The sequence below is a fragment of the Apium graveolens genome, chromosome 11, assembly GCF_009905375.1.
Source record: "Apium graveolens cultivar Ventura chromosome 11, ASM990537v1, whole genome shotgun sequence".
Lineage (NCBI taxonomy): Eukaryota > Viridiplantae > Streptophyta > Magnoliopsida > Apiales > Apiaceae > Apium > Apium graveolens.
The window spans coordinates 171,217,760-171,289,848 of record NC_133657.1 but is presented as its reverse complement, the minus strand read 5'-3'; the positions used below and the strand labels follow the sequence as shown (position 1 = coordinate 171,289,848).

Sequence of the window (72,089 nt, the reverse complement as noted above, 5' to 3'; positions counted from 1 at the left end):
GCTCCTTTGTATTTGAACACTAGTCTCTCAGGTAGCTGTCTGTAGGCAGCTATTCCCCTTACATCCTCCAGCTCATCCAGATAGAGTTCAATGTTTGAAAATTCTTTTATGTCGCAGATGTGAACATAATCATCTTTAGAGGTTTGAGGTTTAGGCTTAGGCTTCTGTGTGAATTTGATTGAGGCTTTAGAGGGTGTTGATTTGATTCTTCTTTTCTGCTTCTTTGATGGTGGAGAAGAGGTTAGGAAGGTGGGCAATTTGATGGTGTCCCAATCAATTGGTTCCTCCTTGGGAATGATTGTTTCACCATGAATATTCATGAAGGGGTCAGGTACAATTGGTTCAGGAATAGAGGGTAGTGGTTTGGATATTGATTGGGTTTCTTCAGTCTTATCTACCTTCTTTCTCTTTGCATTGACCTTCTTTCTTTTCCCTTTCTGCCATTCTTCCTTACTTCTTTCCTCCATCTCAGTACCAACCATGTCCCCCATAGCTTCATCTTCACCTTTGTCTTCAATTTCTTTTTGTTCTTCAGCCTGACTTGACTTTAGCTATTTTTCAAGCCTTGCTTGTGCTCTTTTGTCAGCCTTTAGCTGTTTGGCTTCTTCCTTCAACCTTTTGGTTTCTTCCCTCTTGGCCATTGAGAATTTGGGATGTCCTTGCATCACACATATGCTCTTTCCCTCTCTGAAGATAATAGCCATGTTTCTCCTTACAGCCTCATCCATGGTCTCTTTGAGATATGCAATACTTCTACCTAAAAGCTTGTCCTCATCAGCTTTTGGAAGAGGAAAATCCACCTCTTTTAGAGGATTCTTTGTAGAGTCCTTATTGGATCTATTGTTGGGCTTGAGAACCATAGGTTGCAGATCTTTGGAAGAAGTTTCTCCATCCTTATGCCTCCCTACTGGCTTGAGTTCCATAATAATTAATTCCACTTTTGTGCTATGCTTCACAGATTGTGATTGAGAAGTTGTAGAACCAAATATTAGTTGCATCTTTTCATCAATCTTCTTTCTTTGCTCTTTGACTTGCAATTCAGTTGTTGCTATCTGGATTAGATCAATTCCATCTAGCTTTCCTTTGACTTGAATAGTTGGAGAAGTTGTGATGACAGGAACTAGCACTTGAGAAATCTGAACTGTTGTAGATGGCTCTCCTTCCCCTTCGCTTTTATTCTCCCCCTTTTTGTTATCATCAAGGGTAGGGGTCAAGCCTTGTGTTTGTGCCAGCTGCATGAGTAGAGTTGTTTGAGTTTGTTGATTCTGAAGAATGGTGACCATAGAGTCTTCAATGATTTGAACCCTATCTTCCAATCTGGCCAGCCTCTTGTCAGCATCAGATGCTTTCCTCAGTCTTCCCAACAAATCTTGCATAGTACCATAGGGTATAAGTGAATCCAATTTCTCAGCATTGTAGGATTTCAGATCAGCAATGTCCAGCTTGAGCTCATCCACACTTAGATTTTTCTGGTAATGCTGCAACTGCAAGAGATGCAGAGAGTCTAGATGAGCTTGAAGAATTGCCTTGGTACCAGCATCCTGAGTCTCCTGAAGGGCCTGCTGAATTGTCATGACTTGTCTCACCAAGGTGACACCAAACTCTCCTGGTGTTGATGGTTTTGCCCATGCCCATGCAGGAAGATCAGGAACAGAACTTGGGCCTGCTACTCCCCCTAAGTTCATGCTCTCATTCAAAGAATTAGAGTCATCATCATTAGAATTTACTCCAAATTCTTCAGATGGCTCACCAGCTTGAGAAGGCAGCCTGTTGATAGCAGCTTTGTCTCTGAGAAGAAATTCTGAAGTGTGTACAATGTGTAGTGTCTGTTCTGCCTCCACATTGCCCTGTACAGCCAATAATTGATAGGCTGAAACAGGGTGAGTAAAAGTGTCAGCATCCAAGGAAATGTTATCAATGACAGCTTTGTAATGTTGCTGAAATTGTCTTTCCTTATCTGCATCATCCACTTTCATTAACTCACTAGCAATGGCTGGATCCACCCTTATAGCTTCTGTACCTGCCTTTCTCTCAATTTCTCTCTGTTCTTGCATCAGGGGCTCCCCCTGGCTCACACACACCCTCACACCCTCACCTTCACCTTCTAAGGTGGCACTCCTCTCACTCACTTTTGCCATGCTGGAAGAAATAGCATGCATTTGGTGACTCTCAACCTCTCCTTTTGCCTGGGAGCAACCCAGCCTCTCACTCAAAAGATCACTCCCTTCCCTCAAACCTAAAAGTGATTGTACAGTTGCCATGTCCTTTACAGTTGGAATTGTTTCTGTTAAGTGTGTAGAGACCATCAATGGATAGGGAGTATCCGTTGAAGTAGAAACTGATGGTATCAACGGATAACTGCTGTTAAGCTTATCCGTTGAAGAACAACCACTTGTCAACGGATGAGAGATATTCGTTGACGAAGGAAAAGATGTAGATATAGAAAGTGACATAATTGTTGAATCTGTGTGGATTGATTTTAAGTGAGGTAACACAGATTCTTCAACTACATCTGAAAGAATTGGCTGATGATCCAACAAATCATCTAAAAGATGATGATCATCAGGTTTTGAGTGGGGCTCCTCCCTGAGTTTTAATGAGGGAGAATCAGGAATTGATGTGAATATCATATCCACATCCAGAGAGGGTGTTGGAGAGTTTGATGAATGGTGTGTTTCTATATTGAGAGAATGGGGCTGTGATTCCACATTTGCTGGAATCACATCAAGCTGAATTTGAGAAGGCACAGATACTGGTGGATGTATCTGTGCTGTGTGTGTCCCTTGTGTGGAAACTAGGGTTTTGGCCTTCTTCTTCCTTGAAAAGGCTTTAAATGGTGAATGTGTGGCTTCAGTGTCCCTCCCTCTTTTGTTCTGTGTCCCTGGTTGGGGACTATTTTCAATAGTTACATCCTTTTGGGAGGATGCAACTAGGGATGTGCTGGACTCCTTTTGAACCACCACAGTCTTTTGAGAGACTGTGGCTTGGCTGGTTTGGGTACCACTCACCTCTCCCACCTTATCCTGGGGGGCTTTTTGATGTTCACCCCTCCCCTCACCACTCATACCCTGTTCACTCCCTTCAGGGTTTATGGTAGTTGTTACAACTGTTGTCTTTTGAGAAACAACAGAGGTAGGTTTCTTTGACTTGACTTTGGAAACTTTAGATTTGGTGGCTTTGGTAGGAGCCTGTTTGGACAAAGACACAGGTTCCATAGCCACACTAGAAGGCAAAGAAACAGTGGGGTCGGAAGTAGTAGGAGTTATAGAAGTATTTACCTCACTTACCTGTGGTGCATTCATGATTGGCAAGTATACCAATGGCACCTGGCTGTTGAGGTTCATTCTCAAAAGGTCTGCAAGGACCCTTTTCTCTTGTGCCCAACATTTGAGTTTATTATTCTCATTGGATATAACCAAACCTTCAGCAACATGGTTAGCCAATAACATAAAGAATCTAGCATAGTAGATGTTATGTGGTCTATTAGCTTTGTTACCTAATCTGGAACCTAATTCTAGCATAACATAGTTGCTAAAATTAAAGTACCTATCAGAAACTAGCATATAGAGCATATTAACAAGAGATGAAGTGATAGCATCAAAATTGCTAATCTTCCCAGAGAAAACCTTAATAAAGGCATCTCCAAGAAAACTCCATTCTTTCCTAAGGCCTTTCCTTCTAATACTACCTAAACTAGCAGAATCAAAAGCATAGCCTATGGAATCTAGCATAGCAGAGACATCTTTATCAGTGTGTGGTGTCATGGCATTATTCTCAGGCAACTTAAAGCAAGATTGTAAATCATCACAATTAATGCAATAGTCCTTACCTTTGAGAGAGAAGGCAATAGTCATATCTGTGGAGTTGAACTCTGCAGTTGTCCAAATCTCCTCAATCACCTCACAGTAGATGGTTGGGGCTTCCAGCATTGCATAGCTTAGTTTGCAGTTTTTGATGAAGTCCATCATCTTGTGATAATCAGAATGGGCTTCATTCTTTTCAACCAAGGCTATGAAATTATTCTTTTCATAAACAAATCCTGTTTAAGACATAATTTTGACTACTGGTGCCATTGTTGTGAGTAGAGGTTGCAGAGAAAAACTTGAAAATTTAGAGAGAAAGAGAATAAGAATTGCAAGAAAGCGTAAAGTGAGAATAAGAGTTCAATTGGGCTTTTATACTTTCTTGAATTAAAACGTAAATAAAATGATTAAATGATACTTTTAAGTAAGTTACAGCCGTTCAAGAACAAAGAAAACTGTATAAATTCTGAAAACTACATTAAATACAATTACATACAACACTGTATATCTGTATCAACGGTTGAGTAAAAGAATCAACGGCTGTGACTCACTTATAGTAACTGACGTGACACTTCAACGGATAAGGGAAATAGTTATCTGTTGATGAACAACGCCATTTTATCCGTTGAAGGATAAAATTACCAGAAATGTATTTGTCTTTCAACGGATAATGAATATCCGTTGATAGAACAATTTTGGCTTTCAACGGATAGAGAATATCCGTTGATAGGATAAGTCTTAATTAAAGCCAACTTTGTTCTTGCAGCAAATTTCATTTCAGGCTCAAAGACAGATTATATAGATGATATAGATTATGAATAATTAAGCATACCTAACTCACTTACTAATCTTGTGAATGTTGATTCATCAAGTGGCTTGGTAAATATGTCTGCAATCTGCTTTTCACTTGGAACAAAATGAAGTTCCACTGTACCTTTCATCACATGTTCCCTAATGAAGTGGTACTTGATATCAATGTGCTTGGTTCTTGAGTGCTGCACTGGATTTTCATTAATGGCAATGGCACTTGTGTTGTCACAAAATATTGGAATTTTGTCAACAGTCATACCATAGTCAAATAGTTGATTCCTCATCCATAGTATCTGTGCACAGCAACTACCAGCAGCAATGTACTCAGCTTCAGCTGTTGATGTGGAAACGGAATTCTGCTTCTTGCTGAACCATGATACAAGCTTGTTCCCTAGAAATTGACAGGTGCCTGTTGTGCTTTTCCTGTCTATTTTGCAACCTGCATAATCTGCATCTGAGTAGCCAATTAGATCAAAACCAGACTCTCTAGGGTACCAAATTCCTAGATTTGGAGTCCCCTTGAGATATCTGAAAATTCTTTTAATAGCCACTAAGTGAGATTCTTTAGGGTTAGCTTGAAATCTAGCACAGAGACATGTAGAAAACATTATATCAGGTCTACTAGCAGTTAAATATAAAAGTGAGCCAACCATGCCTCTATAACTTGTAATATCCACAGACTTTTCAGCCTTGTTTAATTCAAGCTTAGTGGCAGTGGCCATGGGAGTTTTTGTAGGTGAACAATCCATTAAGTCAAACTTCTTTAAAAGATCATAAATATATTTAGTTTGACTAATGAAAATTCCACCACTAACTTGTTTAACTTGTAAACCAAGAAAGTAAGTTAGCTCTCCCATCATGCTCATTTCATATTTACTTTGCATTAATTTAGGGTACCAGCTTCCATACTTTGTTCCTCTCAAATTGGTTTAGCTCCTCTTGCATTGCTAAAATCCAATCTGGATCCAATAGAGCTTCTTCCACTCTCTTAGGTTCCTCCTGTGATAGAAAGCTACTATACAGACATTCATCTTGAGTAGCCCTTCTAGTTTGTACTTTTGATGTAGCATCACCAATGATCAGTTCAAAAGGGTGATTCTTGGTCCATTTCCTTTGAGGTGGTAGATTAGCCCTAGATGAGGTTGCCTCAGTATTGTCATGATGTGAGATAGAATGTTGATTTGTTGAAACTCCCCCTGAGTTGCTGATCCTTTGAAAGGAATTGGGAGCTCTATCAACTGATGAAGTGAATTGATTATCCGTTGACAGACTGCGATCAACGGATACTTCATTATGAACTTCAACGGATGATGCACTTTGTCTTTCAACGGATGCTGCAATGCTTCTTTCAACGGAAGCTGAATTATGACTTTCAACGGATGCAGCATTTTGTGCATTATCCAAAGGCAGATTCTGAATTCTTCTTGAGATGCCTTCTTCATCATTCTCACTTTCACTATCATCACAGTATATCTCAATGTTGTCAAATTTGAGTCCTTCATGATGTCCCTCATCTGTTAGTCCATCAATCTTTTTATCATCAAACACAACATGTACAGATTCCATGACAATGTTGGTTCTTAGATTGTAGACCCTATATGATTTTCCAGCAGAATAACCAACAAATATTCCTTCATCAGCCTTTGCATCAAACTTCCCTTTGTGATCAGATTGATTCCTTAAGATGTAGCATTTGCAACCAAAGACATGTAGAAAGTTTAAAGTTGGTTTTCTTCTCTTGAATAATTGATAGGGAGTCATGCATTTTGCCTGATTGATTAGAGAAATATTCTGAGTGTAACATGCACAGTTGACAGCCTCAGCCCAAAAATAAGTTGGGAGATTTGACTCTTCAAGCATTGTCCTTGCAGCTTCAATTAGTGATCTGTTCTTCCTTTCCACCACACCATTTTGTTGTGGAGTTCTTGGAGCTGAGAACTCATGCATGATCCCATTTTCTTCATAGAACAACTTCATGGTTGAATTCTTGAACTCAGTTCCATTGTCACTCCTAATATTCCTTACTTTGAAATCAGGATGATTGTTGACTTGCTTGATATGATTGATGATGATTTCACTAGCTTCATCCTTTGATTTAAGAAAATAAACCCATGAAAACTTTGAGAAATCATCTACAATCACTAGGCAGTATCTTTTCCTTGAAATTGATAATACATTGACTCGTCCAAAAAGATCCATGTGTAGAAGTTGTAGTGGTTCATCAATTGCTGATTCAAGCTTCTTACTGAATGATACTTTCTTTTGCTTTCCTTTCTGACAAGCATCACACAGCCCATCCCTTGTGAATTCCACTAGAGGCATTCCTCTAACTAAGTCCTTTTTGACTAGATCATTCATTGTCTTGAAATTCAAATGGGACAGCTTCTTGTGCCATAGCCAACTTTCAACTGGACTTACTTTGCTGAGAAGACAAGTTATGGATTCTGCATCTGAAGAGTTGAAATCAGCTAAGTACAAATTCCCTTTTCTAACTCCAGTTAGAACCACTTTATTGTCCTTTTTACTTGTGACAATACAGGCTTCAGAATTGAAGGAAACAGTATTCCCTCTGTCACATAGTTGACTGATGCTCAAATAAATTGTGTTTGAGACCATCAACCAATGCAACTTCATCAATGATTACATTTTCTTTTGAAATCAAGCCATATCCCATAGTGAATCCTTTGCTGTCATCTCCAAAGGTTATGCTAGGGCCAGCTCTTTCCTTAAACTCTGTGAGCAGGGTGAAATCTCCTGTCATGTGTCTTGAACAACCATTGTCCAAGTACCATAGATTTCTTCTTTGTCCCTGCACACAACAAAATCAATCAAGTTGATTTTGGTACCCAAGTTTCCTTGGGTCCAGCCTTGTTAGTCTTTTTCCTAGACTTCATTCCTCCTACATCTTTTGACTTAGGTAACTTTGGGTCACCCTTGGTCTCAGATGTGGTTGGTTGAAGTGTAGGGTTAGTCACAGAATCATTTAACAAATTTGTTTGAATTTGATAAGGCATAGGTTGTGCAAACATGTTATTCCACATAGGTATATTGTATGGCATTTGAGGCATACTAAATGCAGTAAAATAAGGATTGTTAATATATGGCATGTTTGCAAAATGTGCATGGGGATTCTGGTGAGACATAACAGGCATAGCATGCAGAGGTGACATAGACATTTTAGGCATGGAGGGATTTGAAGGCATGGGAGCATTTTTAACAGATTTGCAATTATCAGATAGGTGATTAACACTTTTACAATGCACACAGCTTTTTCCAGGAGCATCTTTATCAGGTGTGTAATTGTTATGTTTATTAATCCCTACCTTCCCATTTCTTTTAGATTTTCTTTTAGTTTCCTTCTTATCCTCAACCAACTTGAGCCTATCTTTTAGCTGATCTAAAGTCATGTGTCCTATATTCACCTTACTGACATCTCTGGATGTGCTGGCTCCTTCTTTGACAAAGTTCTTGAGAGTTGAATCATTCTTTTTATTGAGACTTTTATTTTTAAAAGAACTTGCCTGTTTTAATTGATGAGCCTTCAACGGATGCTCCTTTTCTTCCTTCAACGGATAACTTTCATCATCCGTTGATTCCACATCCGTTGACAATCCATCAATTAATTCTAACTACTTTTTGTTTTTCTTCCAGGCATCTTCACAGAATGATTCAATTCCCTGAACCTTTGCAATCTGAACACTAACATCCCTAGATGTTTTCCAGGCCTTGATTACCTCTTGCTCACTTTCTAACTGTGTAGAAAGAATTTCTACTTTCTTAACAGCTTCTGCTAGTTCACTCTCAACAGTCAAGCATTTAAGTTTCATCTTTTCAAGCTCAATTACCTGATCCTCTAACACAGCATTCCTATCACTTAAAAACACATTATTCTCCTTGATCCTAGTGTTTTCTTTTGCTAGTGATTTAAGGGAAACACGCAAATGATATAATTCATTGGTCATATCATTTATGGCTTCATTGCATTCATGTTTAGAAAGCTGAGAGAGATCAGTAGTAATTACCTGGTTGCTTGATGAACTAGTTTCATTTTCATCAGAATTAGCCATCAGGGCTAGGTTGACATATTCCACATCATCATCTTCATTTACCCCATCTGCTGCCCAATCATCTTGAGTGAGAAAAGCTCTTTCCTTTTGTTTGAGCAAATCAAAATACTTCTTTTTGTAATCAACTTGCTCAAATTTCTTTTTCTCAGAATTTGGCTTCCTACACTGACTTGCAAAGTGTCCACTAATGCCACAGTTGTAACATTTGAACTTTGATTTTTCCACCATGTTTTTGTTTGGCTTAGTGAACTTTGTGTTTTTCCTGAACTTCATTTTTGCAAACCACCTGGACAGAAAGGCCAAATGTTCTTCAATATCATCAGATTCATCCTGACTGGAATTGTCTTCATCCTCAGCAACTTGCTCTTTACCCTTGCTTGATTCTGATTTGCTTGTACCAATTTTGAGACTTGGCATTGTCTTCTCCTCATTCCTGGCTTCCATCTTCTCACTGTCAGCTACAAGAGCAACTGTTCCTCCTTTTCTCTTTCCCTTTTCCAATAGCTCATCCTGCTCCATTTCAAGTTCATAAGTCTTCAGAATTCCATATAATCTTTCAAGTATGAAGTTCTTATAATCTTGAGAATTTCTTAAAGAGACAGTCATGGGCTTCCACTCCTTTGGCAGAGACCTAAGAAATTTTAAGTTGGAATCCTTGACTTGGTACACTCTACCATACAGCTTCAATCCATTCAACAGTTTCTGAAACCTGTTGAAGGTATCATTTAGTGATTCACCTTCTTCAAAGTGAAAATATTCATACTGTTGAATAAGAAGCTGCATCTTGTTTTCTCTGACCTGCTCAGTACCTTCACAGATGATTTGTACAGTATCCCAAACTTCCTTTGCAGTTTGGCTATTGATGACATTGTCAAACATATCTTGATCTAAGCCATTAAACAAAATGTTCATGGCCCTCTTATCCTTGTGGATTTCTTCCATGTCTTCAATAGTCCATTCTGCTTTTGGCTTGGGAATGGACTGTCCAACAGTAACTGTTGCAGTAGCAGCTGTGGCTACTTTGTGAGGGATGTGAGGACCATTTTCAATACAGTTGATGTAGCTTTCATCTTGAGAAAGAAGATGTAAATGCATCTTCACTTTCCAGTGATGATAATTATCTTTTTCCAGGACTGGGATCTTTACACCAATATCCTTCCTATTCATGATGTTAGCAGGAGGATTCTTCTGTGCACTCATGATGTTAGCAGAATAGATCTTTAAACTCTTTGTATGTTAAGAGCTTCCTCTGATACCAATTGTTATTCCCAGTGGACTAACAATGAGATTTACAGAAGGGGGGTTGAATGTAAATCTCAAAACTTTTTCAAGTTTTGAGCAGTTTCTAAGGCTAAGTGTTTGAGTGATCAAATGTGTGTGAATTGCTTGAAGCTGATGCAGACAGATATATATTTAAACACAAATGTAATGAACACAAAAAACTTTAAAAAAAAATTTTCTGGTGGATTTGTTGTTCCACCAGAGATGTGTTATTTCAGAAAATCTGTGATTCAAAGAATTAAATCACAGCTGCTTCCTAGTATAAACTAGATGATTTTCTCTTTTGATATTTCTAAACAGCTCAAGGAAAATTCATCTCTAATTACTAGCTGCTACTTGGTTTATATATCACCAAGTTTACAAGTAAAGACAAACTGTAAAATACAATTGAAAAGATTCTTCACATGTTTCTTCTTCATTTCTCTATCCAATGCAATCTAGAGTAATCTGTAAATCTTTGAATACTTCCTTGTTTGCATCAGAATGGAAATACTGCATTTTCTTGATTCCTCCTAGAGGCTTCCATATTCCAGTATGTCTCTGTCAATCCATGTGCCTCTGTCAGCTTGTGAATTGTCACTATCAACTGCTAATGAACTAAGCATCCGTTGAAGGTTTCATCCGTTGATGCCTTATCCGTTGAGGCTTTATCCGTTGAAGCTTTATCCGTTGATGCATTATCAGTTGAAGTCTTTATCCATTGAAGCACTTATCCGTTGATGGATATTATCCGTTGAAGCATTGTTTCTTATCCGTTGAAGGTCTTCAATATCCGTTGACACTTCTTCACTTATACAAAATTACAAGGCATGAAATATTTACAATTAGCCCTCCTATTTGTACATCCATTAGTAGTCAACATGACTGATTATTTCCTAACAATATCTAAGAATTACAGCTTGATACCAGAGAGTGAAATGTGCTACAATACTAAACTTATTGCTAAGTAAAGCTACTCCTTCAACGGATAGCCAAGATGGTCTTATCCGTTGAGGCTACAAACACTAGATTTCTACTTAAGTGTTTTGCTTAACTTATCATCAAACTAATACACATATTCCTATCAGTTCAGGTTGTTGATCAATCCATTGTACCTCTCAAAAACTTCAGTGATTCCTTCTCCTGGATTGGAATTAAAGTATTCATACTCAGAGATTAGGATTTCTAACTTGTTCTCCCTAACTTCCTCTGTGCCTTCATTAATCACCTCAATAGTTTCCCAGATGTGTTTGGAATCTTTACAATTCATCACATGTCTATTCATCAAGGGATCAAGGGAATCTACTAAAATTAATTGAAGGCTAGCATCCAGGGAGGCTTCTTCTTTTTCAGCAGGAGAAAATTCTCAGGATTCTTTACATAAGTTCTAGCTTTGGTAATCACCACATCATCTTCTATTACCTCTGGTTCAATAACCATCAGAATTTTTGGACCCTTCTTTAACACTTCCAGATATTTGGGATTTGCAACTTGTAAAAAACAATAGCATCTTCTTCTTCCACATAACATAATTTTCTTTATCGAATAGTGGAATTTTAACGGTTCCAACTTTTTGTGTAGTCATTATGAATTTTTGAGTAAATAAAAATTCAAGGAGTGAAAGAATCACAAAAGTCTAGGATCTTGATTTGTTCGTTAATCAGAAGGCTCTGATACCAATTGTTAGGTCTCAATATGTTTGTAGAAGGGGGGTTGAATACAAACAATACCGTTTAATCGAATAAAATGCGGAATAAAAAAGTGAAACAAAATTCAAGTTAAACAAAACTATTATTAAACTTGAAAGGTGTTACAACAACGGTATCGTTTACAAGGGATTAATCTCAAATACATTATTCCAAATCTAGAATAAATTCGACATGAACTTTTTCTATTTTTGTAATAAAAATGATCAAACGCTAAATGCAATTTGAGATTAAGTTCTAGGGATTTTGATCCGCTAGATAGTTACACAAGAACAATAAAAGGATTTCTAGTGGATTAGATTTAACAATGAATACTAGAAATAAATGATCTGTGAAATTGCAATAAGTTCTCTGTTGTTTTCTTGGTTCTGTGTTCTTCTGTTAATTTGATATTCAATGTTCTGTCTTTAGAAAATCAGCTGCTGCTTTTTATATTAAATCAATCCTTGATTTAACTGGCAAGACAATCCTGATAGCTCAGCAAGACAATCCTTTTTAACTTGTAGAACTTTCGGTAGGACAGTCTATTGAACTGGCATGACTTTCGGCAAGACAATCTAAATGAACTGGCATGACTTTCGGCAAGACAATCTAAATGAACTGGCATGACTTTCGGCAAGACAATCTAAATGAACTGGCATGACTTTCGGCAAGACAATCTAAATGAACTGGCATGACTCTCGGTAAGACAATCTAAATGAACTGGCATGACTTTCGGCAAGACAATCTAAATGAACTGGCATGACTTTCGGTATGACTATTGATTGTCATACCGATTGTCATACTAATACAAAAGATTGTCTTTGCTGAATTATTTTGATTTTAAATTCAAAATTAATTCTAAAAAACCATAATATTAATTCAGAATTAATTAATCAATTAATCCAATTAATCAATAAATTAATCTTTGCAGATATAATTTATTTTCTTAATTAAATTATATGACTTAATTAATTAATAGAGAATTAATACTATTCTTGAACAGCAACCATTCTTCTGACAATCTTCTGAAAATCACTGAATCAATTTCACCACTTCAATGTTGACACTCGATGTACTGTCTGGTTCATGAATGACTAACTTCTGTGATGTTTCTTCATGTCTTGATTTTCTTCAGATTAAATCCCTGTAATCAATTGATACCCTGACGAGATCTCTGTCACTTGATTAAATCCACAATCTTGATTTATATCACTGAGGCTTGATCAATTTCTTGAGTTTCTTCCAGTGAATTAAGTCCTCAATTCTGTAGACGAACAATGTTACTTAATCCTTTGACATATGTTACTTTGAGAGATCTCTCTGACGATAGAACCACTATTTACTTGTAATATCCTTATTTGAGTTGAGTTAAATCCTCGAATAAACAAATAGGCTATGACATATGCCTTTCAGATAAGTCAACTTCTGACAAATTAGAACAGGATAAACCAGCTGAAGTCAACATAGGCTTAATGACAAAGAAGCAGCTTAAGCATAAGCTGAAAGAGATTAGGAATGTCAGCAAGGTAAAGGAAGCTAGGAAAAATAGGAATGGAAAGGAAGGTGTGAACAAAAGCAATAATTATATGCCTCTTCCTAATGCTCCTCGAAAGAAATGCTATAATTGTGGAAACTCTAACCATCTTGCTTCTTTTTGCAGGAAGAATAAAGATATAAACTCTTTACCTCCTAGATCAAGAGTTAAGAGTCAGTATGTTAGGTTTAAGCCATAAAATCCTTGTTTTCATTGTGGTAGTTTATGGCATTCCATTTATACTTGTAAGGAATATCATAGTTTGTACTATGATTATTATCAAATAAAACCTTCTTTGAAGAAAGTTACTCTAATTCCTTCTAGTGTAAAGTCTGATGCAAAGTCTGATATAAGTTCTGATAAACAACATGTTAGAATAAACTCTGAAAATAAATCTGCTGCAAATGCTAACAAACTTAAAAGGCCAAAGGATCCAAGCAAGTCTGGGTCCTTAAAACTAACCATTAGTGGTCTTTGTGATTGTAGGGCAACAGGAAAATTATCCTAGTGCTGGACAGTGGATGTTCAGGACATATGACTGGAAATAAAGCCCTGCTATCAAACTTTATGGAGAAAGCTGGCCCAGGAGTTTCTTATGGAGATGGCAACATGGGATAAACTCTGGGATATGGCAATATCAATCTTGGGAATGTCATCATTGAATCAGTAGCTCTTGTCTCAGGACTTAAACACAATCTGCTAAGTGTGAGTCAAATATGTGATAGAGGTTATCATGTGGATTTCTTTGAAGAACACTGTGAAGTTGTAAGAAATTCTATAGGCAAAGTGGTTCTGAAAGGTTACAGGCTATGGTAACATGTATGAAGCCAGACTTTCAACAAGTTCTGATGGTTCTGCAATTTGTCTGTTGAGTAGAGCATTAATTGAAGAAAGCTGGAATTGACACAAAAGACTCTCTCATTTAAATTTCAACAACATAAATGAGCTAGTAAAGAAAGATTTTGTGAGAGGACTTCCAAAATCAGTATTTGCTCCTGATGGCCTTTGTGATTCATGTCAAAAGGCAAAACAAAGAAAATCTTCTTTCAAGAGCAAAATTGAATCTTCAATTCTTGAGCCTTATCACCTACTGCATGTTGATCTATTTGGTCCAGTCAATGTCATGTCTATTGCAAAGAAGAAATATGCTATGGTTATAGTGGATGAGTTCACAAGGTACACTTGGGTGTATTTCTTGCACAAGAAGAATGAAATTGCATCTACTCTAACTGATCATGTCAGACAGCTGGATAAGTTGGTCAAAGATTCTGTTAAAATTATAAGAAGTGATAATAGCACTGAGTTCAAGAATTTAATCATGGAAGAGTTCTGTAAAGATCATGAAATCAAACAGGAATTTTCTGCACCTGGAACTCCACAGCAAAATGGAGTTGTAGAAAGAAAGAACATGACTCTCATTGAATCTGCACAAACTATGCTTGATGAAGCAAAGCTACCAACCTACTTTTGGGCTGAAGTTGTGTAGACTGCTTGTTTTACACAGAATGCTACACTCATAAACAAGCATGGAAAAACACCATATGAGATGGTGAAGAAAAAGAAGCCAAATCTGAAATACTTTCATGTATTTGGTTGTAAGTATTTTGTTCTTAAGACTCATCCTGAACAGCTGTCAAAATTTGATCTAAAAGCTGATGAAGGAATTTTTGTTGGATATCCACTTTCCTCAAAAGCCTTCAGAGTCTACAATTTAAGAACAAGGGTTGTCATGGAATCTATCAATGTATCTTTTGATGATAAGAAGATTACTGGACTTGAAGATTTCAATAATCACGATCAGCTGAGATTTGAAAATGAAGATTTAAACTCTGATACTGTAAATTCTGATGACTTAAACTCTAATCCTGTAAGTTCTGACGGGTTAAGTTCTGATGTCATTGAAACTGTGGTAACAACTCCAAAGGAAAATGCACCAGTCCAGGGGGAGCAAGCTGAAGATCCCACCACAACTCAAGACTCTCAAAAAGTATCATAACTTGTCACTGGCTCTTCAAGTTCTGATTTATCAAGTTCTGATGAGCCAAATTCTGATAATTCTGGAAATTCTGATTCTTCAAATCCTGAAGGAACCAACTCAAATTCTGAAGTTTCAGAGAGCATAACTACAGGGGAGCATCATAAAATGCTGATGGAGATAGCATGGATCATGGGGGAGGATCCAATTCTAGAAATCAACTTCCATCTGCAAGGAAGTGGACCAAATCACATACACCTGACTTAATAATTGGAGATCCTGAAGCAGGTGTCAGAACTAGAATTGCAACATCAAATGAATGTCTCTATCATTCTTTTCTATCTCAGACTAAACCAAAGAAAATGGAAGAAGCTCTTTAAGATGCTGATTGGGTACAAGCAATGCAGGAAGAGTTAAATGAATTTGAAAGAAATAAAGTATGGACTCTAGTGCCAAGACCAAAGAAAAGATCAGTTGTTGGCACAAAATGGGTGTTCAGAAACAAAACTGATAGTGATGGCATAATTACAAGGAACAAAGCAAGGCTGGTTGCTAAGGGCTACTCTCAACAGGAGGGTATTGATTATGATGAAACATTTGCACCAGTTGCTAGATTGGAAGCCATAAGAATCTTTTTGGCTTATGATGCTCACAAAAAGTTTAAAGTCTTTCAAATGGATGTGAAAAGTGCTTTTCTCAATGGAGAATTGGAAGAAGAGGTATATGTTGAACTACCTCCAGGCTTTGAAGATCCAAAATTTCAAAATCATGTCTACAGATTAGATAAAGCACTTTATGGCCTTAAGCAAACTCCAAGGGTATGGTATGAGACTTTAGCACAATTCCTTCTAGAAAGTGGATTTCACAGAGGTACAATTGATAAAACTATGTTCTATCTGAACCATGGAAAGGACTTACTTTTGGTACAGATATATGTTGATGATATCATATTTGGTTCTACAAATGCCAAGCTTTGTGAAAGGTTTGCAAAGCTAATGCAGTCAAGATATCAAATGAGTATGATGGGAAAACTTAGTTATTTTCTGGGACTTCAAGTCAAGAAAAATGAAGAAGGTACTTTTATCTGTCAATCCAAGTACACCAGAAATTTACTCAAGAAATTTGGAATGCAAGACTGTTCAACTGCATACACTCCCATGGTCACTGCAACCAAGTTAGATGGAGATACTGGTTCATCAGTAGATATTACTAACTACAGAGGTATGATTGGCTCTTTACTCTATTTAACTGCTAGTAGACCTGATATCATGTATGCTACCTGTCTTTGTGCAAGATTTCAGGCTGATCCAAGAGAACCTCATTTAATAGATGTGAAAAGAATTTTCAAGTACCTCAAGGGTACAGCTGATCTAGGATTGTGGTATCCTAGAAAATCAGATTTTAAGCTAATAGGTTACTCAGATGCAGATTTTGCAGGATGCAAAATAGACAGGAAAAGCACAAGTGGAAGATGCCAATTTCTTGGAGGCGGATTAGTTTCTTGGTTTAGCAAGAAACAGAATTCAATTTCCACATCAACTGTAGAAGCAGAATATATTGCTGTAGGAACCTGTTGTGCACAGATTCTTTGGATGAAGAATCAGTTACTGGATTATGGGTTAGAATTTTCTAAAATACTTATTTACTATAATAATCAAAGTGCTATTGCTATGACAGGTAATCCAGTTCAACACTCAATGACAAAGCACATCAGCATAAGGTACCATTTCATAAAGGAACATGTGATGGAAGGTACAGTGGAATTGCATTTTATTCCAAAAGATCAACAACTAGCAAATATCTTCACAAAACCACTATGTGAAGCTACTTTTACAAGACTATTAAATGAACTTGAAATGATTTCAGGTTTTTTCTCTAAATCTGCTTAGTTTTTGTTCTCATGCATCAGACTTTATGATCAGTGTTTACAGATTGTCTTATCTTCATGTAATCTGTGCTTAAATTGAAATACATTAAATGTTGATTGTTATCTGATATGGGTCTATAAACTCTAATAGTGATTTGAATGTTCTGTGACTATTCAATTCAATGAGGATTACTGTGCTAGACAGTGACCTAGTAGTCTTTAACATACTAGAAATCCCATGTTTGAATTAGTTGTTTATGTGGAAATTCATTAACACAAGCAAATTCTGATTTTGAGCTTAGTCAAATTTACTTTGTGTATCTTATTACTAAGTCACAAACTAGATTCTTGCTTTTGATCTGTCAAATTCTGATGTCAGTAAATATTATGGATGAACTAAATGCTGATAAGCCTCACTTATCTAAAGAAAAGAAAAGAAAAGAAAATTAAAGTCAGGTACTCCTTTGAGATCTAGAGTAAATATATGGAAGGGAATACCCAAGTGCATTGCTGGTATTAAGTTATATGCATTAGAAAAGAAAATAAATTGTTCTTGGTGATTTTTCACATTCTCTGATTAGTGGAGAAATACTCTGATAATAGCATAAATTCTGATAAGCAGTTGTGACTCATTTACACTGAGAAGCCACTGTGAAAAAGAATTCTAAAAGATGCATAAAATGAGCACAAACAGTTGAGGTGGACTCATGCACAAATTTATCCTATAGTAGACTTCATTTTTAATGACAGCTTTTAAGCACTTTTCTTAGTTATGCCTTATTTCTAAGATGTACTGAAATTTATCAGACTTTAATCTTTATCTGATATTTTGCTAATGCACACACTCTCACTCCATATGAATGATGAAAATTACTGTGGTGATCAAGTTATTTCAGATAAACAGTTAAGTGTCATTTGCATAAATTCTGAGGACAATTTCTTATGGAAGTTCTGATGATTAAACTCGGAAGAAACAAGTCAGTATTTGTATGAAGAATCACAGAAAAAGACATTCACTTTTTGAGTACAGAAGCCATGTTCTGATGACTGTTAAAATCTGATAATGGTCAAGTTCTGATATTAAATCATGATGGAAACTCTGATGCTTACGTGGCATTATTCTTTACTTGACTTGTTTGTGGGAAATACTGTAACGGTCATATTTAATCAGAATATAATTAGGTGAGATAAAAACAGTCATAATCATTTGGGTTAGTGGTAAACGTGGTTGTCTTGAAAAACTGCATGTGCACAGTAATTATTGCTTATTTCTCGTGCCCACTAACTCTGATTTAACTAGTTACTGGCTGACAGGTGTACAAATGACAGTTTTACTTCTAAAAAGGACTGTTGAATGGAGAGAGTATATATATGGGAGTTAAAAGATTTTCTAATCTTTTACCTACTTTTCTATTCTTAATCTCTCTTATTCACTCTCTCTCTATAATATTCTCTGAAGCTTTTTCATACAGGACTTTTATCAAACACCTTGTACACAATATATTTTCTCACTTAATTCTTACAGAAATGGCACCAAAAGATATTATTTTCAATGGAGCGAAGTTTGTCCCCAACAATTACTTGGCTATTCTTAGCAAGAGTGAAGCCCCATCAGATCTTCACTTCGTTCAGGACTTTCTCGCTAACTCTGAGATATGTTATGCACTGACCCAACCAGACACATTCTCAGGAACTCAAGTGCTGGAGTTCTGGAGGTCAGGCGTTGTAACACCCCCAAATCCGGGGTCGGGGATTCGGGTTGTCACGAGTTTCATTTCCCTTAATAACACTCAATCTTAATAAATAATCAACTACTCTGTACTGTGACCCCACAATAAAAACACACACCACAAGTTATAGTCTCAGAGATGAATATCCAAAAATAATCACAAGTCATTTTATTCCACAATTATCTGCCAATACACCTTAAAAGGTTTTCTGAATAAATTTACATTTTCTTTGCCATTATTACAATTCATAAATATACATAAATCTGGTACATCAAAAGTTAAAGCCTAGCCTATTGGTAGCTCCTACCTCAGCTACAGTGACATCAACGCCTATAGGAAACTGCGGAACGTTTCCTATCCGTTCGCGAATTGGGAGCTTGGTCATGTTCATCTTGTTTATCTGATATTGTGTGATGAAAGAAGAAAGCAAGGGTGAGCAGCAAGCCCACCAAAATAATATGTATAATGATTAACAATATATGAGCCTTCTCATAGTACTCATGAAAATCTTGGTCAAAAAAAATGAACCAAGTTGATATCTTAATGCGATGAAGTCGCAAAATATTCAGTATATATATACATATATACTTTTCAAAATATTGGAAGTCCTCTTCCATGCATAATACACACAGAGTTCCAGTGTATAACTGTATAAAAATATCATTGCAAGGTGATCTCATATATCTAACCTTGTCTCAACATTTTTCTGAAAATCTTTGTCATGCATAAGATAATCATTTACTAGATATAAGTTTAAAAGATGAAGTTACAAGATACTCCAATATACTTATATCTTTTCCAAATACTACTTGAACTACCACCGTTCAAGTTATAATTAGTTTCAAAAGTTCATCACATAGATGAGACTACAAGAACAGATTTGAATAGATTAAATCTTTTAAAATATCATCAAAATACAATGAAGTTACGAGATACTTCATTTGATACAAATATCATTTTGAAAACTTGACCCTGCCAACACTCAACAATCGCCCAACCGTAGCCTTTCTATCGAAGTGCTCTGGGTAGTGTTGCAGAAATATCCAATTGGATGATGAACTCATTACGGGAGTTTGCCGCGCCAGGAAGACCACTTACGATGATCAGTCGTAGTAGTGCAACCCCACCATTTTCTACATGTAGAGGAGAACCTGTCGGATTTACTTGTCAACCGAACACTGAACTCCTAAGGAATGGACCGCCTTAGCGGAACTTCCAGGCCATTTGGGCCAATATAATAAGGCTGGGCCGGCGCCACTCGACCACTTACGCCACTCCTAGTTCAGATGAAATCCATGACTCTGAAACGTAAAGCTCGTTCCCCCTTTCCCCAAGTAGAAACTTGTTGATACGGCTCCACCAAGAAGTCGTATCTAGTAGGAAAGGAGAACTCACCAATATTTCCCAGGCGATGCCTGTTAATGGATTAACTTGTTCCAAGAATTTTACTTCCCGAGTGTTGGGTAAGTAATCAATTCATTTATCAAAACAGCAACCTTGTTGCGAATATAAAACACACCACAGAGCCGGATCCCTCAGGTTTTGAGCGAGTATTTAAATCCCCTTCGAAAGGAGGATCTTAAATATAAAAATGAGTTTTGGGATCCGCTCTAACTTTTAAAAATCATTTTGAAGACTCGCAAAACATTTTTAGGAATGTTTGGAGTGATGCTGATTTAACAAAATAAATCAGTCCCAATATATTAGAAAATATCTGAATATTATTATTTAAATAATATTCCCATAAAGAATAATCTTTATAAAAATAATTGAAGTAGAAGTTTTAAAACTTATACTTGAAATGAATAATAAATAATCAAAGATATACTTATACAAAAGTAATATCTTTATTTGAATATCAAAAGTAAGTTTGATTATCGAACATTATTCTTTAATAAAATAAAGAATATTAATAAATAATAAGCGGAGTCATAATACCTCGAATGAATATTATAAATAATATTCATTAAATAAAATAAAGGAGTCATACATCCTCAAATGAATATCCAAGTAATATTCAATAAATAATATAAAGGAGTCATAAGTCCTCGAATGAATATTCAAGATAATATTCATTAATAAAATAAAGTTATCGAATAAACCTTATTTGATTAATAGTTTTGAAAACTATTACCATATATATATATAATATATATATATATACACCAAATCTACTCGGAATCCTCGACTCCCGGTTTTAGAAAATGTTTTAACCTTTAGATCCCTATACTAAGGGTATATGCAAATTACTGCTATTCTCTAGCATAGGTATTATCAACTGAACCAACAGATATATATGGCAAGAATACGAAACAGGCATGCATATGTACCATATCACATGCTACAATATATCGCAAGAATTTGCTAATATAACCATCATGCATCTATTACAAGATAATGCATATACAAGTGTATACATCACAACAACAGTATAACGGGTAGAAAACTTGCCTGAGCGACTGGGGGTTACGAATGGCTCGGGACGAGTCTGGTAACCTATAAGCAACAAGTAAGTTGGAATTAAACCAAAGTCACTTGTAAATCTATACTCTAACCAACTCAGACTCTAACGCTCGTTTTGCGCTTACTGATTCTCTTAAGTCACTCGAGTACCCTCGGCTCCACCATTTTTAATAATTTAACCATTACGAGTTTTAAGGCGATTCCTTCGCGAGTGTCTTATCAACTGCCTATTACACCTTACATAAATGTTTCATACTTCAATTAGTCCTTTAAGGTCTTTAACCTATGTTTCAAAGTAAGGCGAGGGGTAAGGGTTCGTTCGCGAAACGTCGTTACTTAAAACGGTCGTTTCTCCTAAACCGTTCATCGGAATCAAACGAACCACATATCAAAACGAAGCTCGTAACATGAACTATCTAAACATGGCAATGGTCAAAACCTAGCAGTGAGTTCAAGGGTTCTGATGTTAAGAACAAAAAAACAGTCTAGGGTAAATCGGGCATTACGACGGCTATGTTTACGCGATTTCCCAAATTTATACCATTCCAAATCCACCACAATTCAACCCCAATTCACAACCCAATCAAAACTCCATCCAAACTACATCATAACAGCCCCAACAACTCCACATTAACAATTTATACTTATTCCCCGCATGAACTAAAAGCTTTACTTAGGTTCCTTAACTAATTATCAAGATTTACAACCCCAAAAATACCACAAAACCAACTAATCTCTACAAACTCAACCAAACTTTAAACAATCAAGCATCATGCTTCACATATACTATATCAATCATATTCATTCCTAATTACTCAAAACTAAAGCTAGGGTTTGGAGTTTATACCTTCCTTGGAGAGTGGAGAATCAAGAGAATGGCTTGGAATCACCCTTAAAGTCCTTATCCAAGCTTAATCTAAACAAAACTTCAAGAACACAAATTTTAGTTCTTGAAAAACACTATTCACCATCTTCTTCCATGATTTATAGAAAAAGATTGGCTTGGAATTAGAAGCTTAAACTTATAGGAAGTATGTAACTATCCATGGGGAAGCTTAGATAAATACCTTGCTAAATAGTAAGTGGTGGAGCTTGGATCTTCATTTTGTTAAGAAAGAAGCCGAGAGCTTCATGAAGAAATGAAATATCTTTGTGTTTTGTGAGTTGTTTGCTTGGTTACTAGCTTTTGATTTTGGTAAATTACCTTTTTAACCATGAAATTTGTGTGGTTATTAATCAACCACACCTCCTTCCCTTATGTCATGCTTAGGTCATCCTCATGATGTCATCCTCCCCTCCTTGTCCTCTTCCCATTGGTTGGGTGACATCATCCTCTCTAATTCCTTTGATCAACTTCCTAATTGTTTGCCTAATGACCGTTGATCTGTTATACGGTTCGCTTAACTTTCGTTTTCGTTTATCGTTTGAGGGATCATACTCGGGATCTTATTACTTAGGTTCCATTAACCTTTCTCAATATGTTGTATTCCTTTTATGATCCTCTCTTATAATCCTTTAATTTAAATCCTTTTTATCCTGTTACCTTATACTCAATTCTTTCCGTATCTAGTGGATTTCCGGGAAAAATCAAAGTGTTCGGAATTAGATTCTGACGATCTTTACATACACTTATATACCACATAGAGTACTAATAATATCCCAGAAGATCAATAACAGAAGCCCTACATAGTGTGGCATGAAAAGTTTTCTCATTCAGCATAATCTGCAAAATCACTATTCATAAGGGTTTCAAAATTTCCAAAAATTGGGGTTATTACAGGCGTGTATGATGATGGTGGTTCCAATGGGTCCCCAAGTATTTTCTTTACTACAGGGGAGGATACCCATGTGGTAACTTTGGCCACAATTCGACAAGCACTCCATCTGCCAGAAAACTGCACATATTCAACAGTTGAAGAGCCAGTTCTTCAACAGCTAATGGCCAATCTAGGCTATAAGAAAACTCTGGCGAAGTTGGGACAGTTGAAGAGACCTCACATAAGGAGGGAATGGAGTTTCTTCTTCGACTGCATCACCAGGACTTTTGCAAATAAGTGTTCAAATTTTGATGCAATCCCAATTCTCAGTCAACAAATCAGGTATGCTCTCATAAATCAAACTCATTTTGATTATGCAAATGTTGTTTTAGGCTTTATTGGGGATAGGATTACAGCAGATAGAAACACTGTATATTTTGCTAGATTATGTCAGCTTATTTATAGTTCTTTTTGTTCTGATGTACCCCAATTAGCTAGCGAGTTAATTGAACCATTTAAGCTAGTTAAGAGAGCTTTTTTGACTTATTATCTGCTGATAATAAGAAAACTGTTTTGAGACCCCTCCAAATTCCCATATCAGTCAAACAGTTTTTGGTAAATTATGTTCCAACCACCTACGCTGCCTTATATCCTGATGTTCAACCATCCCAACCTCCATCAGAACCTCCAACCACCACTACACAACCAACCACTTCTCAGTCACAACCATAACCTACCATCAGGACATACTTCAAACCAACACAATCATCACAACCTCAACCATCAGCACATACCATCAGACCTTCACCTTCCAGGACAAAGAGGACAAAATATGTTCCTCAACCTCCATAAAAGAGTAGGAAAATGATTCTCAGGGATGAATTTAATAGTGAAAAGGAAGCACAGGTTCATGCATCAGAACCTGTGATAGTTGAAGCTGAGAATGTCACTTCTCAGAAAGAAACTGCAGCTCAAGATTCTGATTTCTTGAAAAGAAAGAGAACTTAAGTTCTGATGTTGCTAAAGCAACTCCTTCATTGGCAAGGAGATTGAAAAAAATGAGGGCAAAGAGGTATAATGCTAAGCCTACATCTGAGGATACAACTGAAGCTGAGGAAGGGGATCAGGAATCTCTGATCTCATCAAAAACTGTTGTAATTGAAGCTCTGCCATCCCCTACTCAAGCTCAAGATACTCTGCCAACACATTTTCTCTCTCTTATTAAAGCTACATATGATGCTGAAGAACAAGCTACAAATTCTGAAATAGATATTCACAATCTGAATATACCAAATGTTCTTTATCTGGAAGCTCCACCTACAGCAGCTCAGACATCTCCAACTAATTCTCCAATCTTAAATGCTGATGCTGAGATACCATCTACACCAATTCTGGATCAAGAACCTGAAGATCAGAATTTAGATGAAGATAAAGCAGAAACTCTTATAGCCTCACACACTGTTGTGTTATCAGAGGATAATGAGTCTTCATCAAGCTCTGGAGATAGTGTCTCAGTACATACTCCAGCTCCTGTGCTTGAAAAAGAAGCATTGGTCAAGAAATTTGTTGAACAGGATGCTCCTGTACCTTGGGATGAAACTCATAGGGGAGTAGAGTGGACCAAGAAGTGGAATGAAATTGATTTCATTCCAAGCTCTAAAGTTCTGACAGAGCATATTGCTAAAGCTGATGAGCTTGTGATAAATTCTGATTTCAAGACACAACTCAAAGTCACAGCTCTGTCTATCAAAAATCTTCAAGGTCTACACTGTGCTACTCAAGAAAAGGTTGACAAACTTCTAGAAAAGGCTGAAAAGCTGGATATGGAGACCAAACTTGACAAAAAGAGGTTTATCAGACCTATTTCTGAAAAGGTAGAAGCAATTGAGAAAACTCAAGAGAAGCAACAGGCCCAAATCTCTGAGGTCCTGGCTAATCAAGCTTCTCAACAGGCTCAATTGGATGAAATTCAATCTTCAGTTGAACTTCTTCTCTCACTCCTACTATTAGATGATGCCAAAAAGGGGGAGAAGGTAGTTAAGTACAAATGCTCAAATGATCAATTACTGAAGAAAAAAGATGATGAAGCTGATGACCAGGGAAACCCTAGCAAGGGTAGAGGTCAAGTTCAAGGAAAAGAGCAGAGCAGCAAGGTTTCTTCAAGGAAACTAATTACTGAAGCAAGCAAATCTTCTATTCAAAAGAAGATAAGTTCTAAATCTGCTCAAACTCAAAATCTGATAGCAAGTACTCAAACTCAAAATCTGATATCAAGCTCTGATGAGCAAAGTCTGATGACAAAACCTGATGTTCTGATATAAGGTAGAAGTCAAGACTCTCAAAAGTTCATGCAAACTCTGAAGCTCAAGGGGAAGCAGACAACTGTCTACTACAAGGATCCCAAGATTCAGACACTTGATGAGGAAATTGCTAGAAGATTATTTCTGAAGCATAATCCAGGAATGGATTTAGAAAATCTCAAGGAGGAAGAAGCTAGATTTAAAACTGAAAAGAAAAAAATCTAAAGCCAAAAGCTTCTATTGCAAATAAACCTCCAAGGCCTAAGGAAAAAGGCATTGTGATCAAGGAGAAGCCACAAACTGAGGCATCAAAGCCCAAGACAAGATCACAATCTGAGATTGATCCCAAAGACAAAAGAAAAGGAAAAATTGATGAACCAATAAAGCCACTGGAGATGAAAATTCCTCAAATTCTGACAAAGCCAGTGTGCAAAATGGTTCAAGTTACTGATGATAATCTTGCTGGAGATAAAGATGTTCAAACTCTGAAAAGAAAGAAGATTTCTGAAGAATCAAAGACAACCTCTAACAATGCTCAAGTTGTTCAGAGTGAAGAACAACAAGCAACAACAGAAACAACAAGTTATGATAAAGTCATCAAGTCAACCTCTTACAGTGCTCAAGTTGATTTAGACAAAATGGAAGTAGCTGATAAAAAGAAACTTCTGTGGAAAAATGTCAAACCATCATATTCAAAGAAAAGCCAAGTGCTGTCTACTTTCATGACTATTGGGTTAAATGCTAGAGAACCAAGAGACAGGGTTGGACTAGGTTCTGATGAAGCAAAGATTAAGACAGGAGCTGAAGTTGCTACTAGAGATCCATTTCTATTGACTGACAAACCGCTTGAAGTGTTACACAGAAACACCTTAATAAGGTTATCTCTGTTCAAGTGGTACTGGATGCTCATGACAAGCAAAATGTTAAGGAAAATCTGATTCTATTTCTTGAAGATGGAAGGACATATCAGATGTCAGAATCAGATGTGCTGAATAAATCACTGAAAGAACTTCAATTCTTTCATTACCTTTTAGAGGTAAAGTCTAATATTACCAGGAGATGGTCAAACTTCATATTGAAGACCATCAGAAATAAAGCAATAATTTTTTGTTCAAGAATTACAGAATTCATTCCTAGTATTGTTGAAGATGATGGAAGTGAAATTCCTATGAGGAAGGATTCTGCTAAACTTTAAGTGTTACTGAATGAGAAATGTCTATGCTACAATGAAGATTTTTCTCATCCTAGGGTAATAAGACTGAATTATGGTTTAGAAAGAAACCATATATCTGCTTTAAGGACTGCAATCTACCAGATTGGAAGTCAGAATGAAGAGATGAAGCAAGTCAAGACTACAATGTCTCAAGTCCTGAGGATTAAAGAAGAAAAGCTGATATCAAGCTTTGTCAAGAATCATTATGGATTCAGATTGACTCAGTGAGATTGGTAAAAGCTACAAGGACTGTAAGTTGTAGTTAGTTATCTAGTTAAACTCTTATTTGCATTTGTACTTAAATGTTTTTGACATCATCAAATCTATTAACTTGTATATTTTACATAATTTACAAGTTGGGGGAGATTGTTAGTTATATTTGAGATGTCATGTCTAATATGATTCATGTTTAGTTTTTAGATCTTAACAAACAGGTCATATCAGGACTTACTGAAATCAAGACTTACTGGAAGTCAGAACTTAATATCAAAACTTAAGGTCATATCAGAACTTAAGTGCGGGAGGACTTTCACATAAGGAAGGAAGCTGATTTACAGTAGAAGATCGAGACTAAAATAAAAGAAGATATACATGGAAAGAGTTAGAAGACTGGAAGGCTTGTAGAAGATATCTGATTAATATATTTTAGGAGTTAGGATTATATTCTATATCAATTAGAAGTTATCTTGTAACTGTGTACTATATAAACACAGACTTTGGGTTTACACTATATGTATTATCATTATCGAGAAGATTATATATTGTAACCTAACAGCTCTTAGTGATATTTGTTTATCACTGAGAGAGAACAGTTTCATTGTAACAGAGTTTATCTTATTGAATATATCTGTTTACTGTTACTTGTGTTTAAAATCGATTTGATTGTATAAACACTGTATTCAATCCCCTTCTACAGTATTGTGTGACCTAACACTATTCCCGCAATGTGCAACTCCTCTGGACTACAATTGTCAATTATTGTGTTAAACCAACACTCAAAACTTACTATCCCCACTGTTGTTACCCACAAATAATGTGTATGCGCTCTTCACGGAATACACGCCTAATTAATTACTTACATTTACCAACGTCAAAAAAATTGATTTAACTTCCAATTTTTTTTTGAAAAAAAAGACTGTAAAAGTACTTTTTATCTTTTCATCAAGTGACGGGATAAGTCAGTATCAATTGAAATTTAACCATTAACCTTATAATTTTATTCTTTGTGCATCTATATTTCACTCTACTCTTATAACCATTGATTTTAATTTCACATTTTCAAATTATATTTTAACACTCTACTCTTATACATCTTTTGATAAGTTTTTAAAGTTGTGTTTGACATTATTGGCGCATACATTATATACATACACTATTTGCTCAAAAATGGTTAAAATGTTGTTTGATAAAATTTAAAACTGCTATATAAAAAGTGTTTTTGGCCTAAAAACTGTTGACAAACAGTCCTGTTTTTCAATTTTATGGAATTGCTAATTTTATTATCAAATTTCATTCAAAGTATTTTTTTTATTTTTTACAGTCAAAATGTGTTAATATATAAAATATTATTTAACAATCATTTGATTTTGATAACAAAAAATATTTATCAATATTTTTTTATAAAGCACACCAATCTCAAATAGACCCTGGGTCATCAGTTAAGTTTTATGTCTTTTTTGTCCAAATATTCCTTATTTTTGCCGACTAATTCCACGACTTGTTATATAACCAATGTCATACTAGTTACTACAATCAAATTATTAGATACTAATAATTAATAATTATTTCAAGTGTCTTTAATTAGTTTTGATTTTCGACTTAGGCCCCGTTTGGTATTGTTGTTACAGACAGGTACAACAGTTTTTTTGCTGAAAAACTGTCAGAAAAATGTTTGATAAATTCTAAAAGATGTTGACGATGTTGGTCCAAAATCTGCTGTTAGCAAAAATATGTCCTCTGTTTTTGAAAAAAGTTATTTTCAGCTTTTACAAGAATTAGTTATCAGTTTCACTGTTAAACCTTCTCAAAAATATTATTTTTATATATTATATCTCAAAATATGCATAAATTAAAAAAAAATTACCAAACAGTCATCTAATTTTCCTAACAACACTTTTTCCACCAATATTTTTTCTCACAACATAGCAGTTTTCAATCGTACTCTCGAACGGAGCCTTACACAATTATGAAAATAACCTTCGAAGAAATAAATTGTGATAAACATTGTTCGATTATACAAGTCCCGTTCGAAAAATGTAAAATAAAAACAAAACTTTATTTTTGGAATAAAAAAAGCAAGTTACCTATTTTTAGAATCGAAAAAAATTCCAAAGTGCCTATAAGCTGGAAACCGAAAGCAAGCACGCACGCACACCTCAATATATATCCCTAGCCCCTCTCCCTCTTTCAAGACCACTTCAAAACCACACTTGAAACCCAACTCAATCAAACACAAACACTTCATGATTCTCACGTCTTAAACTCTTGATTCTTCTCCTCTAATTACACCCCTTTTCTTTAATCCCCATCAAATCTCCAAACCCAATTCTTTAATCTTTATTCAACAAAACAAACACATTCTATATCTACAGCCATGACAGAGGTGATTCAATCCTCACCCACCTCCTCATCTTCCTCTTCTCTCCACAACTTTGAGTCTCACTCATATCAAGAACAAGAATCAAATGAAGGGTCATCATCTTCCCGGGCTTTAAATGAGCAAGATTTTAAGGAGAGAGACAAGAATAGTAGAGATCAGTTGTCTTTATTGGCAGTTTTGGTGACCCTTTTGAGAAAATCTTTGTGGGTCACTTGTACAAGTGTTGATAGAGCTAAGCTTAGTGGAATGGATATTGGGTGGCCCACTAATGTGCAACATGTTGCTCATGTTACTTTTGATAGATTTAATGGTTTCTTGGGCTTGCCTGTTGAGTTTGAGCCTGAAGTTCCCAGGAGAGCTCCTAGTGCTAGGTAGTTTCTTTAGTCCTTTTTTTATTGTATTTATATATGTGTTTGTGACAATGTATGTTTTTTTGAGAGTTGTTAACTTTAATTTGGATTTGAATTTGTTTTTGTTTGTTTGAATGCTTTCTTGATTTGTTTTGTTATGTTTCTTGATTTTTTTGTTAGTACAAAATAAGATAGTTGTTAATCTTTACAAATGAGTGAATTTAATATCGAAATGTATAAAATTATATTAAGAGATAAACTCTGGATTTATGTGTTTGTGGTCCTGAGTATAACCCTTCTCATATGTCTTTACGGTTGTAACTATTATCTGAAAGATTGTGGTTTAAAACAATAACACAGTACTGAAAAGGCGTACCTACAGTTGTTTGCAATTTGCATGTTCCATAGTTGTCATTATAGGGTGAAGAATGTGCTTGAACACTTTTTACTCTGTGAAAGTTGATATAGGAAGAGTCTTGAAGAGTCTGTTAGGATGTTGTATATATTCCACATGGTCAGGAATCAACAGAGAGGATATTGCTGCAATCTCTTTACAGTTATCTCTTTACTGGTGAAATTTTGGCGTTACGAATTTATCTAACAATTATATTGCTTAGGGATATGTTGCTTTAAGTCTTTTAACTTCAGCATTAATATGTATGATTCCATTGTACTCGGTAAATTAGTTGGCCGTGACAAGCTGGCCCTCAGTTAAAGAAAACGTTTTCTCCCTCACCTAAGCTGAAATTATATATTCAAAATTATATGAACGATTAGTTAGAAAGTCGATTCTCAGCTTACCCCATGGGCACACAAGCACACAAGCACATTAGTGAACTTATATTGGAATGACCTCCTTTAACCTGCTCTGATCTAACTTTTATGCAGCTTTGTAGTTTTAATAGCTTAGTCTATTTTGATATTTTTGTTTTTTAACATATTCTGTTTGAAGGGGACGAGTGAGTTGTGTTAGGCGTCTAGGCTTACCGACAATTCCAAATAACAGGCTACCAAATCTAGATTCTTAAAAACTGATGTGCCCACAATCAGCTTTTTTTTTAAATAAAAAGAATAAGAAACCATTGGTACCTCGTAATAGTTGCAGTATTCAAATTTCTTTCTGTAATCCCATTTCTTTTCAACAAATGATTTTATATGCATGTTAGTGTTTATTCATTATATTTACCACCAAGTACAGGAGAGTCGGTATCGTTCTTTTATTTTTTTTTCTTTTTCCCTGTCACATCTAATTTGAAGTTTTCATTTTGTAGTACCACTGTTTTTGGAGTTTCCACAGAATCCATGCAGTTGTCATATGATCACAGAGGCAACAGTGTCCCCACGATATTGCTGCTGATGCAACAACGTTTATATGCCCAAGAAGGACTACAGGTATTTTAGTATTTTTTCCAGATCTTCATTATAATTTTAGCTTTGAATATTTTATTAGAACAGTAGATTGTCTTTCTTGAACCGTTTTATGCATCCATCACTTAGTCTATGAGCATTACTTAATTTTGATTGAAACGCAAACACAGGCAGAAGGAATATTCCGAATCAATGCTGATAACGGACAGGAAGAGTTCGTGAGGAATCAACTAAATGCGGGAGTTGTTCCAGTAGGCATTGATGTACACTGTTTGGCTGGTCTTATCAAGGTATTCAATAGTGCAAATCTCGTTTAATGTTTTTTGAACATTTTCTAATATCGTGTAGTTGTAGTGTGAAGGTGGTGCTTGGCGTGTCCATTCACCATCCGCTCAGTCACAGGTTAAAAACCATGGAAACTATATATGTTAAATCTTTATGTATAATAAGAGTAGGCCTGCAATCCCTTCCCTAATTATTTTATGCTCAATTGCTCCTCATATTAATTTTTTTCCCGTGAACAGTTTTGATCACCTTCTATTAATGTTGAGGGGTGATTTTTGATCCCATCCTCTCACTGTCTATTATTGTCCAAGGGAAACGAACTATAAGTTTTATTTGAAGTTACTCCATGATAAGAGTATTTTTCCGTGTTAAATTATTAATCTACTACAGTACTTTGTTTATCCATACAAGCACTGAAGAAATCACTTTGTCATTTTGAATGGTATGTTCCTTGACCATTGTCTGTCTGCTACTGCAGGCATGGTTCAGAGAGCTCCCCACAGGTGTTTTGGATTCACTATCACCTGAACAGGTGATGCAGTGCCAGACTGAAGAGGATTGCTCTGCGCTTGTGATGCTTCTTCCTGCAACAGAAGCTGCTCTACTGAACTGGGCTGTTAACTTAATGGCTGATGTTGTTCAACACGAACATTTAAACAAGATGAATGCACGCAATGTGGCAATGGTATTTGCACCAAACATGACCCAGGTAAGGTAGTGTCATGCATGCACTTTGTATGTTTGGTTCAGTTCTATTTTTCATTTTATTCTTATGGATATTCAAGCCCCCACTTGTAGATAAAAAATCTTGCATAAAAAGCATCTATGTAACCACGATTATATGACCAATCATATATACCATTTAGTATTTTGTCCAAAAGAATTCTTTTAGGACCAGTTTTAACAAAAGAGTTGATTAAGTCCCAATTTTGCAAAGATGAATAAACAGGTTTATATAAAAAAAAGGCTATAAATATTCCAAAAAGAGCTATACTAACTGAAAAAAGAGCATCTTTCAAAAATTCATACCAATCTATTAAATTATTCAAATTTTGATGTAAAAGGTTTACAAGAATAATCATAATCATAAAGAAATAGAGAAGAGAGTCATACATTTCTATAGCCGATTTTTCATAACTTAAAAAATCAGAAAATTATCGTACTTTGCCTTTCTGTCTTTATATGATGTATATGTCTTTTTAATCGGCATAAATCTATTATAACGGCTATAATGTGGTCCAGGAATAATAGAATTACTGTTAGAAATTTCACCAACACTGCGACTTCTTGACTTCTTGTATTACAATTAGAGTGAGAGAAACATTTACTGCATTAGACTAGTGTAGATACAGAGTTTGTGCCTACATGCTTAAATGGACTTGTGGTATGGTGTCTCTTTTCATGGCCTCTCTGCTAGTTAGAAGCAGACATTAGTCACAATTAAATGTCGCCTTTTTTAATTTACCTGAGATTTGCATGATGTTCTACTCGTGTTTTATCTTGTTGTCTTATTATCTCACTGATGATGTATTTAGTAATCTAACTTTTGGAATGGACCTAGACTGGTGCTCCTCCTGCTTGTTATTGCAGAAGTAGAGGAACCAAGATTGTTTCCAAGCCAGGTGGAGACTAGGCTCTCTGAGGGATAAATCGTTCTTCTGTTTCTTTTGCTTTTTTATTTTCTTTTATGTGTTAAAAGGGTTTAATCTTTCAAGACGTATCTGCTAGCTGTAAGCAGGCATTAGTCACACTTATATGTCACCAATTCACCTTTCTTTTTCCTTTTATAAAAAACTGAAATTTGCATTATGTTCTAAGTGTGTTTTCCCAGTTGTATTTTAAATCTCGCTGATGATATATTTAGTAATCTGAATTTTGGCGTGGACTTGCTAGACTGGTGCTCCTCCTGCTTGTTATTGCAGTGGTTGAGGAACCATGATCGTTTCCTTGCCAGGTGGATACTAGGCTTTCTGAGGGATAATTTTTTTCTTGTATTTCTTCCACTTTTTCACTTTCTGTTATGTGGTAATTAAAGTGTTTGATCATTTTCTAACTTCTAAGCAGACTTTAGTTGCAATTATATGTCATTTTTTTTAGATTTGTATATGATCTACTCTTGTTTTTCCCAGTTATTGTATTATGTTTTCTGATGATGTATTTAGTAATCTGGATTTTGGCATGGACTTGCTACTATGGTCCTCCTGCTTGGTATTGCAGTGGTTGAGGAACCATAATTGTATCTGTGCAAACTGGATACTGGGCTCTCTTGAGTGATAAATTGTTCATGTATTTCTTTGACTTTTTTTTTGTTTTTCTGTTGTGTAGTAATTTAGGTACAGTATTTGCTCATTCAAGGCCTCTCTTCTGCTTTTGAGCAGACAATAACATTAATATGTTGCCTTCTTTTCTTTTTAAATACCCGAGATTTGCATGATGTTCTACTTGTTTGTTTTACTTGTCTTTTGCTTTTGCTGATGATGTATTTAGTAATCTAAATTGTAACATAAACTCGCTAGAATGGTGCTCCTCCTGATTGTTATCGTAATTGATAGTTTCCATGCCAGTTCGATAGTAGAGGGATAGAATGTTCATTCTTGTGAAGTTACCTTTTGTTTTCTGTTATGTGGTAAATTTTAGGTGTTTGATCATTCAAGGCCTCCCTGCCAGTTCTAACTTCTAAAGAGGCATTGGTCACATTTAATAAGACTTTTTTTCTTTAACTACCTGATATTTGCATGATAATCTACTTGTTTTCCCATGTTGTCTTATTATCTCGCTGATGACGTATTTAGTAATCTGAATTTTGGCACAGACTGCTAGACTGGTGCTCCTCCTGCTTGTTATTGCAGGGGTAGAGGAACCATGATTGTTTCTATGCCAGGTGGATACTAGGCTCTCTGAGGGACATATGTTCTTGTATTCTTTTTTACTTCATTATTTTCTTTTATTATATGTGGGTATTTAGTTTGATCACTAGAGGCTTCTCTTGCTAATTTGAAGCAGAATTAGTGACATTATGTCAGTTGGTTTTTTTCCCTTCCCAAAATACCCAAGATTTGCAAGGATGATCTACTTTTTCATTTATCTAGCTGATGATGTATTTGGTAATCTGAATATTGGCATGGACTTGCTAGACTGGTGTTCCTGCTTCTAATTGCAGTGGTAGAGCAACCATGATTGTTTCTATGCCAGGTGGATACTAGGCACTCTTAGGGATTAGGTGTTCCTGTGTCGTTTAATTTTTAATTTTTAATTACGTGGTAATTTAGGTGTTTAATCATATAAGGCCTCTCGCCTAGTTTTAGCGGACATTAGTAACTTATATGTTACCTTCTTTTGGGTAACATAGCTTTGCAGGATGTTCTACTCTTATTTATCCCTGTTACCTTTAATCTCACCAATAATGTATTATTTTCCCCTGTTGTTTTTTTTAATCTCACCGATGATGTATTCAGTAATCTAATTGTTGGCATGAAGTTGCTAGACTGGTGGTCCACGTACTTGTCACTGCAGTGGTAGTGGGACCATGATTGTTTCAGTGCTAGGTGGATACTAGGCTCTCTGAGGGATACATCGTTCTTGTGTTTTTTCTAATTTTTTTTTTTGGTATGTTGTAATTTAAGTTTTGATAATTAAAGTCTCTGCTAGTTCTAAGCAGACATCTAATTGCATACATTTTACTTCTTTTTTTTCTTTCCAAAAATTTGAGACTTGCATGATGTTCTGCTCGTGTTTTTTCCCTGTTGTATTAATAGCCCGTGGATGATGTACTTAGTGATCTTATTTTTGGCATGGACTTGCATATCTTTTAATTTATATGTTGCTGTTATGTGGTTAGGTGTTTGATCAGTCGCAGCATTTTATGTATTGCTCAGAGAGTGGGGTTATTCAGATAATTTTTTCCACTGCTAATAGTATTCCTATTTCACCTGCTTGCAGATGGCAGATCCATTGACGGCATTGATGTATGCTGTACAAGTCATGAACTTTCTTAAGACTCTTATTACACAAACACTCAAAGAAAGAAAGAGTTCTGTAGTAAAAGCATCCCCCTCTTCACATGCGGATCCTTCTGACGAGAATGGACATCAAGGTCCTTCGCAACTGTGTATTGAAGAAATTGCTGAAGAAGATGAAGTGAAAGAACCGTCCATTACTGGAGATCCTCATCCAGAAACTGAAAGCAGCGACTTTAATAACATAGGCAACATCAGCGATGAAGAACATAGTTACACTACTACTGAGGAGACTGATGAGGGAGGATATGTCGATACTCCCAGTTGTTTTTCCTCTGTCGATAATTTCGTAGGTAACCTGATCAGCGATGAAGAACATCTCAGTTACACTACTACTGACGATTCTGATGGGAAGGGATATGTTGACACTCCCAGTCGTATTTCTTCTGTCGAAAATACGTCGGAATCAAGCTTATCCAGTGCTGAAAAAATCCTGGTTGAAGACACTGCTCAAGTGAGTACAGTAGGTCAGTCAAGTGAATCAACTTACAGTAGCAAGATTTCCGAACAGATCAATGGCAAACAAATTGCGGTTCAAGCCTTGAGATCCATTGATAGCAAAGGAATTAGCAGTATGAGCAAGATAAACTCAAGGTCAGAGCGAATCACTGCCTGGCGATGATGCACAAAAGTAAGTATTGTTGATACCTGACCAATTCGGTGACAAGATTAAATTTTTCTTAACTTTACGAGTCTGCATTCAAGTATTTTTCGATTTCATGGTGTTTTAACGGCATTGGCTGACTGTTCATTTGCCATATTATTGTATCGAAATTCAATTTATCTCTGGCAGTATATTCCTTTCAAACTATTTGATCAAGGCCAGTGCTATGTGAAATAATTGTGGTTATGTGAATATAACTAGACAATCTTTCTTCTGAAAGCCTTTTTTGTGCATTGACTAACTTTCTGACAGTTTCCTGAGTTATGACAGAAGCAATAATATAGAGAAATTGTGATAAGAATATAATAATATTTTGGGATATTTGTAGTAGCTACACGTGTTTTTAGGAATGTAAACTAAAAATAAGTAAAGCTGCAATTTTTAAATCTCGGAGAAGGCCTGTCAATGGAGCGGAGATCTGATCCGATCCTATCCGGGTCCTTTTTATTGGATATGAACTGACTTGAAAATTATTCAATCCGCAACCGATCTGATAAGATATATATATATATGTATATATAGGGGGTTATTCCCATAGAAATCAATTTAAAATAGAAACTAGAAACCAAATAATTTTTTTTTAAAACTAATTCGAAATATAATACATATGTTATGCAAATCGATCGTTGAGAGATGTAGAAAAATACAGTGAAATCGGATTTTAAAAAAAACTTACGGTTTGACAAGAAAAAACAAATTAAAAACGGAGGGGAAAAGCTGAAATTGGGTGTGGGAGGGTACAGAGTAGTTGGGTGTGGTGATTTAGGGGGACCATTAGATTAGGTAGACCAAGGAACTCGCATGTGATTTTTGACAATAGATTCTTCAACCAAATAGCCTGACAAGCTGCAGCAGTCGCTGCCATAAACTCAGACTCACACGAACTAAGAGCTACGCATTTCTGCTTTTGAGAAACCCATGTAACTAAACTATCGTTTAAATAAAACGCCATTCCTCCCGTACTCTTATGATCCATAATATTACCGCCAAGTCACTGTCTGTGTATCCCGTTAGTATGTTGTTTCCATTGTCTGTCGTGTACACCCAGCCCATAATTCAGAGTTCCTTTTACATAACGTAACACACGCTTTGCAGCATTCAAATGCATTGAGGTAATTTTCTCCATGAATCTACTGATAATACCCATCGAGTACGCGATATCAGGCCTAGTGTGAACCAAATAGCGTAGACCACCAATCAAACTCTTATAAAACGTTACATCAACCTCTTTTCCTCCCTGAGCTTTGGTGATGACTTCCTTCGGATTCATTGGATGCTTGTCTGGATTGCACTCTGCCAAACTTGCTTTTTCTAATATCTTTTTCACGTATGCCTCCTGCTTCAACTCGATGTGACCTCTGTTCTGCTTTACCTCGATGCCCAGGTAGTGTGACAAAAGTCCCAGGTCACTCATATCAAATTTTTGATTCATCTGTGCTTTAAACTCTTTTATAACAGCCTTGCTAGTCCTAGTAATTAACAGATCGTCGACATACACTGGGATTATCAAAATATCATCCCCAATCTTCTTAGTATAAACAGCACGTTCGAGAGGATACCTACTGAAACCAAACTCCTCTAAATATTTGTTCAACTTCGAGTACCAGACCCTTGGTGCCTGTCGTAATCTGTATAATATTTTGTGCAATCTATTGACTAGGTGTTCCTCCCCTTCTTTTACAAATCCTTCTGGTTGAGCTATGGATACCTCTTCCTCTATTTCCCCATTTAAAATTGTTGTTTTCACTTCAAGATGGTGCACCTCCCAGCTATTTTTGGCAGCAAGAGCGAGAAGTACTGTCTCCAATCGAGTTACTGGAGCGAATATTTTTTCGAAGTCAACTCCCTTTCTCTGCGCGAGCCCTTCGCGACAATCCTTGCCTTATGCTTCACTATGTTGCATGTTGCATCTCTCTTTAGCTTAAAAACCCACTTCAAATTTATTGCTTTGTGTTCACTTGGTAGAGCTGTCAAACTCCATGTTCTATTCTGCTCAACTTACTCTATTTCCCTCTCCATGGCTTGCTTTCACAAGCGATTTTTCGATGTCTGAATGTAGTTTTCAGGTTCATCTACAGCCACAAGGAACAGCTCGTCATCATCCAATTCCACATGTTCGGCATTAGCATATACTTCCGCAAGAGACTTATAAATTTTAGGTGTACTGCTACTGCCAGACTCTGTACTTGACGAGTTTGTAGTATGTGAGGACTCTATCGATGCATCAGAATTCGAGACATACCCTGACTCTTCCAGGTTATCAATATTACTTCCCAACGTATCATCCTCTCCCGTTATTTCGTTATTTTACATTGTATCAATACCAAATCCAAACACAACAAACTTTTCCTCATCTGCAATTTTAGTCTCAAATTCGTGAGCCCAAGCCCATGATTTCTTCTCTTAAAAAATAATGTCCCTGCTTACGTGCACTTTCTTACTCACTGGGTCATACAATCTATAAGTTTTTGTCACAGGCTCCTTACCCAGGTGTACTACACCCTTACTTCTGTCATCCAACTTCTTCATGTTCACAGTTGGAATCCTCATATGAGCCACACAGCCAAATACACGTATATGCCCTACATATGGTTTCTCACCTGACCATGCTTCGTATGGTGTGACTCCAGATACAGCTCATGTGGACAACCGGTTCAACAAATAGATTCCATGTCATCACCAACTCTTGCATAACATTGAAATTCACGTGACCGAACCTGGAATGCCACAACCATTCCTGACTACAATCTTCTGTGAGCAAACAGTTGACCTCTCTAGTGTTAATTATGATTTTATATAGCCTGGTTATAGACCTCTTGACCTTCATAAACAGGGCTCCTTTTGCATCTCGCACCCACAAGTAATCCCCACACATCGAGATCTTGTATCCTTCTTCAGCCATCTGACCAAGGTAATAATATTGCTGCAAAGTGCAAAGTGCAGGTATATAGTATACATCATGGAGCATACGTTCACCGTCATTCTTGCATCTCATTTGCACTGAACCATTTCCTTTTATCTCCACCAATGACCCATCACCAAACTTCACCTACCCTGTTATTTTTTTGTTCAACTCCTTGAATTTCGATTTTTGTCCGGTCATGTGATTGCTACCACCGTTATCTAGGTACCATAGGTTTGACACTACTTTGTTATCATGCTTGTTTCGATTTAATCTCGAATTCACTTTCTCTTGGTTTATCAGCATGATATTCTTCACTTTTTTATCACTTTCTACTAACAAGAGTGTCGGTTCATCATCTGGTACTTGAGCAATATTCACTTCCTCCTTTTGTTCCTCGTCTTGCTTTGGATTTTTACACTCTATTGCGAAGTGACCATATCTGAGGCAATTCCAGCAACAAACTTTGCTCTTGTCACGATTGCTACGAAACGAGTTCTTTCCTAGAAGTTTCTGTGAGTTCCCTTCAGTTCTATTCGACTTCTTGATCCACTCCTCCCTAGTGAGCAACCAATTGATTTCCTTCTTATCTTTCTTTCTCCACTCCTCTTCAGTAGGAAGTAACTGGGTTGTGCTTCCACAGCTTTCAGTTTGACCACGTAGCCTCTCCTCATACCCTTTCAATGACCAAATAACTTCTTCAATGCTCATCTTTTCGAGATCACCAAACTGCTCGATATCAGATGTAATTTGTAAGAACTTTTGTGGCATAACTCTTAGAACCTTCTTAACGACATACGCCTCCGCCATCTAATCACCTAAGGTGCGTATGTTCGTCACTAAGCCATTCAGCTTCAGACAAAAATCATCAAGGGATTCTCCCTCTTTCATGCTTATAACCTCAAACTCTGACCTTAGAGTTTGAATTCTCGCTATTTTCATCCGCTCTGCTCCCTGACACAGCACCTTCACTGCTTCCCAGGCCTCCTTCGAGGTTTCTTTCTCCGCTATGGATAGAAGTGAAGGGTTTTTAGCACATAAACGCAACGAAAATGTAAATTTAAATCTTAAAAAAACTGAAACCCTCCGCAGGATCCATGCGAAAAATAATATTTAATTCGTAGTTCAGTATGTTTACCTTAAGAATTTTTACGTTAATGAAAAGACGGAGGTCTTTAATAGGGATCCAAGAACGATGGACGGAAATCCCTAGCAGCTGCTCCTCAAGTGTGAAACACTCCAACGGTATCAACCAAGAGTACAATGTGATGGAGGAGGAAGAGGTTGAGAGAATTAGTTGACTCCCTCTTGTTCTACTTTAGAATTAAGGGTTAATTATTTGGGTTGAAGCAAATAGGGTTTATAATAGTATATTTATAGGCAAAATTTTCAGCTGAAAATTTTCCATAAAATATTATTATTATTAACCCTTTAATTGATTATTCTTATTAACCAATTAACTAATAATTAAAAAACTTTTAATCATTAATCCCTTTTATAAACACTTTAGAAAAATAATTCTCTCACTTGATTTAATTTCTAAAATTAAATTCTTAATTAATAATATTAAGAATTAATTAAATCTCATTTAATCAATTATTAAATCTGCTAATTAATTATTTATTTCACAAATAAATAATTACCATCCATTATTAATTAATTCATCCACCATTAAATCATTCTCTTTTATGGTGTAACTCTGTAGGTTCAATATTCAGCCGATAGTAGAAATAAACAATAATAAAACTATTTTATCATTATTTATATAAATTCTCTAATTCATTAAATATGATTAATTAATAAATTAATCATATTTATTCTACATCGTGAGGGATACTTCTCAGCATATCGCGACTATCCGGATAATACGAATTCACTGCTTAGAATACCAGGAACCTATTCAGTGAGTAGTTACCGTACAATCAATTCCTTCTACCCTGCAATGTCACGATTAAATACAAGGCATGAAACTTGTGTCAAGCCTATCTTATTTAATCATTTGTTTTCTCATTCACTATACTTAGTTCTATTTAATGTAAATTAGAAACTCCTTTCTAATTTCATTCACTATGGCCAGAGATTCCTGAACTAGCATAACTGGATCAGCATTGAATATTCTCTTCCTTCACTGGAAGGGGTAGATCCTTTATTGATCATACACTATCTTCGTGTACAAATTCCTATACCCAGTAGATCCCTTATAATTGTCCCCGGAGACTAAGAACTAAACCAAAGCATAGTTCAGTGTACACAAGATGACTATGATGACCTCAAGTCTAAGAATACTTGTACAACTATCACTATGTGAACAACTGCTGACACGTGAGTGAACTCCATCAGTTGTTCAGCTGTGTGAGTCATGTTCAGTGAACTTATTCTATAATAAGCACCTACATATTAGCTATAGTGTCACCACACAAATGTCTATGAGAACAGACATCCTTCATAATGAAGCAAGCATAGTATGTACCGATCTTTGCGGATTACTAATTACCAGTTATTAATCCTACGACCAGGAAATATTTAAGTTTAGAGTTATCATCTTTTAGGTCTCATTATTATGATCTCATCATAATCCATAAAAAGCTTTACTCTAAATTATGGTATATCTTATTTAAACACTTAAATAGATAAAGCCCACAATAAAACCAAAAAAAGTCTTTTATTAATATCAATGAAATCAAAACAGATTACATAAAAGTTATTCCTAAATCATCATACATGATTGGACTTAGGACACATCTCTTTCAATCTCCCACTTGTACTAAAGCCAATCACTCTGGTATCTAATACCCATCTTGTCTTTATGACGATCAAAGTGTAACGACCGAGAATTTTGCGTCGTAATTAAGAAAGTAAAGTACATGTTATGTGATGAGATTATAATTATGTGATTAAGTGGTAATTATTTGTCTTATCTGTATACTAGAGTTAAGGAACGTGGATAAAAACGTTCCAATTTAAAGAGTCAGCTTAGAAGTCAAGCTGTGGTTTCGGGCCGTCAGGTAGAACGGAACCCGTCCTAATATGGAAATTAAATAATATAAAATGTGAATTATATGTGAAGTGAATGAATAAAGTATTTTGTCTTAAGAGACGTGTTGATTGGAAAAGATAATGAGAAGCGTAATCGAAACGCTGAGCGTCGGGCCGTCAGGCTGAACGTGACCCGGTACGCGTAAAAGAGGATAAAGATTTAAGAGGGACATATTCTATGATCAGACCTGAGTCATTATGTGACTATATGCGTGTGATTGCTTGACTGTGTGCACGATTATATGTTCTGTGTCAATTTTTGTGAATTTTAAAGGAATTATGTGATTTAAGTAAAGGTTTAATTAACCTTCGTGCATTTTTATAAAATCATCTGAGATGGATAAAAACATGGGATTTGTTCTGTTATCTTCGTAGAGGTCTTAGAGACTTTTTAAAAATGATAAGTGAATTTAATTGTGGATCTTTGCATTTTTAAATTGATTTTAAGGTGGAAAATGTATTTATTAAAGCGAGTTTGCGAAATTCATATAAAATCAACCGCTCGCTCAAATTCTTATTATGAGTAATGGATAAAAAGCTAATTTCGAGGCCTAGGCGTTAAAAATGTCATTTTCAATAATTCTCGACTTTTCGAGAGAGATATATTTTGTATTTGAATTTTATCGCATTTAAGTAAAAAGAAAAGGAATGAGTGAGTAAAAGGAAGTTGGTAAATTACTAGATTGCCCTTGTTTCTAAGTGCTATATATAACCCACTTCTCTTTCTTTTCTTTCTTTTCACTCATTCTCTCTTTTCTCTCTTCTCTCTTTCTTTTCCCTCGTCTCTCTCCCGAACACTCTCTCTCTTTTTCACTCCCTCTCGGCCCTCTCATCTCTCATCTCTCTCACTTGCATGCAACCCCCAAATCTTACTCAAACTCAAAGATATTGCTACCTTTAGCCTTTATTTTCGGTATACTTCTTGATTCCTATTTGCATGTAAGTATTTGCAAGTGTTTTGATGATTGATCACTATGGTTGTGTTTAAGAAAAACAATTTCTTGAGGCATAACTATAAGAGTGATTTTAAGAGGTTTTGGAGGTCATAAACTCGAGAGGAGATCCGTCATGGACTCTCTCAAGTTAGACCACCACCGGCCATGATCCAAAGGAGAGCCGGTGGGTTTTCCATGATGTGATTGTTAGATTTTAATGTTGCATGTTATGATTTCTTGAAAATTTGGAAAAAAAAAGGTTTTGGCTTCTTTGATAAAAAAATCGAGTGGGTGCTTGGTAAAATGATTTCCTTGGTTATAAAATGAATGTGTGCAAGGTGATTGTTGCTTAGAAAATCAGAATTTATGATTGCATGTTGAGGTTTTGGTTCGGCTTTTATGCTAATAAAAAGGGAATTGAATTTTGTGACGTGATCTTGGTGTAAACTAAGTTTAATTAGTAGGAAATAGAGTTGCATGTTGATTTAAAAGAGGAGAATAGTGATGCATGTCAATGTTTGGTTCTTGGATTGTGAATTTTGAATTTTTGCCGAATAGAAAATGGGTTTAGAAGAGATTGATTTGTGATTAAGTGAATGCATGCATGTTGATTGAATAATTGGATTAAAGTTGAGTCATTAGGTGATGTTTGGCTTTGTGCTTCGGAAATCTTGATGAAAATGAGTTAAATGACTAAGTTAAGGCTTAAAACAAGTTGAAAATGTGATATAAGACTTTGCATGTCAAGATTGAACTTTGCATGTGTGTTTTCTTGATAAACCCGAATGGGTCTTAGGCTTAAAAAGAGAATTGAGTTGATTTTTTTGCTAAAAATCTTAGTGACTAATGAGAACTTGTTTGCATGACCATGATTGAGTGGTGTTTATGTTCGAAATTTGTTAATAAAGAAAATGGTGCTAGTTTAAATGTAAGATCATGCTAGAACTAAAGTTGTATGGTGTGATTTTTGAGAAATTTGATTGTATATGTATAATTATGGTTCGGATTTTTATGATTAAAAGAAAGGAGAGTGGTTCTTTAAAGGTTGTTGAATGAGATACGTGTTTATGTGAATTAAAGTGAGTATTTGATTAATTTTATGGTGGGTATTTGCAATAAGGCCGAATAGGCCATATGAACTTAAGGTCAAAACTTGGCTTTTGATAATCAAAAATGCAATGATTGGATGCGTATATGTGAATGTCTATGGATTGTTTAGTTGATTGTGTTATGTGGTTCGAATTAAGGAATAAAAGAAAAGGGAACGAAGTCGATTGATATAAGTGATAGTATGCACGTAAATGTTTGGTTGTAAATGGGTCTAGTACTCGTAAAAGAGTCGTGTTAGTGTGATTTGAGAAATAGCCTAGGTCAAGCGAGTACGCTTTGATTGCTAGGTATATAAGGATATAAAAACTTCGAGAAAGAATTGTGATATGTGCTATGTGTTGTGTGCTTATTTGTATAAGCTATACTCGTATAGTTCGAGTCAAGAATATAATCGAGTTATCGTATAGAGTGATCGTTCCGGGAACGAGAGTTGGGAATCTAATTAAGATTTCTGGTTTTATTGTAGATTCGGAGCGTGAGGGCATTCAGGCTAGGAAAGGGAAAAGTATACTAGGTGGCAATAGTTCAACCCTCAGGAAAGCAATTTCAGGCAAGTAACTCTGATTACTTGTATAAATGATTATAAAGGAAATGTTGTTCATACCATGTAGAGTATTGAACTGTTAAAGTATGAAACCCTTGCTTTATGAAACCCTGATATTGATTTGAAGTACCCTTTGTTTTTGATAACCTGTTATTGATAATCCTATTGATTTCACCCGTTGATAATCTGCCTTTCTGTTTAAGTTTCCTATAATGCCATGATCATATTGAACCTTAAAATTATCTTGGATAACTCTGTTAATGATACCCTGTTTCTCTTGATCGCCCTAATGATCCCTAAGTTATTACTGATCCTTCAAATTTAGTTCCTTATTATCCTTGATACAGAATTCTTGAGAATTGTTCCTTGCGTATCTTTGATTTACTCCCTGAACTTTGTTTCGTTAAAATCTGAATTAAGAATGAGTTTCGACTTGAAAGAGTCCGAATGATTTCAAAGGCTTGGTAATGATAAAATGAATTTTAGAAAACCTATTATTTTCCAACTCAAGGATTTCCAAATGAATTCCTGATGGATTGGATTGAGACGTAAGAGGCTAGTGGGATTAGTCCAGTCATGGTAAGAGGCTAGTGGGACTAGTCCAATTTAAGGCTGAAATTATGCCGAATGGTACCTTAAAGACCGGAATGGAGGTCGATACGGGCTGATCACCCGTATATAATGAAATGGAAAGATGAGTGATCCAATCATGGGTTCTAAATGATTATTTAAAAAGGGAACTGAAACTTTTATTCAGTAAATTGATTTTTGGAAATGAAAATGGTTCATACTATTTTGAAAAGAGTTGATTATGTTATTGTGGAGCTTAAAGCTCAGAACCCTGATTCCTGAAATTGTTGATCATATGAATGATTCTATATCTTGAAATACTGTTGCTTTCCTCTATCGAAAGATCTATTTTGATCCTATAATGAATTGTGATGAATGTCGACTTTTGCCCTGTTTCGAGCTTTGTTTTCTTGAAAGCCCAACTATTCTTCGGATACCCTTTCCTTATCTCAAAGAAAACAAAAATAAATATATGGAAATCTGCCACCTAGATTAGCTAAAGTAGAATGCCCTAGTTTGTTCAAAGCATATTGAGAATTGATATTGTAGAACTGCTATTTAGTTACTTGCTGAGTTTTATACTCATTGTTTTGTCTTAATCTAACCATGGCAGTTAAGCAAGAAGATGGCCAGGCTTAGGCGCACTGCTCGTAAGAGCGTACCTGGTGGTCCCTATCTTGTTGAGGGCTTCCAGTTGCCAGAGTAGGTAGTACAGGTTATGAGTGAGCTCGCGCCTAGAAAGTGGTGTTTAAAGATACAATGGGTTATCTGTCGGTTCCCAGCCGGAATCGATATTGATTATTTAATAATATTTCGGGTTTGTAGGTTATATTCTGTGATTGGTAGTTGTAATCTTGTCTCATACTTTATCCTGTTGATCCTGTTAGTAGTTAATTGGGGTTTATGCATATTTAATTAGTAGATTAGAGGTGTGTGAGTCCTCATTTCCTTACCCCGAGATTGAGGTCGTCACAAGTTGGTATCAGAGCTACAGGATCTAGTCCCTGAGACAAGTTAGGTTTTAAAAAGGGGTATTTTGGGAATATATCTATATCGCGAGAGAGTTCGACTCATGTAGAGTTGAGTTAGACTATTAGGTATAGTCTAAGGGAAAGTGTTAATTGGTAAGGCAGAAACTAGAGTTAGGGTGTGAGTTAGCTGGAAGCTTTATTTGACCCTAACATTGTTTCTTGGTTGTTGTTTTATGTTTTCTCTCAGGATCCTAGTAGTGGTAGTGACTCAGACTCAGAGATTAGCTTGACTGGTACCCCTGTGGACCCTATTCCACCCTCTCCAGAGGAGCCTGTATATGTTAGTTCAGACCCAGAAGAGGACCCTTCTGAGAGTAGTGAGATCCCTATGCAGATTTCACCCTTGAGGCCTGATTCAGAGACCCCTGCCCCTGAGCCAGAGTCGGAGATGCCTAAGACTGTTCCTGTCAGCATTGGTGGCAAGTTAGCCCAGGACCGAGACTTTATGTACTCCCGCATTCCTGAGTTAGGAGCTTTGGTGGATAGACTAGCCAGGGAGTCTAGGCAGTGTGCTTCTGTTATGGATGATGAGTGGCGAGTTCGAGTGAAGATGGTGGAGCAGGTTGCCAGGAAGAGATTGGATGAGGGACCATCCACCAGTGATGCTGATGCTGAGGCCCGGAGGCTGCATAAGATCATTCACTGGATGTTGGTTATGTTGAGAGAGATCCTAGATGATTAGACGGGACTGTTGGTTGAGCCCGTAGATTGTTGTTGTTATTTTCAGCACCGGTAGGCTTTGGGATACTTGGTCAGATGCCGGGATCCCTTTTTCATTTATCTTGTTGTATTTCAGACCAGTGCAGTAGTAGTAGTAGTTGGAAGTTAGGGGTAGATAGGGGGATATTTTCCAGTTTTTCCTCTATTTAACCCTGCTATTTATTGTACCTTGTTTCAGAACCTTAAAATCCAGAATATTTCCTATGTAACCCTTGATTTAAATAAATCTATTATCTTGCTTTCCTTTGTGCACCTTGTTTATCTTATAAACTGTTCTCAATGCCATGTTTTAAATACAACCATGTTTTCGTACAACCATGTCTAAAGATCGTAAAACCCTATTCCGTGCCATGATAAAATAACACTGATATGAGAATTATGTAGTAATAGGATTGCATGTGCAAATTGGGTAAAACTTAAAACCCACGAAAGAGATTTCATAAAAATTGTTGTTATGTATGCCATGCTATCGTATTGCTAAATAATTGCTCAAACAGGTTTGTAAGAAATGGCCAACTCACCAGATCACCAAGAAGAAGAAATTTTCACCCAAGACCCAGAAATAAACCCAGAAACAACTTTGATGAGCAGACTTGCTCAGCTTTTGCAACAACCTGTGGCCCCAAAAGTTGGAAATTTCAAGCACTTTCAATCTTTTCACCCTCCAGAGTTCTTAGGTTTGCCATATCAGATTAAAGCACAGTCGTGGTTGAGAGAGATGGAAAAAGCCTTTGAGCTAGCCGAAGTTAAGGACGATAAGAAAGCTCAGTACGCAAGTTATTATTTGAGAGATGAAGCAAGTTTCTGGTAGGGAGTCTTCTAAGGCATTGTTGGAAGGCAAAGACTTATCTTGGGAGAAGTTCACTGAGATGTTTCTGGAAAAATATTTGCCAAGTTATATGCAAGATCAGTTGGAGATGAAATTTTTGGATCTTAGACAGGAGGAAATGTCGGTAGCAGAATATGAGGTGAAGTTTTCGGAGTTGTCAAGGTTCGTGCCAGAGTACGTGAATACTGAAGCAAAGAAGGCTAAGAGGTTCCAGTAGGGACTTAAGCCGTGGATTAGGAGTCAAATAGCAATGTTGGAGATCAAGAACTATGCTTCTTTGGTTCAGAAGGAAATGATAGTGGAAGGTGAGCGGGAAGCTGCTCGAAGAGAAAATGAAGGAAGAAAGAGGAAGTTTGAAAGCTCTGAGCAAGAGCAAGGAAGTTTCAAGTTCAGAGGAAAGTTTGGAAAGAATGGTGGAGGTCAGAACAAAAAGTTTCAGAAGTTTAGACCCGGGAATGGAGCTTAGAAGAACCGTTTCCAGAAAGCTGGACAACCGGGAAAGGATAGCAGACCCCTAGATGCAAGAATGTAGGAACTGTGGAAAGAGACACCTGGGGAGGTGTAATAAGCTGGATATAACATGTTTTAAGTGCAACCAGAAGGGGCATTATTCTTCAGAATGTTCAAATGAAGTAAGGAAGCCTGATTTGGCTTGTTTCAAGTGTGGCAAGGCAGGCCATATGGCTAGAAATTGCAAGGAGCCTGTGCAGAAGGCTAATGTTCTCAGAATTGCTGGACCGCCAGTCTCTCCCAGTACCATCAGCTCAACCCAGAGCTAGGACCTTTAACATGTCAATGAAAGATGCGGTGCAAGATGTGGATGTGGTAGCAGGTATGCTTGTTATAAACTCAGTAGAAGTAAAAGTTTTGATGGATTCTGGAGCAACCAGATCTTTTATTTCTGAAAGCATTCTTGATAAGTTAAATTGTGTTGCGTACCCTCTAAAGCCTAAGTTGATTATAGAGGTAGCCAATCAAGAGAAAGTTCTTGTTAATAAGATTTGTCCCGATTGTGATGTGTCTATAGAAGGTCGGCACTTTTCTGCTGACTTAATTCCTTTTAAGTTAGGAGAATTTGAGATTATTCTAGGAATGGATTGGTTGACAAATCATGAAGGGCAAATAGAGTGTAAAAGTAAGAAAGTGAAGTTAAAAACCAAGGATGGTGAGGAAGTGATATTTAAAGGAAAGAGGCAAGAGAAGAAATTTCTAACGGTTATTGAGGCGAAAAGATTAATGCGTCAAGGATGCGAAGTTTATTTGGCTCATGTCGTGGACGTGGAGAAAGAATCTGTAAAGATCGACGATATTCCGGTAGTAAGAGATTTTCCGGACGTGTTTCCTGATGAATTGCCTCGACTACCTCCAGACAGAGAGATCGAGTTTATGATTGAATTGGCTCCTGGTACGGAACCAGTGTCGAAAGCTCCCTATCGCATGGCGCCGGTTGAAATGAAGGAATTGGCAGCTCAGCTGCAAGAATTGTTGGACAAAGGAGTAATCCGACCGAGTGTATCCCCGTGGGGCGCTACCGGTGTTGTTTGTAAAGAAGAAGGATGGAAGTATGCGATTATGTATCGATTATCGTGAACTGAATAAGTTGACAATCAAGAATAAGTACCCTCTACCGCGGATCGATGACTTGTTTGACCAATTGAAAGGACCTTCGTGTTTCTCAAAGATTGATTTAAGATCTGGGTATCATCAATTAAAGATCAAAGCAGAAGATATACCCAAGACAGCGTTCCGAACAAGATACGGACATTATGAGTTTTTGGTGATGGCATTTGGCTTGACGAATGCGCCAGCTGCATTTATGGATCTTATGAACAGAGTGTTCAAGCAGTATTTGGACAAGTTCGTGATTGTGCTTATTGACGATATACTGATTTATTCCAAGACGGAGGAAGATCATAAGGAGCATTTGAGGATTTCCTTGGAAATTCTGTGAAAAGAGAAGCTGTATGCAAAGTTTTCAAAGTGTGAATTTTGGCTAAAAGAAGTGCAATTTCTTGGTCATGTAGTTAATAAAGAAGGAATTAAAGTGGATCCAGCCAAGATAGAAGCTGTAATGAATTGGGAAAGACCCAAGACTCCGACGGAAGTCAGAAGTTTTCTGGGATTAGCCGGATACTATAGAAGATTTGTGCAAGATTTCTCAAAGATCGCAGTTCCATTGACAAAATTGACGAGGAAGAATGAGAAGTTCGTTTTGACAGAAAAGTGTGAGGAAAGTTTTCAAGAGTTAAAGAAGAGGTTGGTAACCGCCCCTGTGTTGGTATTACCAGATGATAAAGGTGAATTTGTGATATTTAGTGATGCTTCCTATAAAGGACTTGGATGCGTGTTAATGCAACACGGGAAAGTAATAGCATACGCGTCAAGGCAACTCAAGCCGCATGAGCAAAAGTATCCAACGCACGATTTGGAATTGGCAGCAATTGTATTTGCCCTTAAGATTTGGAGGCATTATTTGTACGGAGAAAAGTGCGAGATTTATACGGACCATAAAAGCTTAAAGTATATCTTTACTCAGAAAGAACTAAATATGCGACAAAGAAGGTGGTTGGAATTGATCAAAGATTATGATTGTGCGATAAACTATCATCCTGGAAAGGCAAATGTGGTAGCTGATGCTTTAAGTCGAAAGGAAAAGTTGAATATGTTAACGTCATCAGAAGAATTAATCAAGGACTTTGAAAAGATGGAAATAGTGGTGCACACTCCAGAATGTGGAGGTGAAGCCATTTATGCAATACGGTTTCAACCTGAAATTTTAGGAAAAGATTAGATGCTGTTAAGAGCAAGTGATGAATCGCGAAAGGAATATGTTGACGGGAGAAGAAATTAAAGCTCAAAAGGATGGAAAAGGGATATACCGTGTTAACTCACGTATTTGGATACCTGATGTTGTGGAACTAAAGCACGAGATTTTGCAAGAAGCGCATAACTCGAGATTTTCAATTCACCCTGGAAGTACGAAGATGTACCAGGATTTGAAAGAAAATTTTTGGTGGCCAAACATGAAAAGGAAATTGCGGAATGGATAAGCAAATGTTACACGTGCCAAAGAGTTAAAGCGGAACATCAAAGGCCAAGTGGATTGCTTCAGCCACTGGACATAACTGAATGGAAATGGGAACATATCGCAATGGATTTCGTGGTAGGATTACCTAAAACCAAGTCTACACATGATGCGATTTGGGTGGTAATTGATCGATTGACAAAGTCAGCACATTTCTTGCCGATAAACTGAAAGGTTTTCATTAGAGAATCTAGTCAAATTGTATATGGATGAAATCGTGATGCGTCACGGAGTTCCTGTATCTATCATGTCTGATAGAGATCCAAGGTTTAATTCGAGATTTTGGCGACAATTCCACGATCATTTGGGAACGAAATTGAAAATGAGTACGGCATATCATCCGCAGACAGACGGACAAAGTGAAAGGACAATTCAGAAAATTGAGGATATGTTGCGAACCTGCGCAATAGATTTCAAAGGAAATTGGGACGATCATTTGCCCTTAATTGAGTTTTCCTACAACAACAGTTATCACGCAAGTATTGGCATGCCGCCTAATGAAGCGTTGTATGGAAGAAAGTGTAGATCCCCTACTTATTGGGACGAAGTTGGTGAGCACAAGTTAATTGGCCCCGAGCTAGTGCAGCAAACGAAGGAAAAAGTTGAAATGATACGAAAGAGTTTAATTGCAGCTTAAGACCGACATGCAAAGTACGCGAATCAAGAGCGGAAAGATGTGTAATTCAAAACTGGAGACAAAGTCTTATTGAAGATATCTCCTTGGAAAGGTTTAATTCGATTTGGAAAGAAAGGAAAGCTAAGTCCAAGGTACATTGGACCATTTGAAGTATTGCGACAAGTTGGGAAAGTGGCGTATGAATTAGCGCTACCGCCGCAAATGCAACATCTGCACAATGTATTTTATGCATCTCTCCTGAAGAAGTATAATGTTGATGCGAGCCATGTGATCGAGTTGGAACCAGTAGAAATCCAACCAGATTTGTCCTATGTGGAACAACCAGTGCGAATTTTGGATCGAAAAGAAAGGACGCTTAGAAATAAAGTTGTACCTCTAGTTAGAGTGTTGTGGAGAAATCCACTAGTCGAGGAATCGACTTGGGAATTAGAAAGCGAAATGAAAGAAAAGTATCCCCATCTATTTGCTTAGATTAGATTCTGGGGACAGAATCCTTTTAAGGAGGGTAGATTGTAACGACCGAGAATTTTACGTCGTAATTAAGAAAGTAAAGTACGTGTTATGTGATGAGATTATAATTATGTGATTAAGTGGTAATTATTTGTCTTATCTGTATACTAGAGTTAAGGAGCGTGGATAAAAACGTTCCAATTTAAAGAGTCAGCTTAGAAGTCAAGCTGTGGTTTCGGGCCGTCAGGTAGAACGGAACCCGTCCTAATATGGAAATTAAATAATATAAAATGTGAATTATATGTGAAGTGAATGAATAAAGTATTTTGTCTTAAGAGACGTGTTGATTGGCAAAGATAATGAGAAGCGTAATCGAAACGCTGAGCTTCGGGCCGTCAGGCTGAACGTGACCCGGTACGCGTAAAAGAGGATAAAGATTTAAGAGTGACATATTCTATGATCAGACCTGAGTCGTTATGTGACTATATGCGTGTGATTGCTTGACTGTGTGCATGATTATATGTTTCTGTGTCAATTTTTGTGAATTTTAAAGGAATTATGTGATTTAAGTAAATGTTTAATTAACCTTCGTGCATTTTTATAAAATCATCTGAGATGGATAAAAACATGGGATTTGTTCTGTTATCTTCGTAGAGGTCTTAGAGACTTTTTAAAAATGATAAGTGAATTTAATTGTGGATCTTTGCATTTTTAAATTGATTTTAAGTGGAAAATATATTTATTAAAGCGAGTTTGCGAAATTCATATAAAATCAACCGCTCGCTCAAATTCTTATTATGAGTAATGGATAAAAATCTAATTTCGAGGCCTACGCGTTAAAAATGTCATTTTCAATAATTCTCGACTTTCCGAGAGAGATATATTTTGTATTTGAATTTTATCGCATTTAAGTAAAAAGAAAAGGAATGAGTGAGTAAAAGGAAGTTGGTAAATTACTAGATTGCCCTTGTTTCTAAGTGCTATATATAACCCACTTCTCTTTCTTTTCTTTCTTTTCACTCATTCTCTCTTTTCTCTCTTCTCTCTTTCTTTTCCCTCGTCTCTCTCCCGAACACTCTCTCTCTCTCTTTCACTCCCTCTCGGCCCTCTCATCTCTCATCTCTCTCACTTGCATGCAACCCCCAAATCTTACTCAAACTCAAAGATATTGCTACCTTTAGCCTTTATTTTCGGTATACTTCTTGATTCCTATTTGCATGTAAGTATTTGCAAGTGTTTTGATGATTGATCACTATGGTTGTGTTTAAGAAAAACAATTTCTTGAAGCATAACTATAAGAGTGATTTTAAGAGGTTTTGGAGGTCATAAACTCGAGAGGAGATCCGTCATGGACTCTCTCAAGTTCGACCACCATCGGACATGATCCAAAGGAGATCCGGTGGGTTTTCCATGATGTGATTGTTAGATTTTAATGTTGCAATGTTATGATATCTTGAAAATTTGAAAAAAAAAAAGGTTTTGGCTTCTTTGATAAAAAAATCGAGTGGGTGCTTGGTAAAATGATTTCCTTGGTTATAAAATGAATGTGTGCAAGTGATTGTTGCTTAGAAAATCAGAATTTATGATTGCATGTTGAGGTTTTGGTTCGGCTTTTATGCTAATAAAAAGGGAATTGAATTTTGTGACGTGATCTTGGTGTAAACTAAGTTTAATTAGTAGGAAATAGAGTTGTATGTTGATTTAAAAGAGGAGAATAGTGATGCATGTCAATGTTTGGTTCTTGGATTGTGAATTTTGAATTTTTGCCGAGTAGAAAATGGGTTTAGAAGAGATTGATTTGTAATTAAGTGAATGCATGCATGTTGATTGAATAATTTGATTAAAGTTGAGTCATTAGGTGATGTTTGGCTTTGTGCTTCGGAAATCTTGATGAAAATGAGTTAAATGACTAATTTAAGGCTTAAAACAAGTTGAAAATGTGATATAAGACTTTGCGTGTCAAGATTGAACTTTGCATGTGTGTTTTCTTGATAAACCCGAATGGGTCTTAGGCTTAAAAAGAGAATTGAGTTGATTTTTTGGTGAAAATCTTAGTGACTAATGAGAACTTGCTTGCATGACCATGATTGAGTGGTGTTTATGTTCGAAATTTGTTAATAAAGAAAATGGTGCTAGTTTAAATGTTGGATCATGCTATAACTAAAGTTGTATGGTGTGATTTTTGAGAAATTTGATTGTATATGTATAATTATGGTTCGGATTTTTATGATTAAAAGAAAGAGAGTGGTTCTTTAAAGGTTGTTGAATGAGATACGTGTTTATGTGAATTAAAGTGAGTATTTGATTAATTTTATGGTGGGTATTTGCAATAAGGCCGACTAGGCCATATGAACTTAAGGTCAAAACTTGGTTTTTGATAATCAAAAATGCAATGATTGGATGCGTATATGTGATAGTCTATGGATTGTTTAGTTAATTGTGTTATGTGGTTCGAATTAAGGAATAAAAAAAAAGGGAACGAAGTCGATTGATATAAGTGATAGTATGCACGTAAATGTTTGGTTGTAAATGGGTCTAGTACTCGTAAAAGAGTCGTGTTAGTGTGATTTGAGAAATAGCCTAGGTCAAGCGAGTACGCTTTGATTGCTAGGTACATAAGGATATAAAAACTTCGAGAAAGAATTGTGCTATGTGCTATGTGCTGTGTGCTTATTTGTATAAGCTATACTCGTATAGTTCGAGTCAAGAATATAATCGAGTTATCGTATAGAGTGATCGTTCCGGGAACGAGAGTTGGGAATCTAATTAAGATTTCTGGTTTTATTGTAGATTCGGAGCGTGAGGGCATTCGGGCTAGGAAAGGGAAAAGTATACTAGGTGGCAGTAGTTCAACCCTCATGAAAGCAATTTCAGGCAAGTAACTCTGATTACTTGTATAAATGATTGTAAAGGAAATGTTTTTCATACCATGTAGAGTATTGAATTGTTAAAGTATGAAACCCTTGCTTTATGAAACCCTGATATTGATTTGAAGTACCCTTTGTTCTTGATAACCTGTTATTGATAATCCTATTGATTTCACCCGTTGATAATCTGCCTTTCTGTTTAAGTTTCCTATAATGCCATGATCATATTGAACCTTAAAATTATCTTGGATAACTCTGTTAATGATACCCTGTTTCTCTTGATCGCCCTAATGATCCCTAAGTTATTAATGATCCTTCAAATTTAGTACCTTATTATCCTTGATACAGAATTCTTGAGAATTGTTCCTTGCGTATCTTTGATTCACTCCCTGAACTTTGTTTCTTTAAAATCTGAATTAAGAATGAGTTTCGACTTGAAAGAGTCCGAATGATTTCAAAGGCTTGGTAATGATAAAATGAATTTTAGAAAACCTATTGTTTTCCAACTCAAGGTTTTCCAAATAAATTCCTGATGGATTGGATTGAGACGTAAGAGGCTAGTGGGACTAGTCCAGTCATGGTAAGAGGCTAGTGGGACTAGTCCAATTTAAGGCTGAAATTATGCTGAATGGTACCTTAAAGACCAGAATGGAGGTCGATACGGGCTGATCACCCGTATATAATGAAATGGAAAGATAAGTGATCCAATCATGGGTTCTAAATGATTATTTAAAAAGGGAACTGAAACTTTTATTCAGTAAATTGATTTTTGGAAATGAAAATGGTTCATACTGTTTTGAAAAGAGTTGATTATGTTATTGTGGAGCTTAAAGCTCAGAACCCTGATACCTGAAATTGTTGATCATATGAATGATTCTATATCTTGAAATACTGTTGATTTCCTCTATCGAAAGATCTATTTTGATCCTATAATGAATTGTGATGAATGTCGGCTTTTGCCCTGTTTCGAGCTTTGTTTTCTTGAAAGCCCAACTATTCTTCGGATACCCTTTCCTTATCTCAAAGAAAACAAAAATAAATATATGGAAATCTGCCACCTAGATTAGCTAAAGTAGAATGCCCTAGTTTGTTCAAAGTATATTGAGAATTGATATTGTAGAACTGCTATTTAGTTACTTGCTGAGTTTTATACTCATTGTTTTGTCTTAATCTAACCATGGCAGTTAAGCAAGAAGATGGCCAGGCTTAGGCGCACTGCTCGTAAGAGCGTACCTGGTGGTACCTATCTTGTTGAGGGCTTCCAGTTGCCAGAGGAGGTAGTACAGATTATGAGTGAGCTCGCGCCTAGAAAGTGGTGTTTAAAGATAAAATGGGTTATCTGTCGGTTCCTAGCCGGAATCGATATTGATTATTTAATAATATTTCGGGTTTGTAAGTTATATTCTTTTATTGGTAGTTGTAATCTTGTCTCATACTTTATCCTGTTGATCCTGTTAGTAGTTAATCGGGGTTTATGCATATTTAATTAGTAGATTAGAGGTGTGTGAGTCCTCATTTCCTTACCCCGAGATTGAGGTCATCACACAAAGTGACTTTGAGAAAGTGGCTTTGTGAGTGGGTCTGCTACGTTGTTATGTGTGTCAACTCTCTTGACGTCTCCTCTTTCAATACAATACAAGAAATGTTACCACGCTCCCACTAACCTTTTTGTAGACATATGGTTCATCTATGTTTTTGATAAAACCAAACTCTTTGATTGTCTCATCAAAACGGATGTTCCATCTACAAGAAGCTTGCTTTAAACCATATATGGTTCGCAGCAGCTTACACACTAGGTGTTCATTTCCCTTGGAAAGAAAACCCTCTGGCTGTGTCATATACACTTCCTCTTTAAGTTTCCCATTGAGGAAGACCGTTTTCACGTCCATTTTCCAGATCTCATAGTCGTAGTAAGCAGCAATCGCAAGCAAAATTTGAATTGATTTTAACATGGCTACAGGCAAAAAAGTTTCATCAAAGTCAATCCCTTGCCTTTGTCCGAATCCTTTTGCCACGAGCCTGGCCTTATAGGTCTCCACCTGCCCATCTGCTCAAATCTTTCTTTTGTATACCCACTTGCACCCAATAGGCTTAACACCTTCAGGCGCCTCAACCAGAGTCCATACTTGGTTGGTATACATAGATTCCATTTCGGATTTCATGGCACTATGCCATTTCTCTGAGTCAACACTACTCATAGCCTCATTATAGGTCACAGGGTCGTCATCATCAATGATTGACAACTCATTGTCATTCTCAATGACAAGGCCATAATACCTCTCAGGTTGGCGAGACACTCTCCCTGACCTACGAATGGGCTGTTCTACAGAAGGTTGTTCAGTCTGAACAGGTGTTTCCACTTGATCCGTAGTAGTTTGTGCTTCTTGAACTTCATCAAGTTCAATTTTGCTCCTACTGTTTCCTTCAAGGATAAACTTCTTTTTCAATAAGGTAGCATGTCTGGAGACAAACACCCGATGATCGGTGTAAAAGTAATACCCTAAAGTCTCTTTAGGATATCCCACAAAATTACATTTTACAGATCGAGATTCCAGCTTATCTGGGTCAACTTTCTTGACATAAGCTGGACATCCCCAAATCTTAACGTGTTTAAGACTCGGTTTCCTTTCTTTTCATATCTCATATGGAGTTTGAGGAACAGATTTGGAAGGCACCTTATTCAGTAAATATGTTGAGGTTTTCAATGCATAACCCCACAGGAATACTGGAAGATTCGCATAGCTCATCATGGACCGAACCATGTCTAACAAAGTTCGATTTCTCCTTTCAGATACCCCATTCAACTGTGGAGTATATGGAGGAGTCCAGTGGGAGACTATACCATTTTCTTTGAGATAAGCTAGAAATTCTCCATTCAAGTATTCACCACCTCGATCTGATCGAAGAGTTATAATACTATGTTTAGTTTGTTTCTCCACTTCATACTTATATTCTTTGAACTTTTCAAAGGCTTCAGACTTGTGTTTCATCAAATACACATATCTGAATCTAGATCGATCATCTATGAAAGCAATGAAGTATGAAAATCCACCCATGGCTTGCGTAGACATTGGTACACATACATCTGTGTGTACCAATCCTAGCAAATCTGCAGCCCTCTCTCCATGTCCACTAAATGAAGATTTGGTCATTTTACCCAATAGACAAGACTCGCATGTAGGATATGATTCAAAATCAAAGGGGTCAAGTAACCCTTCCTTATGCAATGTCCGCAGTCTATTTTCACTAATATGACCAAGTCCGCAGTGCCACAAGAAAGTGAGATTTTCATCATCCCTTTTTCTTTTATTAGTATGTTCAATTTGTAGTAAATTATGCTCTACGTCACATACATACAGACCATTGTTTAAAATACCACTTCCATAAAGAACGTTATCTCTAAGAATTGAACATTTATTATTCTGAATAACAAACGAAAATCCATCCAAGTCTAACATGGAATAGAAATAATATTCCTCACAATCGAGGGAATAAAATAACAATTATTTAGAACAATAGTCTTGCCCGTAGGCATATGTAAATGAAATAATCCTACAGCTTCAGCAGCAACTCTTGATCCATTTCCCATCCGTAGAATCACCTCCTCTTCTTCAAGAGTCCTACTTCTCCTTAGTCCCTGCAACGAATTGCAAATATGAGAACCACAGGCGGTATCTAATACCCAAGTAGAAATTTGACTTAGTAACATATTAACTTCGATCATGAACATACCTGAATCAGAAGCGGTAGTCTCACTACCCTTCTACTTCTTCCACTTCAATTATGCAAGGTAAACCTTGCAGTTCCTCTTCCAATGCCCCACCTTGTTACAGTGAAAGCAAACAGCTTTGCTCTTGGGGTCTTCAGCTTTTGGTGGAACCGGCTTTTTCTCACCTACTTTCTTCTTCTTGGAAGGGTTCTTCTTCCTTTTCTTAGGATTAGAACCTTCACCAATTAGAAGAACAAAACTCTTCTTGGGGGGAAATTCGATTCCGCGGTCTTCAACATGTTGTGGAGTTCAGGCAGGCTGACATCCAGCTTATTCATGTAAAAGTTCACAACAAACTGCGAGAATGAACTCGGTAGTGATTGCAAGACCAAGTCTTGGCTGAGCTCCCCATCCATGGCAAAACCAAGTTGTCCAAGACGTTCAATCAAATTGATCATCTTAAGTACATGGTCATTCACAGATGATCCCTCAGACATCCTACAACCGAACAGTTCCTTCGATATCTCATATCGAGCTGTCCTCCCTGCCACATCATACAACTCTTGTAGATGCATAAGGATAGTGTGAGCATCCATATGTTCATGTTGCTTCTGTAGCTCAATGTTCATGGAATCTAGCATGATGTATTGAGCAACATTTGCATCATCTATCCACTTACAATACACAACATATTCATCATTGCATCGCTAGCAGGTTCAGTAGGCTTAGGTGAGTCAAGCACATATTCCAGCTTCTCAACCCTGAGAACAATTCTCAAGTTTCGAAGCTAGTCAGCAAAATTAGGACCAGTCAACTTGTGAGCATCTAGTATACTCCGGAGTGATAGTGTAGAAGACATAACGAATATAGTAAATCTGTAAATGATGAACACATAACAACACTTAGCAAATATTCAATTTCATTTCAAGACACTATATGAATCGAGTCTTTATTCATAAGTGGTTCCCACTAGTTTATCTAACTTATACAACCCCTAAGTGAAAATTAAGCATTCATAACGCTAGTGGGAATGGGGATCCTATATTCCATCACACAACCTTGGCTGTAGCACGAAACGTCATGTGATGTTCAATAGGCAGACAACTCTTGTCAATTACATCTTATGTTATTCCCTAATAAAACTTTAGCCTCTTGAATAATTGAGTCACGGTTGTAGCACAACAAACTCAATATTCTAAGTCAAGTCTAACCCAACATTTCGTACAATTGAATCAGTCTCCAACGGCCCACGGCTGTAGCACGTAACGACCTTTAGATTCTAATTCAATGTACACATCTCTATGTAATAGACAAGTATTTCTTATTTCGAAATTAAAACCCTCGGCTGTACCACAAAACGACAATGATTTAAAAATAAGAACCACTTTCTACCATGTTGGAAGGCTATGACAGACACAATCCCGTTGTGTCATTGGCCAATTACCACTTGATATTATTTTATTTTAGAGGGATTATATTATGTTACAATCATAATCATATTATAAAGAGATTCTTCCTTTTAATTCTTCCTTTTAAATTAAATATTTCAAATCAATAATCGATAATCAAATGATTCCCAGATCGGGGGGAGCATTGTCAAGAGGCGTCACTTAATACCCCTTTCTTACAGATAGAAATCTGCTTTTGACAGAATCATCCTTTCTCTTAATATTGAAAATTCATATTTAATTACGTGTTTCATAAACACAAGAATCTCATGATTGTATTCATAATATTATTTTTAAGGCAAGAAACGATTCATATTCTAGATTTTCTAGAGCACGCCTTATATTAATTTAAGTTCACCTAAATCTATCATCGTATGGTAAACATATACATATATCTCATATATAAAATTAAATAAACAAGAAAATGTAAAGTGCAATAAAGTAAATGTGTTTGGTTATGGCCCCATCCTATGTGATCTTTATCAAGCTCATGATAAAGATCAAGGTCAATCTAATATGGTGATGGAAATAAATACAACTACTTATTACATAAGTCTTCTTCTTTGTTTAGACTTCTTGTATGCCTCGTCTTCTTCTTTGTATCACCTCAATTGGATAGCCTTCTTGAGTCTTAAATTACATTACATAGATTGAAAGTAAAACTAATCTAATAAACTTACAAGAATAACTCGAGTTACATTCGAGATTTATGATTACAAAGATTGACGACATGCAGGTCGTATTTAAAACCAAAACCAAAACCATTACACTAAGGTCGAAAGGCCATAACCATCCACCATGCTCATACAACACATAAAAGTATGTTAAAACTCTGATCTTAACATATCATATTATCCATGATCTAATCATAAAAAAAATATGACAAAAATCAGAAAAATCAGAATCAAATCAAAAAAACAAGAATCACTGTTTACGGGCAGTAAACGACGTCAAACGCCTTACAGCCGAGTCGTTGATAGCTTTAGCTATCCGTTTTGTTCATACGCTCGTTTACCTATGGAATAGGATATTCGTTTGCGTAAATCGGACACCAGACCCAGATTTCAGCAAATCTGCAGCAGCCAATTCAGAATCTGTATCTAATATGATTCTCATAATTAGAACAAACATAAATCATGTATATATCAGTATATATACAGATTACATAATCATCTTATGATTATACAACTCACATGAATATAATATATTCAAAACCATACATATATAAGCATATTATATCAATATCAAATCATGGCGAATCATGTACATGCTCATATATCGAAAACAGTTAAACACATAAACGAATTAAAAACTTTTCGCAAGTAGCTCTGATGCCATTGAAGGGTTTTTAGCACATAAACGCCACGAAAACTTAAATTTAAATCTTAAAAAAAACTGAAACCCTTCGCAGGATCCATGCGAAAAATAATATTTAATTCGTAGTTCAGTATGTTTACCTTAATAAGTTTTACGTTAATGGAAAGATGGAGGTCTTTAATAGCGATCCAAGAACGATGAACGGAAATCCCTAGCAGCTGCTTCTCAAGTGTGAAGCACTCCACCGGTATCCACCAAGAGTACAATGTGATGGAGGAGGAAGAGGTTGAGAGAATTAGTTGCATCCCTCTTGTTCTACTTTAGAATTAGGGTTAATTATTTGGGTTGAGGCAAATAGGGTTTATAATAGTATATTTATAGGCAAAATTTCCAGCTAAAATTTTCCATAAAATATTATTATTATTATCCCTTTAATTGATTATTCTTATTAACCAATTAACTAATAATTAAAATACATTTTAATCATTAATCCCTTTTCTAAACACTTTAGAAAAATAATTCTCTCACTTGATTTAATTTCCAAAATTAAATTCTTAATTAATAATATTAAGAATTAATTAAATCTCATGTAATCAATTATTAAATCTGCTAATTAATTATTTATTTCACAAATAAATAATTATCAGCCATTATTAATTAATTTCTCCACCATTAAATCATTCTCTTTTATGGTGTGACCCTGTAGTTCAATATTAAGCCGGTAGTAAAAATAAATAATAATAAAACTATTTTATCATTATTTATATAAATTCTCTAATTCATTAAATATGATTAATTAATAAATTAATCATATTTATTCTAAATCGTGAGAGATACTTCTCAGCATATCGCGACTATCCGGATAATATGAATTCACTGCTTAGAATACCAGGTACCTATTCAGTGAGTAGTTACCGTACAATCAAATCCTTTTTACCCTGCAATGTCACGATTAAATACAAGGCATGGAACTTGTGTCAAGCCTATCTTATTTAATCATTTGCTTTCTCATTCACTATGCTTAGTTCTATTTAATGTAAATTAGAAACTTCTTTCTAATTTCATTCACTATGGCCAGAGATTCCTGAACTAGCATAAGTGGATCAGCATTGAATATTCTCTTCCTTCACTGGAAGGGGTAGATCCTTTATTGATCATACACTATCTTCGTGTACAAATTCCTATACCCAGTAGAGCCCTTATAATTATCCCTGGAGACTAAGAACTAAACCAAAGCATAGTTCAGTGTACACAAGATGACTATGATGACCTCAAGTCTAAGGATACTTGTATAACTATCACTATATGAACAACTGCTGACACGTGAGTGAACTCCATCAGTTGTTCATCTGTGTGAGTTATGTTCAGTGAACTTATTCTATAATAAGCACCTACATACTAGCTATAGTGTCACCACACAAATGTCTATGAGAACAGACATCCTTCATAATGAAGCAAGCATAGTATGTACCGATCTTTGTGGATTACTAATTACCAGTTATTAATCGTACGACCAGGAAATATTTAAGTTTAGAGTTATCATCTTTTAGGTCTCATTATTATGATCTTATCATAATCTATAAAAAGCTTTACTCTAAATTATGGTATATCTTATTTAAACACTTAAATAGATAAAGCCCGCAATAAAACCAAAACAAGTCTTTTATTAATATCAATGAAATAAAAACAGATTACATAAAAGTTATTCCTAAATCATCATACATGATTGGACTTAGGACACATTTCTTTCAAGAAGTATATCTTCAGGAATTCCCTGATAAATAACGGCCTACGCAATCTTGTCTTTCTTCTCCTCAACTGCAGTCCAGGTCCTTTGGCGACACTGCTTCCCATATCCCACAAGCTTGGATACATGCCTTCATTTTTAAGTCCCACACTGTGTAGTTCCCCCTCGTTAACATGGGATAACTCAACCCAACTGTATTCTCCTTGCTTTTCTCGGTTTCCACTTTCCATCGTCCTTGGTCTGGGCATACACTTGGGCATGAACCAGATATGTGAGGCTCTGATACCACAATGTTGCAAAATAAAGTCGATCTTATGAAATAATTTCGATGTAAACTGAGTAAAACAAAGATATGCTGGAACTACTTGTTATTTAATCCAAATGAGCAATACAGACTTAATAGAAAGTTAACAAACGAGAAAGTTAAAAACTAGGATATAGGACAACTACTTTCCTAATACATATGAACCACTAAACATGTATTCCACTACCTCTCATAAACTCATGCTACTGTTGCATGACTAAGTCCACATATAATCTGCAAACGGTAACAAAACAAAACACCATTAAATAAATACAAGTTTAGATTAAAATGTTCCAACATTATATATAAAAATATAATATAATATAACTTAACATAATATATTTTTAATAAATAGTATATAATCTAACATCTAAGTATCTAACTAGTTGACAGTCACTACAAGAATAATATCAATAGACATCACACATTAAACATCGGTTAACTTTGCTATTGATGTTAAAAAAAATATTGACATCACCCCGTGTTTTTGTGATGTCTTTGTTCTTTGTAGACATCGGTTATAATTAAACCAATGTCTAAAATTCACCAAAAAAATAAAAATTTGCGCCCACCTTTTCTTTCCCCCGTTAGTGAAATTTTCATTCAGTTTTTAGTTCTACATTCCCCCCAATCCCAAAATTCTCCCCCTTAACCAAATTTTGGTTCCCCCCAAATCAATCTTCAGACACAACAAAATCAAACCTCTCTCCCTCTTGAAACTCTCTCTCTCTCTCGATCGAACCTCTCTCCCCTCACAATCTCTCTGAACTCCGGCCATCATCTCACCATCACAATCTCTCTCTCTCTCTCTCTCTCTCTCTCTCTCCCTCTCTCTCTCTCTCTCTCTCGAACTGGAACCTTTCTCTCTCTCTGAACCTCTCTCCGCTCTCAATCTCTCCGTTAAGCCTCTTTCAGTTAACCTATCTACTTCGTTAAGTGTTGTATCTACTTGAATCAAACTGGTCTTCTCTGCGAACACCAGTTTTAAAAGTTGAGGATTTTAGAATTCAAAACCCTAATTTTGTAAATTGGGGTTTTTTCTAATTCGAAACCCGTATTTTTTTTTATTAATTTAGTGTCTAAACTTGTTGCTTATACTTTTCTTCTTGTTGTATACATGACCTAATCTGAGAAAAAGATTTAAAACTTTAGGTAATTTGGGTGTTTTTGGTTGTTCATGTGTATTTTTGTTTGCTTTTTTTAATTTTTGTAAATTGTGTAAAGTTAACGATCCTTTCATGTCTACTGATTACATGGTATTCAATTCTTTCTTGTGATAATGAGCATGTTGGTAGCTAATTCCAGTATATATGTTTTTTTTTAAAAATAACTAATAGTTTACTAGTATTTTTTTATATCAGTGGTATATAGCTAATTATGTCAAGGGGAACTGTGTTTGATATCTAATTGTATGAATTTCCCTGTATGTTTTTGTTAACAAATTGTTGTCACTAATTTGTACATGTTCAGCATTTAATTATAGTTGCTTATTGGTTTCAGGAAGGTCACAAGGTATGATTGAACGTCTATGACTTGAGTCAAGGAATGGCAAGGCAGTTGTCAATGACTTTTTTGGGTAAAGTTATAGAAGGCATTTGGTAAGTTCCTGATTGTTTCATTTGTCTTCTCTTTGCATGTTCTTTGCCTGTGTAAGCTAAGATTCTATTTTCATGAAAATTTAGCTTTTTATCTTTATGTTATGCATTTAGTTCTGGCATTTTATTATCTTAACTATTTTAGTATCTCGAATCGGTGCAGTCCACTCGGTATGATAAAAAGACCCATGTCCTTTGTTACTAGACTTCTGGTGCTTACAATCTGTGATGTCTTTGAACAAGCATTTATCGAAGTACTGCAAGTTTGATTTTTTCCAGGTTGTTTTTGCTGGATTCTCTGCTGAATCTGTTGCCCAAAGAATAAGTGATTGTAAACCAAAGGTACTGATAACTTGCAATGCTGTCATGCGAGGGTCTAAGCTGATACGTCTCAAACAGATTGTTGACGCTGCACTCACAGAATCATCGAAGAACGGGTTCTCTTTAGGTATGTTTTCTTTTGTTAAAGAAAGACCGAGTACATGAAATAGTGTAACCTGTTCGAGTCACAATATGAAATATGTGACCACTGATTGATTTGCTGATATGATTCTTTCTAGTTAGGGACTTGTTGATTCTGATACCTTACCACTAAATGTCTCAAGAGAAATGCTTCAGTAGCACAGCAGTTTGAAGACGCTAAAAAAGAAACTCAGAATATCGTTTTCATGAGTTTCTTGAAAAATACTAATTACGTGAGTTTTATGTGCTAATTACTAATTACGATCTACCAAATACTCATGCATTCATTGAAATAACTTTTTACGGTTCTAAAAACTCTTATGAGAGCGGCCTAGTTACTGCTTCCTGTCTGTCTATGAGCAGTTCACCCAGTACTGCATACATAATGACTTTCATCTTTTCCACCCTTTAACTCCTTGATACATAATATATTTAAGTTTCTATCATGCACTTTAATTATGGAACCAACACTGAAGTGGGCAGGGAACCCTAACATCCTTGTAGCAGCCAAGGCATTTGGATTGAAAGCCACTGTTCAGGTAGTCTTAATTCATTTCTTTTAGATCCCACTACCAGCTGGGAAGAGCACAAGAGTACACCCACACACACATATTAAATGGTATTGCTTTTGACTTACATAATCTCTCTCTCTCTCTCTCTCATACACACACACACACACATTTCTTCCCCATATTATTGTGAATTCTAATTCCTGAGAGTGTTTCAGGTGGTTGACTTGCAGGTATTTGCTTCTCCACGTATCACCCTGAAGCCACTGGTTCCATCATTCCCTTGTTTTGCAAAAATATTAGTGTCTTTTATGGAGAAGGTGAGGTGTATTGTACAATATATTAATTTTACCGTTATGCTTAATTATATGTCAACATGAAAAAGTCTTTTTACGCTATCTACGGGTATAATCCTTTTTAGAATCTTTCTACTAGTATTTAACTTTTTCTTCATAGCAAGTTCTTGCATTAGTGTTTGTTATTCTCTCATTCTGGAAGGAATCTGACGATGCACTTTCCCAAATACATAATTTATCAAACAAGAATATAGTGAAAAGATGCTACATATTAATGTCACTTCTTCTTTGTCATTGTAAATGACCTCACAAATGTTTAAACAAGCTTCTTATCGTATCTCTCTCGCACTGTCTTGAATTTCCAATCATGCAGCCTCATGTTGACTTTGGACTAAAGTTGCTCGGAGCAGATGTTATGTCCATCCCGGGCTTGTATAGCTTTGTCCAGGTGTGTATAATCTTGTCTATGTTTTGCAGTAATATTTTTAGTTAGCATTGGAATTTTTCTTACTTTTCCTTAGAACAATATTTTTTTTTATTTTTTTCCTAATAGTTTCCTGGTGCCCTTGATTTCTGCTCACTAGCGTAACGTAGCACTTGCTACTTACTGGAAGTTACGTGAATTTATCTTAGCTACTTTGAGCATGGAACACAAAATCCATTTGACGAGCCCAGCCCTTCCAATCTGAGAAAATTATGAATTGATGATATCAAAACCCTAAAACGATTATTCCGTCGCATCTTCACACTCTACATAATCTGAAAAATCTATTAATCTATTTATCTTGTGCTAGTCTCTAGTTTTATGTTTCCAGTTGTGCTCTAGATCAGTTTGGTAATAAATCAATTATGTCTGCTGCAAGCTTTTCGGCTCCGGTGGCTGGATCCACCTATGTTGGCTTAAAACCTAGCCCGCCAAAGCTGATTCGAATGGATCTAAAACTCACTGTATGAAGGTACTTTGATCGGAACTTGTATTTTTGTTTTTAATTTTTTTTAAGCTGCTTATATTACCACCTTTTGTACTGCTTATAGTTGGCTCTCATTTGTGTGTAAACAGACTTGGAACCCGATTGATAAAAAGAATTTGCTATTTGCATCCACTCTTTATCATAATTTAAATTATGTTGTAAACTTTCAGTTTAGCAGGTGTATTGTTTCTTGATAGTTGATAGTGATAGAAATTGGACTCCAATGGTAGAAACTGCATATTTTTTATATAGAAAATATTCAATGTGTGTCCGATGTTATCAAATTTTCTATAAATGCACTCCAAATTGTGGCACTGATGAATAATTTTGTTCAATCTTGAAATTGCCATCTCTGGAGATGAACTTTCTGTTTCTTTTCTCTCTTGCATGCACAAAATCATTATATAAATCAATGGCTTGAAGCAATACTCTGTGGTCTGAAGTTTTTTGTTAAGCAGGGGTTGAAATACTGATCTCTTGTTCTGAATATTTTTGTCTACAGCTGGGGTATGTTTATCGCGAGAATAGCAGAATTCCTAACTACTACGATGGGAGGTATTGGACAATGTGGAAGCTTCCCATGTTTCGTTGCACGGACGCATCTCAAGTCCTCCATGAAATCGCGGAATGCAAGAAGGCATATCCTAGTGCTTACATCCGGTGCCTGACTTTTGATAATATTAGGCAAGTTCAATGTATGTCGTTCGTCATCCAAAAGCCCACAACCACCTCCTAGATCCTCTGCTCCTTGAAAAAGTTGCAGTGCGACCATGTTCTGCTTCTGCATGTTCTGCTTCTACATGTTCAATGAAATCAATGAGTGATTCCATAGGGGTAATTCAAAATTTCCTTATTCTAAACTGCTTATAGTAGTTATTATTGCTAAAAGGAATTGGTTGTACATAGTTGCTTGTATCAGTTGTGTTGTCATACTCAACAATTTTTATTAGACTGAATGTCTTTAGTTGGTTTCTGGAGAATGTAATAGTTTAGATTTCAGATCATATGTTTTACTATTTTGGTTGACGTTCTCAGACAACAATTACACAATTAGTGATGTAAAACTTTACACAATTTGGTCTATAAACTTCTTACACATCACTTTCAATTAAGAAAAGCTGATGTCAAAAAAGATAATGTACATCACTTTAAGGTAAAAAACTGATGTCAAAGAAATCCAAGTTCAAGTTTAAATGAAATATAGAAATCACTTTGTTTAAGATTAAACTGATGTCAAGTAACATTATAAACATCACTTTTAACCAAACAAAACTGATGTCAAAAAATACAATGTACATCAGTTTCAGACAAACAACTGATGTTAAAGACTAACATGTTCAAGTCTAAATGATACATAGACATCACTTCATTCTAGAAAATACTGATGTCTATACGCTAAATTAGACATCACCTTTCATTAAAGAAAGAGATGTTTAATATGTCATTTTACATCACCTCTGTCAAAATTATCGATGTTTTTGTGACAAAAAACATAGCTCAATATATGTTTAATATGTTTTAATAGGTGTAATTTAGTTATTAAATAATTTTGTTATAGCATTTTTTGTAAAAAATCATCACATAGACATCAGTATTTTTCACTAAAATTGATGTTTTTGTGACAAAAAACATAGCTCATGATACAAAAAACATAGCTCATGATATGTTTAACATGTTTAATTAGGTGTAATTTAGTTATTAAATAATTTACTTATAGCATTTTATGTAAATAATCAACACATAGACATCTGCTTTTTAACTAAAATCGATGTCTAATCGAGTATAGACATCGGGTATTCACCGATGTCTAGAATAGACATCACCGACATCAACATCGGTTGGGAAACAGCATAGACATCAGCCAAAAAGCGATGTCTATGGACTTTTTTCTTGTAGTGAGTCCTAACCTTAAACCTAATACTTATAACTTATAATGTGATCTTATATGTTCCTTATTCAAGTTTCATGCACAAGCACGATCTACAACTTCAATTCAAAATGAAACCTTAATCTTCATTATTATTCATGGTGCGTTTATTTATTGATTCTTTCTTTGGTTTTCCTATTCAACAATATATCTGATGATTATAATGGAGTTTTGATGATTATTTTTGTTTTGGATGCATCTATCTCATTATAAGAACTTCAATATAGTGAATCAAAACTGAACTTACTAGCTCTCAAGCCATTTAAGATGAGGATGCCTTATTACTTGCTCTTGGTGCATACACACGGCTGTTTAATGCCTAGAATCTGATATTAATTTAGCCCTAGTATAATTGTTTTGATCTGAATTTATTTATCTGCAACATAGGGAAGTTAATGCTTATGCATGTTTTTTCCAATTTTGTACATGTATTTTTTTTAATTCTATAGAAAAGAACATCAAACTAAAGATATAGTTTCATAAGGTGAAGTGAGTGTTCTGTTGTTCATGTTAAATAAGGGTGAGTGTTGATAGGCTAAAAATTATTATTAAATATAAATGAATTAATGGATATCCGAAATCCGATCAGTTATCCATTAAAGTAAATGGAGAGGATATGAATTGACACGTATAATATCCGGGCTGTGACCCGATCCGATCTGAATCCGATAAACTCAAATGGATTTTGATATGGATTTAGGTGGATCTATTAACAGGCCTACCCTGTAATCCCTTAACCAATAAAGTTTTTAGGAATTTCATATTGTTTATTCATATTTTAAATATATAGATAAAATTTGCCAACTGAATTGTTTTTGTTGTAAATATACCAAAGTCATTTGAAGTAAGATAAAGTTGTGTAAGATATTAATAATAACCATTAATCCTTATCCAATTCCAAGTAAATAGCACCTTCTCCCCAGCTATTAACTCTTCCATTCTTTTTCCGAGTATCCCTCCTTAATACTCTCTCAAAAACCCTTATCTATCCCATTCTACTCTTTTCTTAAATTTGTTTGTCCCTTGTTATCATCCTACAAAAGGATAATAGACAGAGACAATCCATGGCAGCCTGCGAAAGCCTTCAACACATACATAAAATGCCATCACCTTTGGAAAATCATCAAAAATTACCTCTTGAAGTTTTTGATTATTTTGAAAATGATTCTTCTTCTTCATCATTATCACCATTTTCATCCTCTTCATGTTCTCCATCATCCTCATTGTCACCATCATTCTCATCGGCATCATCATGCTCGCCATTCCCCATAAATTTTCATCCAAAAGCTCGAAGGCATTTTTCCTTGAGTTCAGAAAGTTTATCAATATGCACTGAAAATCTTGGACTTGAAAGCTGCGAGGATGTTGAGATTTCCTCTATTAACAAGAAGAATGATTTCAAAAGACAAGTGATTTCAAGGAGAAACATCATAAGACATAAATCAAATGAGTTTCTATATGACTCGAAATGTACATTTAATGGAGACGCAAGGATATCAAGAATCACCGGTGAAGAAATGCCTCCGCCTATATCTTCAATCGCTATAAATGGAAAGCCTTGGGTATGTTTCAAGTCTTTTAGGAATAATGGGAGATTTGTTCTTAGGGAGGTAAAGGTTCCAAGTAAAGAACTGCTGCATTCGCGTAGAGAAGATGGACGTTTGAAGCTTCAGTACATTCAATCAGATGAAGAAACTGTGGAAGAATAACATATAGCTAGGGAGAAGAAATAAGAAGATTACGATTTACGAGTCATGATTGTATTCAGGTGGTGGAGGTTATGAAGAAATATGTGGATGTGTGTGTGCACACTGCACAGACACACATGATGAAGAAAGTAATGGTAGAAAGAAGTGTGTTGAGGAGGCAAAGAGGTGAGCTTTGACAGGTTAGGGAATTCTTTGTAACCATGATCGTTTTCAGTGCTGGTTTCTTTCTTTTTTACTCCGTTTACTTCCGGCTAATTGTACTTCAATGTAAACATTAGGATGAAAAAAATAAGAATGACTATTTCACGATAAGAATGTATGTTTGTGTGTGTGTTTTCATGCATGTTGTTTGCAGTATACTGATCCTTAATGTGTCGCAGCCATGCTGAAACAAGGAAACGTTAGTCCAGATTAACCCCGAAAAATGAAACCGAGTAAAAACCATTTCGCAATTCACAAGGCATCTCAGAGGCTCCATAATCTTGCATTCCATCTTCAACTCGGCCTGCCAAGATTTATAAACAATTCCATCCCAGAACTTGTCTGTAATAAAATAAAAACCCAGTTTTTACAGGACTGGAACTCGCTTTTCATAGTATACAATATTCTACTCAAATAACGACACGAAAATGCCCAATATGCCCGAAGAATAAACTAATCAAAACTTATTTCATTGCGGAAGTTGAGAGATCTGTTTGTATGATAAACCTTCAAAAAAATGTAAACATAACCACCGGAATAAGAGAAATAAATTTTCTTTAGAGTAAAATTAGACAACACAAAGGGATATTACAAGGGGTGAACCCCTTCCAATATCAACATGATGCATCATACAAAGATGAAACACTACTCCCTACATGTGTTCACTTTTAGTCTCGTCACCAACAGAAAAAACTAAGAGCTTGGAATGAGCTTAACAGCAGGTCAGCACTGGTGCAGTTTATTGAAGACGGAGGAGGCAAATAAAGTGTATTATGTGCAAATATGAAGCACAATTGCTAATTCCGCAAAATACTTATAAATCAATACAACACAACTTTTGTATTGAGCTCTGAAGACTGAAACCAAATGGAGTTATAGAGGAGATTACGCTAAAATCTTGAATTGCTAGAAGGCGGTGACTTGACGAATACCATACAATTACTTCTCCCTCATCAAATCTACCTGGTTATGCATTAAGCAAGAAAATCGTTACTATGTACTATAGTTTTTGTTTGTTAAGAAATGATAAGTTGCATAAATTTAAATACTTAAAAACATCAATCGGTAAATCTATTGAAACTCGCAATATCTCTCCCTTGCTATAGGGATTCATGCAACATACTAACATATGCCCCTTAAACAAGTTGCCTAAAAGATGTACAATTTGGATCCGATCAAATCCTCACTACAAATCTTCTTATCCATGAAAAAAAAGGGTTGGTACCAAGTACCAAACATGTACAGGCAACATCATGTATTCAGCCATTCACTACATGATACTCTTCCTAATCATCCTCTACTTTGTGTTTCTTTCCGGTTTCCTTTTCGGTAGACGGTCCTGGCCTCTTTACAGAATTTTTCTTCTTGAACTCTGTACAAAAAGGGATTAATGGTTAGCAATCAACAATATTCTATAATATTATAGCAA

The 72,089-nt window shown here is 36.0% G+C and overlaps 3 protein-coding genes across 3 annotated transcripts in view; 1 reads left to right on the top strand and 2 right to left on the bottom strand.

The window, feature by feature from the left end:
* The first annotated feature begins 28,826 nt into the window (after positions 1-28,826).
* Positions 28,827-35,968, top strand: LOC141697312 (rho GTPase-activating protein 1-like). The gene is made up of 5 exons (XM_074501610.1): positions 28,827-29,437; positions 30,688-30,808; positions 30,955-31,074; positions 31,548-31,778; positions 35,009-35,968. Exons 1-5 carry the CDS (start codon positions 29,061-29,063, stop codon positions 35,705-35,707), a joined length of 1,548 nt encoding a protein of 515 aa, XP_074357711.1. The 5' UTR covers positions 28,827-29,060; the 3' UTR covers positions 35,708-35,968.
* Positions 35,969-38,798: 2,830 nt separating this feature from the next.
* LOC141696138 (uncharacterized) lies at positions 38,799-39,461 on the bottom strand. Its single transcript, XM_074500324.1, has one exon. The coding sequence runs from the start codon at positions 39,459-39,461 to the stop codon at positions 38,799-38,801; it is 663 nt and encodes a 220-aa protein (XP_074356425.1).
* A 32,288-nt stretch (positions 39,462-71,749) lies between these two features.
* LOC141695109 (DNA polymerase II subunit B4-like) overlaps positions 71,750-72,089 on the bottom strand; it is a 4,660-nt gene continuing 4,320 nt past the window's right edge. The window contains exon 3 of the mRNA XM_074499364.1: positions 71,750-72,032. Coding sequence (XP_074355465.1) covers positions 71,947-72,032 — 86 coding nt within the window. The 3' untranslated portion in view covers positions 71,750-71,946. The remainder of the gene's footprint in view (positions 72,033-72,089) is intronic.

Coding starts and splice junctions, on each gene's coding strand:
- LOC141697312 (XM_074501610.1), top strand. CDS start 29,061: ATGACAGAGGTGATTCAATCCTCACCCACCTCCTCATCTTCCTCTTCT. Junction 29,438..30,687: donor AGGAGAGCTCCTAGTGCTAG/GTAGTTTCTTTA, acceptor TTCATTTTGTAG/TACCACTGTTTTTGGAGTTT. Junction 31,779..35,008: donor TTGCACCAAACATGACCCAG/GTAAGGTAGTGT, acceptor ACCTGCTTGCAG/ATGGCAGATCCATTGACGGC.
- LOC141696138 (XM_074500324.1), bottom strand. CDS start 39,461: ATGGCGGAGGCGTATGTCGTTAAGAAGGTTCTAAGAGTTATGCCACAA.